Source organism: Rhinoraja longicauda, chromosome 16, assembly GCF_053455715.1.
Source record: "Rhinoraja longicauda isolate Sanriku21f chromosome 16, sRhiLon1.1, whole genome shotgun sequence".
Taxonomy (NCBI): domain Eukaryota; kingdom Metazoa; phylum Chordata; class Chondrichthyes; order Rajiformes; family Arhynchobatidae; genus Rhinoraja; species Rhinoraja longicauda.
Window position 1 is genome coordinate 32677361 of NC_135968.1, and position 72089 is coordinate 32749449.

General features: G+C 42.0%; 1 long non-coding RNA gene across 1 annotated transcript; it reads right to left on the reverse strand.

Annotated features, from left to right (window-relative positions):
* Positions 1 to 10530: 10530 nt before the first annotated feature.
* On the reverse strand, positions 10531 to 28464 carry LOC144601447 (uncharacterized). The gene is made up of 3 exons (XR_013548313.1): positions 28383 to 28464; positions 13197 to 13277; positions 10531 to 10647 (listed from the first exon to the last, which is right to left on the reverse strand). It is a non-coding gene; the product is annotated as an uncharacterized LOC144601447 (long non-coding RNA).
* Positions 28465 to 72089: the final 43625 nt, after the last annotated feature.

Here is a 72089-nt window from a genome sequence, read left to right on the forward strand (position 1 = left end):
ACTCCACTCGACTACTTCGTTTACGCCATGTGGTGCAGCTCAGTGTTGTCTGATTTACTCAACAGAGATATTAAAACTGTATCTTGGATGACTTGTCCTGCGCTCAGCAGATAAATGTAATCACAAAGAAGCCACGCCAGCGTCTCTACTTTCTTAGAATTTTTAAAAGATTTGGCACGTCACCAAATACTCCAACAAATTTCTACACATACTGTATGTAGACAGTATCCTGGCTGCTGGCATCATGGCTTGGTGCGGCATTTCCAATGCACAGGAATGCAAGGGGGTGCAGAGAGTTTTGGACCCAACCTGGTCTACCATGGGCACAGCCCTCCTTTCCATTGAAAACATCTACAAGAAGATGGCATCTATCATCCAGAATCTCCACCATCTAGGCCATGCCCTATTCATGCTGCTAACATCAGGCAGGACGTACAGAATCCTGAAGTCGCATAACACAAGGTTCACGAACAGCGAATTTTCTTCAACAATCAGGTTATTGAATCAACCCACAGAATCCTAATCCTACCTCGGCAATGGAATACTACAGACCATCTCTTGCACTACCATCAATTTTTTTGTCTAATTGTGTTCTGCATTCTTTTTTTGGCGTTGAAATACCTTTGTGTAAGGGATGTATAATTTGTCTTTGTGTGTCTGAGTCTATGCACCTGTGATGTTCCTGCAGGCAAGTATTTAATCGTATCTGTACCTCACTGTATTTGAGTACATGGCAATAAACTCGATGCATTAGATGAGGGAGGACAGTAATCAGGAGATTTCCCTGGTTGTATTTTGTGTTAAATCATGAGAATCTTGGGGTTCAGACTCATTGATGAGGTCTCTTCCAATAACACAACATTATGCCGTCACCTCTTGGTGGGTCTGGGATGTGGAGGGATAATGACTTGGGACCCCTGGACTTTTGGGTAAAGGATATGACTACACGAGCTTGTCTTTGTCAGTTAGTTGCTTAACATGTCAGTTAGTTGCTTAACATGTCAGTTAGTTGCTTAACATGTACCTCAATTCTATTACAAATCCCCAGTTATCACAGCTGAGTTCTAAGTTCCATACCAGGTGGTCCATCTGATTTCAATTCAATGTTGTTTAATTGCTACAGTTTGTTAGGTACTTCAGAAGATGGTTACAAATTGTGGGTCTGGAGTCACATGCCAGACAGGTAATGAGAGGATGCTTATTTAAATGCAAGGTGCTTAGCAAGGAAGGTGGATGAACTCGGAGCATAGAGTAGCTGGGGGGGGGGGGGGGGGGCTGGCTGGCTGGCTGGCTGGCTGGCTGCTGGCTGGCTGGGATATTAAAGCCATAGCAGAAACATGGCTGAGAGAAGGGCAGGACTGGTGTCTCAATATTCCAGAATACTGATGCTACAGACACGACAGATATCCAGGTAAGAGAGGAATAGGGGGAGTGGCTTTTTGACGAGGGAAGACATAACAAAAGTGCTCATGAAGGATATTCTTGGGACATTATGTGATAAGGTCTGTTGGGGAAAAGTTAGTTTGCATGGGTTCCAGGGAGAGCTTGCCAATTGGATACATAATTAACTTGATCATAGGAAACAGAGGGTGATGTGGGAAGGTTGCTTTTCGGACTGGTGGTCTGCCACAGGGATCAGTGCTGGGCCCATTGGTGTTTGTCCTTCATATAAATGATTTGGATGAGAATGTACAAGACATGAATAGTATAAGAAAATAACTGCAGATGCTGGTACAAATCGAAGGTATTTATTCACAAAATGCTGGAGTAACTCAGCAGGTCAGGCAGCATCTCAGGAGAGAATGAATGGGTGACGTTTCTGGTCGAGACCCTTCTTCTGACTGAAGAAGGGTCTCAACCTGAAATGTCGCCCATTCCTTCTCTCCTGAGATGCTGCCTGACCTGCTGAGTTACTCCAGCATTTTGTGAAGACATGAATAGTAAATTTGCAGACCTCACTAAAATGGGTGCTATCGTAGACACTGAAGAAGAATATCAACAATTGCAGCACGATCTTGATCAGCTGGGTAAGTGGGGCCAAGGAGTGGTAAATGGAGGTCCATTGTGGTCCATATGATGGTAATCCACCATCCTCTATACTTAAACATGTTACCTAGGACTGATTTAGCAAGCTGTATGGCCCACCCTGAATGCCATCAGAATCTAGTTTTAACTTGAACTTCCTTGCTGAAGACACAAAAATATTGGGGTGCAGAATAGAATTTTTGGCCTATTGTGTTTAATTTTATATTTTATCTTTTCTGGATCTTCCATACAAACATCACAAAAATGGACAGTTGGATTGTATAATGCCTTGCATAACAAAACCCCATATACAACCGTTGCGTTATTTAATAATCAAGTTGCTCCATCAAAATCTAAACAAAATTAAATTATTGCTCCATAGGTTTTTGGCAAAGCCATTTAAGTGATTGTGGCGTGGTCCTTTTTATTTCTTCATAAGACAAAAAATAAATCAGGCAGGTCAAACAGTGTAGATCTAATCTTACTGGAGGCTGAAAACATAGTAGCTCTTTCTGCCACTGGGGTATAGTCAAGCATTCGATGACCCTGCTGTGAACCAGAGAGGAAGAGGGATCACCAGCAGGTGCAGTCTGACAGAACTCAATATCACATTCAAGTTTATTCTTTGTACAATTCTGAGAACCACAGGATTGTGTTTTTAATCGAATACCCCAGGGTTTTCCCCTGCATTCTCACAATTACCTGAACAAGAAAAGGGGAATTCTTCTTCGACATGGCAACTTCGGTCAAGGGCAGTTCAGATTGAAGCTACGATTGGCACAGGTTGCAGACTCGGGAAGGCAGAAAAATCAAAAATCAAACCGTCCTGTTTAATAGAAACAAATTGCTCTCCACTTCACGGTGACACAGATAGCGACCCATTTATACCTCCTGCTCTTTGTTAAGAACAAGAGGAAGGAAATGTACTCGTCCTGGGAAGGATAAAGTTCAGCTTTTTGTTACACTTGGTTATCTTATTCTTCGCAACAGCCACGGCAGTTAAGTAGTTGAGGTACCTTGTACATTTGTTTGATTAAAGGTCTGTAATGCTGGCCAGAGCAAAAACAGCTCAGCTGCATGGTACAGAGATGAATGAAAGATTTGTTGGGGGCCAGTCAGTGAGACACAGAGGCATTGTTTTTTTTTGTTGCTGAACAGACCTTGAATGGAAGCCTATGAATAGTCTGCCACTTAGTGTGGAGGTAACAGAACTTTATGAAAGAAGTATCTTTACTTGAATCTGCAAAGACTCTGCAGGATATATTTGATTGGGGTTGGGGGTGGGTGGGTGGAAAGAACAAATAAAAGTTCGTAGTGGTTTAATTAAAGAAAAATGCACAGATACACTTTGTAATCGGAGCCGATGTGTTTGTCCTCAGTCCACTGCTAACCCTTCACCTCTATATTGTAATGGTGATGTTTGAACATTGCAAACACATTGCACTTTTGACATAGTGGTAATGATTCTAAAAAAAAATAGATAACTTAAACGATGCTTTTTCTGTAACAGAAAAGCATCAGAATATGATTGAGATATTGGGTACATTCTATCCCAGCTGTGGCTGTATATTATTATTTCTCTGTTGTGTAGGAAATAACTTATTCTGTCTTGAGAAGGGTCTCGATCTGAAATGTCACCCATTCCTTCTCTCCAGAGATGCTGCCTGTCCCGCTGAGTTACTCCAGCATTTTGTGTCTATCTATTATTTCCGTTACTCAAGTTCGTTTTTAAATTCTGACAAGAGTCCTCAAAATGAGACGTTAATTCTGTTTCCCTTTTCACAGATGCTGCTTGACCCGCTGTGTGTTTCTAATATTCTTGTTGTTTTTATTTCTTTTGGATTTCCAGCACTTCCAGTTCTTTTCATTTTCATCCACTTCAATTTGGTTTGTTTATTTTGGTGCCGTTTTGTGGCCCGACTCCTGATTCCAGGAAATATAGAGAAATTCTAATCCACCAGAAATGCACATGTAAGGTGGACATTGTCCCAGGGAATATCTGTAAGACTGCCCCTGTGTCATTGTGAGCTGTACATAGAAGTCCCCTTTTGCACATATGTATGAAGGAATTTTAACCACATCGGCGCGGTGGCGCAGCGGTAGAGTTGCTGATTTACAGCGAATGCAGCGCCGGAGACTCAGGTTCGATCCTGACTACGGGCGCTGTACTGTAAGGAGTTTGTACGTTCTCCCCGTGACCTGCGTGGGTTTTCTCCGAGATCTTCGGTTTCCTCCCACACTCCAAAGACGTACAGGTATGTAGGTTAATTGACTGGGTAAATGTAAAAATTGTCCATAGTGTGTGTAGGATAGTGTTAGTGTGCGGGGATCGCTGGGCGGCGCGGACTTGGTGGGCCGAAAAGGCCTGTTTCCGCGCTGTATCTGAAATATGAAAAAAGTATAATTGGCTTGGTGTATGTGTAAATTGTCCCATATATATGTAGGATAGCGTTGATGTGCGGGGATCGCTGGTCGACACGGACTCGCTGGGCCGAAGGGTCCATTTCCACGCTGTATCTCTAAATTAACCTAAACTAAATGTCTAGCTGGTGGGAGATTGGATCAGCCCACGTTCTTAACATGGTTTACTCTGGCAATGACCCGAAAACACTTGTACCCCTGTTTCTGCTGTAATGTTTCCAGCAAGTTTGCAACACAATGTTTTCATGGGGAAACAGTCGCAGAGGAAAGTCCCAGCTTACTGGTGTAAAGTACTACAAACAAGGAAAAACTCAGTCTGAAGAAGGGTCTCGACCCGAAACGTCACCCATTCCTTCTCTCCCGAGATGCTGCCTGACCTGCTGAGTTACTCCAGCATTTTGTGAATAAATCGATTTGTACCAGCATCTGCAGTTATTTTCTTATACAAACAAGGAAATGTTTGCTACTGAGCTAATCATCTGTTATTTGTACATGTGGCTCCCACATGTGAGCTGAAATACAAAGTGCGATGTTAAATATCAAAGTGATTACTATCACTATGAGTAAAATTTGGAGTTTATCTTTAATATTGCTGAGCCTGCTGATGTGAAATGACGGGATTAATATGCTTACATTTGTACTGTTAATCTAGCTACAGGTGAAAGGGACTTTATTTATTGCAAGGGAAGAATGAGTAGCTTTATGTTTTACATACAACAGACTGAATCTGCCAGTGAACCAAAAAAGTAGAACTATATTTTGCAAAAAATGTTACAATTCAAACAAACCTCACCTCATGAAATGTTATCTCATTCTGCCATTGAAGGGATTTAACAAAATGTTTATTGAAAAGATTCAACCACACAGTTCAGATCACATGCAAATACATTTTTTTAAACCCCAGGGTCAGACAGCTGTACAAGTGTGCTGTGTGGGCATGATTCAAATTTGATATAGTTAGAACAGGCAAAGAATTACTTTAATGGAAATGTAAATCGGGTGAAACTGCTTACCTATTCCTTTTCTCCAGAGATGTTGCCTGACCCGCTGAGTTACTCCAGCTTTTTGTGTCTTATCTTCGGTTTAAACCAACATCTGCAGTTCTTCCCTACACATTCTATGTTCTGTTAGTTATTATATTCCATTGCATTCAGTGCAGGTGAGTATCTGGCCAGGAAGCAATAGCTCGAACCCCCTATCTCCCAAATTGATCTTCATGCCGCCCAGAGTGCCATGGCAGTAGTTGATGCTTCTGAAGTCATGCAAAATATCTAGAGTCTAATTCATGACAGAAGAACGGAAACAAAATGCTGGAGTAACTCAACGGGTCAGGCAGTATCCCTGGAGAAAAAGAATAGATGACATTTCGGGTCGAGGCCCTTCTTCAGACTGCAGTCTAAAGAAGGGTCTTGACCTGAAACATCACCTATCCCATTTCTCCAGAGATGCTGCCTGACCCGCGGAGTTACTCCAGCATTTTGTGTCTATCTTCGCGGTAAACAAGCATCTGCAGTTCCTTCCTACGAATTCATAACAGATTCCACCAGTCGTTTTAAATGTTGTGTGAAGCAGTTGATTCAATTAGCAGATGCTTTTTTGCTGCTCCTTGAAATGACTTAGAAGCAGAAAGGTTAGAACCATTAGAACTCTCAGATTCCATTTTTTTGCGATGTACAAGAGAATTTTGCTGCATTCCTTTCCAGCAGGCAACAAAAATGTCCCTTGTGAATAGCATTCTGATTTATTGAGGCATCCGTGCCACTTTCTTGAAGTGCATCTGAGGGTAATAGTGTGTGGGTGCACAGGTGGTCTGACCTAATCTACCCTGAGAATCCATCATCTTCAGAAAAAGACTAATTTAAGGCACTTCCTTGGGATTTATTGGACTACTCGTGTCCTCATGGTGGAAAGAATGACACAAACGGCTGGAAAGCAGAAGAAGCAAAAGAATCCAGAGTCAAGAGTGTTTAGGAAGGAACTGCAGTGGCTGGTTTGCACCGAAGAAAGACCCAACATGCTGGAGTAACTCAGCGGGACAGGCAGCATCTCTGGAGAGAAGGAATCGGTGACACTTCGGGTCGAGACCCTTCTTCAGACTATATCCCAGCGGGAATCCTGGAAAAATACATGATGGACATTACTATATTATTTGGGGCTCATTTGCAGTTTCCTATTTAAACTGTCAAACTGCCGGGTATTGTAACAAGATCAAAATCACGAAAGGACCTGGAACGGTTCACAGTGAAGTACATTTACACCTTCGCAGTGAAAGCAGGATTGACCAGGATGATGCCTGGGATAGAGTGTTTCATTTATCGGGAGAGACTAGAAAGGTCTGGTTTGATTTCCTAGGGACAGAGGTGGCACAGTGGCGCAGCGGTAGAGTTGCTGCCTCACAGTGCCAGGGACCTGGGTTTAATCCTGTCTCTGTCTGTACAGAGTTTGTACATTCTCCCCGTGACTATGTGGGTTGTCTCCGGTTTCTTCCCACACTCCAAAGACATACAGGTTTGTAGGTTAATTGGCTCCTGTAAATTGTAAATTGTCCCTAGTGTGTAGGATAGTGCTAGAGTACGGGATGATTGCTGGTTGACACGAACTAGGCAGGCTGAAGGGCCTGTTTCCATGCTGTATGTCCACCGACTAATAGGATGCTGAGGCACATGGAATTATGAGCATATATAGGTTTAAGGTGAGAGGGGAAAGATTTAATAGGAACCTGAGGGGCACCTTTTTCACACAGAGGGAGGTGGGTAAATGAAGCATGCTTCCTGAGGAGGTAGTTGAGGCAGATACGATAAGACTTTACTTTAAAAGACACGTGAACAGCTACATGGATAAGAAAGATTTAGAGGTTTATGGGCCAAACGCAGGCAAATTGGGGCATCTTGGTTGGTATGGCCAAGTTGAACGGAAGGGCCTGTGTCTGTGCTGTGTGACTATATGACATAGAGAGTGGAAGATTTCCCCCTCTAGTGTACGTATTTAAAACTAGAGAGTATAGGCTGCGGGTAAGGCAGTAAGAGGTTTGGAGAGGATGTGGGAGGACAATTTTTCATCCGCAGCTGATTGAAGCCTGGAGTGCATTGTCTGGAGTAGCAAGCTTCAGTCTCCTAGACTTACGATCTGGAATTTCCTTCCTAATCTCTCTGTCTCTCTTTCTTCCTTAAGTTCCCTACCATCTTTTTCTTTGGGTTGGTACAAAGCTTTGTCTGATTATGTTTCAATGAACTGGCCAGGGGCAGTTATCATGTTCAACGTGCAATGTAAACTAAAATTGTTACTTGGGTTAGTTTCCACATTTGGCAATTTCTGTCTTCTGCGACATTCCCCCAGGATCGAGGATGAATTGCTTGCGCTCCACTTTTGCGGGAGCTGAGGCCCATGTGGGAATTCCAGCTTCTTCCATAAATGGGACAGAGGAAGACTGAGAGGGAGGGTAGATGGTTAGTTTGTGAGATGCTGTACATCATCTGCATTTATGCAGAGCCTTTGTGGGTTCACGCTACCTGAGAGCTTGGCCTCAAGGTTCTCGTTGCCATCACAAATTCCCCCCCTGACTTTAGCGATCATCGGGCAGAGATTCCCAGAAGTTAGTGAGGGTGCGGCACTTTGTCAAGGAAGCCCTCAGTTTGCCTGGTAAACGCTTGGCACTGCAGTGCTTGCGATGTGTTTGTTTCAGGAGCTGGATGTTGAGCAATGAGAGCACCATGGTCGGCCCTGACTTGAGAGTAACAAGAACGCCAATGCTGGCAAAGGATGCTGGTGTTGGTTCACTTATCCCTGCGGCAAATATAATTATCTAAAGCTTGAATTCAGGACATTGTACAATTCCTTCACTTGCCTACACCCTTTACATATATCAGGAATTTACATGTCCGACATATTTCAGCTCATCCTGTGTCTTTAGAAAACAAGGATATCTTTGTGAAAGCTTGTGATTTGTATATAGATCCACATTGAGCCTCCCCCTGATATCGATACAGCAGTTAGCTAGTTAATTTATTTATTTGGATTTGCTCTTTCATATCTTCACTGACCTAATTGTTTATGTACATTTTCAATCTCACCGATCTGCGAATATGATCATGGCTATTGAATGTCCTGCTTTATGTTTGATATCTGATAGTAAACTTTGTTTTAAACTATGGTTGATTCAGGTCACTTTAAACATTGCACATTGATTTCCGCTTTGGCCTGTTTTTGTATCAGCTCTTATCAGATGATAATTAATATTTACTTGTTCTCCTGCTACAGGTTTAAGGTGAAGGACAGACAGGTATATGGTTGAATCAAGGTAGGAGGTACAGTGACATTTTTTTTTGCATACAGTTCAGTAAATTATTACTATGCATAAGTACAATCCCATAAAGGCCAGCCGATCTTGAGGGTACGATAGGTAAGACCCCGGTTCTTCTTACCAACTCTTTGTTCTTGCGTCCACTGTCACCGACTCCTTCCACCCTCCTCTCTGGTTCTCTGGTCCTCGGGAGTAAGCGGGGGCCAGGCTCGTCAGCTTCTCTCTTTGGACAGTGGCTTCCCTTTACAGGCGTCCTTCCTCGGGTGGGTTTCCTGATGACGCAGCGGGTGAGCCAGGCCTCCTGCTGGAATATGGCCGCAGCCTGACGTGTCCTTCTGCCGCTCGACCCAACGGGTCCTTCTACTCGTGTAGGAAACAACGGCAGATGCTAGTTTAAATCGCAGGTAGACACAAAATGCTGGAGTAACTCAACGCGTCAGGCAGCATCTCTGGAGAGAAGGAATGTGTGACATCTCCAGAGATGCTGCCTGAGCCACTGAGTTACTCCAGCCTTTTGTGACTACCTTGGGTCCTTCTACCCTGCAGCCCGACGGGAATACTTAAGGAATTGTTTCTCCTTGGAGTGGATTCATCATTGCCGAACCACTTTCTCTGCTATTCCAGTGCATGTTCTTTGGCTGCAGAATGCAGCACCCAATCTCTGGTGACTTCAGGGTGCACAGCTTGTTAGTACGGGTTCTCAACACCAGACTTCACTATTGGCTTTTAAACCCGAAGTCACTGCTCATCGATTTTTCCCACTGCAAAGAGGCTGGAGAAAAAGTGTTGAAAATGGAAAAACACTGCAAACATCAAGGCAATGACGCCCTCGCACGACCAAGCCCTAATTTATAATCCTGAGTTATGGCCACATGAATAAAATTCAACAACTTAAATTGTTCAAAAGATGGCACCATTGATCGGAATTTATGGCACCATTGATCGTTGAGTTTATTAATACTGTGGGGATGAGTCTTAAACTGGCCTTGTTCGCTAACCAGCAGAAAGTTTGTTTCCAGCAACTATTTGGAGCCTGGATAGTTATATTAAGCAGCCAGTTGATAGTAGGCCCAAAAGCATTTTGTACACGGACCTGTGGTGTGAAAGAGGCAGGTCACATTAATGTTATGAGCCACTGGATGTGGCACGCTGGCACCTTTGCCCACCCACTCAATTGCAGAGAATGGGGCAAGCCTGGAGCTAGGAAGACCAGCCCAGCCATTGTGGGGAGAGCGGAGTGTTGGGAATGGGAAAGGGTATAGGATTGATTGCTGAGGAATTAGACCAACAGTTGGCTGTTGGGGGTCGGAGAGGATGGCGAGAATCCAGTCAAGAAGGAGGCTGGTATAGTGGGCACCAGTCATGGAGGATGGTATCGGTGACTGGGGAGGCTGGTGGTCAGGGGTAGTGTGTGTGCTCGGGGAGAGCTAATCAGTGGTCAAAGGTCTGAGGATTGTGGTGAAGGGCAGGCAGGTAGATGTTTAAGGAATTGTTAAGCCACATCAGTGACTTGATGAGTGGAGATATTTTCAGTCACGTCTACAGGCAGGCTCATAGTCAGGAAAGGATTGTGTGCATGAGGGGATGGGATTTGATTTGCGTAGTGGTAGGAGGCAGACAAAGAATAGTTTTCTAAATACCCATCTTTAAAAGATCCTCCCGTAGTCAAATTCAGAGCACCAGCATGCTGCCTGAACAGGAAAGGTGCCCTTGAAATCACAGTGAAGGAATCTTTACAGGCATGTCTTCTACCTCTGCATGAGTTGACCATGATTGGAACTCACCAGGTATGTGTGAATGAAGCTATACATCGAGGTGTGTAGTGGCCTGTGCTGTGGACCGTTGAATGGTGCTACACAGGACCAGATCATCCAGGCTCAACATGTCCAAGGCGTGGATGACTAGAACACAAATTGTAGACAGGTACATTAGAGTTTTTCATTGGAATTGAATAGCATGGCAGACAAAAACGTGATGTTATATGATCCAAGTTCTAAGCTTTTGTCTCTCCATTCTCCAGACTCCACCCTGACCTTGATCCCTTTGCTCCAACTCCAATTCGAAACACGAATGATCTTCTCTCTTTTCTCGTGCCTCAGGCTATAATGCTCACTCATTTTCAAATGCATTAGAGTGACTATCTAAATTGTAAGAGGATAAATGTATTGCATGTGTACAGATTTTCCTTGGGAGATGTATGCATTTCCACGGTTCTCAATTATCTGCAAAACACAGACAGTTTACTGAGTTATTGAAAAACTTTAAAAAAATGAATATTGACTGTAGGTGCCACTTGCCACTTGCCAGTGTCAGTGTCACTGATTGGTCTCTGCAAAGAAATGGTGTATTTTTTATTTTCATCCTTTCCTCTTGTTCATTTCCATAGAAAATCCTTCTCATGTTGTGATGGTCTAAACTTTTGCCTGAGAGTTGCAAAATGAACTATTTGGTTCTCCATTGGTGTTAGGTTCAAGGTAAATTGAAGGTTAAAGTTTCAGATTCTGAAATGGGGTTAAGGTGTAAGTCATAGGTTAACAGTCTGAGTTTAACAGAAGGAGATGAGATTACAGCCATCCTATTGGAGTAATTATTGAGCCAATGTCTGAGGATTTAAGATTTGTTTTTGCATTATTGTGACTTAAATGTTAAAAGCCTTAACAAATGGGTTGGTTTAAAGTGAATTGGATTAGATTTAATTGGATTGTATGTGTATGTTTTAAAGTCATCAATGAGAATAAAGGTTATGCATTTAGTCTGAGTGTAATCTATCAGTAATTGGGGTTAATGATTAAGATATTTTCTAGCAATCCATAAAATAAATCCCTCTTGGATAGCTTTGCATTTTTTCTGACAGCATATTTAAAAGTGTCCATTGCCTTTTTCACTGATCTCCCTGGGTAATGCACACTTCAACCCGGATTAAACAGGGCCTGCAGTGAACGGAATCTCTACTGAACGACACTGAGTAAATAGGGTAGTAATCCTCCTTTTAAGCCCCTCAGCTCTACAGATCAGCCTATAGTAATCGATACTCCTGTGACTGTTACAGAATCTTATTGTGTTACCTTCAGAATTACCCTCTTCTTCCTGTTTGCATCGTGGAATGTCAGTGAAAACTGCCCAACCGTTTAAAATGCCTTTCTATAAAAAGCTGTCCAAAGAAAGCATTTGATTTCATTAATGCAATAGTGTTCATTGGTGTACTGATTCTTCAGTTAAACGCAGTCAAGAGTGTGATTGTGTTAACTGGTGCTGGAGCTCTGTGGGGTATCCCAAGCATGCACTTCTAGTTTTGGGATTTTTAATATTATTTTCCCAATTAGTTCTGTCAGTGGCTATTTCCTTACCTCTATCCTCTGCATGATCAAACAACAGATCTCTATGCTTTATAATGCTCTTTTGTGAGCTATGATATGGTATCTGTACTTCTAAATAAGAAATGCAAATATGGCTTAATATTTGATTAATGTAAATAAAACAAGAAGTTGTGGGTCTAAAATACAATAATGGATATCTACTGTGCAAATTTCCAGAAACATAGTTTGATCATTTATATTCATTACTTGCTGGAGGATTAATTGTCAGAGAATTTACAATAATTTCAACCATGCCAGTTAGGGGCTTCAGATGCATAAGGATTGTTAATTTAATATGGTAGCTATAAAATTATATCAATAACTACTGGTAATAAGGAAACCTACAGATGTTTCTCATGTGTTCCAAATGTAGCAGAGCTTCAGAGAGAGTTTACTTTGTTTCAAAATGATTGCAATATAGTATAAAATCAGAGTTTGTGTTGTAAATAGGTCTACACAAAGTAAAGTGGAATGAGACTTGATCACTTAGAGGTTTATACTGTGCTCCATTCCAGACATTGCAAAACATTGAGTCATACATTCATACAACACTTAAACAGGCCCTTCGGCCCAATTTGCCTAGCCGATCTAGATGCCCCATCTATATTAGTCCCCCCTGCTTGCGTTTGGCTCATATTCCTCGAAGCCTTTCCTATCCATGTACCTGCCCAAATGTCTTTTAAGTGCTGTCATAGTATCTGCCTCAACTACCTCCTCTGGTGGCTCATTCCATATACCCACCATCCTCTGAGTGAAAAGGTTGTCCCTCAGGTTCCCATTAAACTTTTCCCTTTTCACCTTAAACTTGTGTTCTCTGGTTCTTGATTCTCCAACTCTGAGAACAAGACTGTGCATTCACCCTATTTATTCCTTCATGATCTGAGATCGCCCCTCAACCTTCTGCGCTCCAAGAGGTATAGTCTTAGCCTACCCAACCTTTCCCTATATCTCAGCCCTTCAAGTCCTAGCAACATTCTCGTAAATCTTCTCTGCGCTCTTTGGAAATCTATTCTTTGCTGAACGAATGGTAACAGAAAATGAAATGGAAACCGCAATACGGAATTCAGCTTTTGCAGATTTGTTGTATCTTGTACCTCGTAATGTTAATGCTAATGCTGTGGTCCCATCCTGGTTCCTTATCCATTTATTAGTCTTTATTTTATTGTCCAGCTAGTCTATGAACAAGAAATAACTGAGAGTTAGTTGCTGCGTGGTCAATATGTACTTCTACTTTGCAGATCTGCTGGTGCTGGTAAATGCGACCCTGATTCTAAGTGGTTAGGCAGTGTGCGCCAATAGTCCCCTTGGAGATTGCAGAACAAGCTTCACCTACAAAATGCCGCGCTGAGTTAGCTGTCAAATCTCTGCATACATGTGAATGCCTCTACCATTTTGAAACATAGATAAAAACCTAAAACTGTTCAAAATCTATATAGGAAAGTTCCAGCCATACACAAATATTGACATTGCATCTACTTTAGCCTCTGACTTGAGAGTCCATTCTGGAGGATCACAATTTTCTACTCTAAATCTTCTAGAATCAACCTTTTCACGTATATCCCTTTTTCTTAAAAGAAGTAGTCCAAGTAAATAAATGAATGCCTCCCCCCCACCGACCTCATTTGGATGTGCCGATAATAAGGTAATTCCTCAGATAAGGCATTTGCTCAGGCTTCTGTTCAGTTGAGTATTGGTGGCTTTATGTATGTGTTGCCTAGTTGGAGCTCTTCATTCTGGGTGAGGATCCTGTAGCCACTGAGCCTGCACCAGGTTAACGTCACAAGGTCTTCTTTTTTTTCCGACCACCCAGTTGCATATTCAGTCTGCTACACAAGTGTAAAACTGCAACCTGTGTCAAGCTCACTTATCACACCTCTCCCATTCACTTTCACGATAACAGTCAGTGGTTTATCTTTTATTAAGTCAGCTCCTTTATCTTTAAGGAGTGCAAAAACTTCATACATATTCCTATGCTTCCTTTACTGACAGCAACTCTGGAAATTTTGAATGCCTTGTTTAATTTCTTACTTTTAATTTGTTTCCTTGATTTCATGTTTATTGTTGTATACTCTTACACCAGTCATGTAACACTTTTCTTGCCTTAATCAGCATTCAGACCGAACAGAAGGACGTAAATTGCTGGAGTAACTCAACAGGTCAGGCAGCATCTCTGGAGAACATGGATGGGGCCTTCTACAGACTGATGGTGGGGGGGGGAGGGGGGGCGGGGGGGAGGAGAGAAAGTTAGAAAAGGGGAGAGACAGGACAAAGAGTGGCATTCAACACAGGCTTTAGAGATACAGATACGATGTGGAAATAGGCCCTTCAGCCCACCCTGTCCGTGCCGACCAGCGATCATCCTGTACACTAACACTATCCTACACATTAGTGACTACTTTACAGCTGGCCAAAGCCAATTAACCTACAAACCTGTACATCTTTGGAATGTGGGAGGAAACCAGAGCACCCGGAAAAAAACCCCGCTGTCAGGGGAAAACGTACAAACACTGTACAAACACACCCGCAGTCGGGATGGAACATGGGTCTCTGGAGCTGTAAGGCAGCAACTCCACCACTGCGCCACCGATCCCCAGGTGAGGGAGGGTTGTGACAGGCAGATGGTTGGAACAAATGCCAGAACTAAGACAGATGTGCGACAGATTTGAAGAGTTGTGGATTGTGAAGCAGGTTGCCCTAGATGATAGTAAACAGCTTTTGTTTACCTGGTTAAAATGATGTTCAGTTTGTTTCAAAATAGTGCGTGTTTCCACTAGTCCAATGTGCTGCTGTTTCATGTGAGAGGCTAATCTCATTTGCAAGTACTATTTGTTTGTACTTGCCAATTCCGCTGCTTGTACAAATTTTACTGCATTATCAAATGTTAGATTAACGTTTGCTGATACCAGCCTCCCAATCTGGACATGATTGAAGCCACATCTGCCCTTTAGGGTAAGAATGTTTTTGCCTGGAATAACTTCCTCAATTTAGCTACAAACGTGGTTCAGTTCAGTTTGTTTTAAACTGTGAATTATACTTGGACTTTGATTTTGAATGAAAGTGATTCTTCAACAAATCCACCAATTCCGTATTTTGTTTCATCCAGGCTCGGCTGGATCTCGTTGTGCTGATGTAGAGGTTGTCACTAATAATGAGGATGGACTTCTGTTTATTTTATCAATAATACCTGCAATAAATTTGCAGCAGAGAAATGTAGAAGTCCCACAATATTCTTCTCATGTTTGGGTACATACTCAGCCACAGAATGGTTAGGTTTTCTTAACTATGAATCAAACTTAGACTTTGACTGTGGGTTTGACTTTGAGTTTGGAATCACATGGTGAGACGATTTTCCTTTCCTTGTTACTTTTCTTCTCCCTCCCTCAAAATAAAATGTATCATGGTTAGTCCTGCTGTCTTCCCACATTTTTATGGAAAAAAAATCCTCTTCTATTCAACCTAACGTTGGGAACAATTTTTTTAATGTCAGTAGATTATATCATAATATGCAAAATGATGGAAGCTGAGTTTTGGGGCAGTGACTCCTGTAGATCCCTTCGATGGTGGGAAGGTCAGAGCCCATGAAGGTTGGGCAGTGTTCACCACTTTTTGCAATCTTCGTCGTTCCTGGGCGTTCGAATTGCCAAACCAGGTCTTTATATACATTATTATATAATGATATACATTACTGTATTCTTTTAATTTGATTACTTGCCAGCCATCTGCACGAGCAGGGTGGAAGCTAGTCTTTCTATATTTAGCAAAAGGAAGCACTAAATCAACACTCAAGATTATAGTTTGTGAATTGCTTGAATCTGACCATAAAGAAGAAACTTATTGTCAGTTATTTATAATGAAGTTTGCAATGCAAATCCAAAATTACAGTGATCGTGGCTTATCTGTACAAACTTTATGATAAAATGCAACCAGCCTGCATCCTTGTGAGAACTGCAAGTTATTTTCAGAATAAAATGTCTAAATTTTGCATGGTATTACTGCCATTTATTCACATTGGAAAATACTCCATTACAGCACAGACAAAACTTGATAACACCATAACATGGTATTCCATTGTCATCCTATGTAACATTCCTCTTGAGCTGACAGGATTTCGACCCACCCAACAAGTCCTCGGGCCTTAATTTCACTGTTCTGTAGACAAGGGCAATCCATTAGCAAAACTATCACTCCATGGACAAGTCAGGGGAACATTTTCTCTAATTCACAGAATTATGCTTAATTACATGATCACCTTTCAGAGGCAGCTTAAAGGGACCCTTGATGCAAAAAAAATGTATTTCCATAATTTATCGATGACAAAATCTTCTGCCATATATACAACAGACTGACTGCAAGATTTACAGCTTGTAAACAATATTTGATCTGCTCTTTTCCTTCCAGTTACCTGGGCCATTCAGGGTCATGTAGTTTGCATACATTGAAGCTCAGCATTTTCACAGAATTCCTGCCCATAATGTATAGAAGATGATATTATTTACACGTTAAAAAAACAAAATCCTATGGACTTTAGGAATCTAAAATAAGACCAGAAATGTTGGAAGTTCTCGCTGCTTTAATCAATATCTAGGTAGAAACATACTCTGCTGCTGATGTTTGTGCACCACTAAAAGGTTACTGTGCATGATAAAGGTGCTCGGAGTTGGCAGCAATGTATTTACATGGACAGGGAAAAGGCTAACCATGAGAAAACAGAGTTGGCATAAATGGATCAAATTGAGATTATTAATCAGTAACAAGTGGGCTATAACTATTTGTAATCTAAATAGATGACTTGGTTGAAGGGACCATGTGTGCTGCAGTTAAATCTGCTGAAGCCACAAAATAGATGCATTCCAAGTTGCGAGGAATATCACACAAAGCTTTCAAAGGGAGATAGGTAGAGGGCAAAAAGTTGACAGATGGGGATATAAACTCGGAAAAAGTGAGGTTATCTACTTTGGGAGGAGGTTACAAAAATAAATGTGATATTGGTTCTTTTCAGCTCCTGCGTCCTGGCTGTACGAACAGCAGATGGTGCTCTACTTCATTCCAGAAGAAAATAAAACATGTTTCAATCTGAAAATAAACACTGCAGATTTTGAGCTAGAAGTCCACCCTCAGTGGCATGGGTATAACATGCTTCATTGGAGGATGTACAACTTGAGTTCTGCTCCTTTGACACAAACAGCGGAGAATGAATTTGGATTCATTCTCCTTTCCTGTTCACCCTGTACACTGCGGACTTCAGGCACAGCTCAGCAAACTGCTATCTACAGAAGTTCTCTGTTGACTCTGCCATCGTCGGCCTCATCACAGACGACGATGACAGGGCGTACAGAGAACTGACCGGGGACTTTGTGGACTGGTGCCAGCGGAACCGCCTCCGGATCAACGCGGGGAAAACCAGGGAGCTGGTGGTGGATTTCCGCAGGCGCAGCCAGGTCCCCCCGACACCGGTGAACATCCAGGGAATGGACATCGGGAGGGTGGACTCTTATAAGTACCTGAGTAGTTCGCGTTAACAATAAACGACTGGACCGAAAATATCAATGCACTGTACAAAAAGGGCCAGAGCAGACTCTACCTGCTGAGGAGACTCGGGTCCTTTGGAGTGCAGGGGGCACTCCTAAGGACTTTCTACAACACTATGGTGGCATCAGCCATTTTCTATGGAGTGGTCTGCTGGAGCAGCAGCATCTCAGCAGCGGAGGGGAAGAGACTTGATAGGCTGATCGGGAAGGCCAGCTCTGTCCTGGGTTGCCGCCTCGACTCAGTGCAGGTGGTGGGAGAGAGGAGGATGATGGCAAAGATAACATCGCTGCTGGACAACGACTCCCACCCCATGCAGGACACTGTCACTGCACTGAGTAGTTCCTTCAGTGACAGACTCCTTCACCCCAAGTGTGTGAAGGAGAGATATCGAAGGTCCTTCCTTCCCGTTGCTGTGAGACTGCACAACCTGTGCTACTCCCAGCAGACCAGTCAGTTTGCGCACAACACCAAAATTGGTGGACAAAATGTGTAAGAAGGAGCTGCAGATACTAGTTTACACTGAAGCCAGACACAAAATTTTGGAGTAACTAAGCGGGTCAGACAGCATCTCTGGAGAAAAGGAATAGGTGACACTGGGTCAAGACCCTTCATCAGACCGAGGCGGAGTTGTGAACAGTGAGGAAGGCTGTGAAAGGATATTGTGGATTCAGATCAGTTACAGTTATGGGTGGAGAAATGGCAGATGGAGTTTAATCCAAGCAAATGTGGAAGCAACTTTGTGAGGTCGAATGTAAGGTAAAATTAGACAGTTAATGGCAAGGCCCTTGATATTATTGATGTACAGAGGAGCCTAGGGTTCCGAGTCCATATCTCCCTGCAAGTGGCAACACAAGTAGATGTAGGGTTGAAGGGGGCAAATGCTATAGTTGTCTTCATTGGTCAAGGCATTGAATATACGATTCTGGAAGTCATGTTCCAGCTTTATAAAACTTTGATTATGCCACATCTAGAGTATTACATGGAGTTCTGGTCACCCTGATAATTTAGTAGCTTCTTGTGTAGTGCAGTTTAAAAATAGTGCATTATTTCTGAGGCAGCACACAAAGAGCTGCCACGTTTTCAGCGCCATCTTGTGCCTTTCAAGTATCAAGTTCTTAAATATATATTGAGTCTTATCTTGATCTTGAAGGCCCATTGTCCTGGCAGTGGCACTGGGTCAGAGATGTAGGGATCGGCCAGTAACTACAATTGTCATTGTCACCCACGACAACACGATCATTTTAATCTTTCCAAAGAAACAGTTGGGGCAGATATTTGAGAATAGCAACCTTGGTCAGAAATCCAAAAAGTATTTTAAGGATTACCACAAAGATTCTTCATCCACCCTTTCATGTATTTAAGAATGAGACTAAAGTTTCCAAGACAAGGGCTCGATTGTTGCTGTCACCAGACAATGACATATTTCTTTTCTTCTCTTAACTTCCCTGTATCATTCTGTATAGCAGAGCAATTTGTCTGTCATGCAACTCAAACATGGCCCACTCACCATTCTCATTAAGCTGACAGCACAGTTATTAGGAGTAAGCAGAGCCAAGAGTCAATGAATTTAGCTTCTGTTTTTATGGCAAGCAACGGCTCAGATTTTTCAGCAATTAATTTGGTAAATATATATTAATTATGAATTGAGTTGACAGTACCATCAGATTGTCAGCCTGCCAGCTTTCCACCAGTGATGAGCAGCTTAATGCTGAAATGGTCAGATTTGAGGGCTGTCATCCTCAAATGTCATTACATTATCACTAGCCTAAGTGTAATTTACTGTGTTGTAATTAAATGCTGTCTTTCTAATTGGAAGTGTCTCTTTAAAACATGAGTTTCTTCTGTTTCCTTGCCAATAGCTCCGGTAGCTTCCGTAGTGCACGATTACTTCTGTCAACTTCTTTGGAATAAGGAAGGGCGGAAAAAGAGTGCAGAGAAGATTTACGAGGATGTGGCCAGGACGCAAGGGCCCGAGCTAAAGGGAGAGGTTGGGCAGACTCAGACTTTATTCCTTGGAGTGCAGGAGACTGAGGTGTACAAAAGCATGAGGGGAATAGATAGGGTGAATGCATGGCATATTTTTTGTAGGGTAGGAGGATTAAGAATTACAGGGCAAAGGTTTATGGTGAGTGTGGAAAACAAATAATGGGAAAGTAAGGGGTAACTGTCATGCAGAGGGTGGTGAGTATATGGAATGACCTACCAGAGGAGATGGTCGAGGGTCGTACAATAACAACATTTATAAGACATTTGGACTGGTACATGGTAGGTAAGGTACAGAAAGATATGGGGCAGTCATTGGCAAATGGGACTAGTTTGGATGGGGCATCTTGGTTGGCATGGAAAGAGTTGGGCCAAAGAGCCTAGCTCCATGCTGCATGGCTCTATGACTGACTTCACGTGTTGCAGTGCGACTGTATGTTTGATCTGCTGTTCTCAGGCTTGTGAGGATTGGGGATGATTGGAAATGCTAAACAATTGAACAGCTGACCTGCGTTGCCATGAATTCTTCTAAGAAATTTTGCACGTTTTGTTTAGCCAAATATATAGCTATTATCAAAGAGAAATCACTACAAAATTCTCCCATCAGTGGAAGCTGTTGAAATATTCAGGGTCTATGTATTCTTTCACTCAGACAATGCAGGGGATGGTAGGGGCATCTGGCCGAATATATACCCCCCTAATATGCAGAATCTTAAAACCTCCCCTCTAAATATTTGCTTGTTGTTAAGTGTTTACAACAGTGATTAAGAGGGGATTTAAAAGAGTTGATTGGAAGGAGTTGTTTCCACAGGCAGAAGAGTTGTAATCAGAGGAGAAAGGTTAAGGATAATTGCCAAAAAAAATCCTGGGAGGAAGTGAAGAATCTTTGTCATCAGCAAGTTGTCAGAAGCTGGAATATATAGCCTGAAAGGGCGGTGAGGCAGATTCAACAGTTACTTCCAAAGGGGAATTGGATAGCTACTTGAAAAGCAGCACGTCGCAAGGCTCTGGGGGATGAACTACTTACATTTCTCATTCAAAGATCTGCACACGCACAACTGGCCCTGTTTCTTGTGGCTTATTTGATTTATTATTTTTCAGGAAGTGTCATACACTGATAATGCCAGCATTTGTTGGTGGTAAAGAATAATTTTTGGCAGTGGGGTGGTTAAGGAGCCAATCGACTGTGTGCTTTCCATTATAAATGAAACTAAGACAGCCAGTACTTTGACAGTCACTTTTGTTACCATTTTCTACATCGTGAATGTAGTAGGAAATACAGTCTGATCATAAAATCTTATCAAGATATGAAATTGAAATATTCAATATTCACGTTAAAAAGAAAATAAAATCTTGCATTGCAAAGCCACCAATAAAAAAAAAAGTTTTCTAAATAGAAAGCGAGGAACTTTGTAAATAATTTGTACAGTTAAGGAATGCAGACCATATAATCTTAGCTAACAACACAAAGTATTACGTTTAAGAAACAATTTCATATTTCCATGCTTTTGCAAAGGAAAATGATTTTATTCTGAACTAACATCCCATGCAGTCACGGGGAGAACGTACAAACTCCATACAGATAGCACCCGTAGTCGGGATTGAACCCGGGCCTCCGGTGCTGAAAGCACTGTAAGGTAGCAACTCTGCCGCTGGACATTTAAACACTGGTGCTCTTCTCCAACCATCAATCTATTTAACCCACTCTAGCACTATTTGATGAGATCATTAGTTTCCTGAGGTGACAAGTGCTGTCATCTCAATAGAGACAGCAGGTTCATACTTAGTGGAACCACAGCCATGGAGGTGTGGGCTGGTGAAGGATGCTATCAAGCATTCTAGATAGCTGCACTAGAATAACATTCTAGAGTGAGCCTCGTTGAACTCTGCCATATTGGCTGCAGCCCGAGATGGATGGCTAATGCTTGTGCTGCCTTGGAAGCTCCAGGGCAAGATTGGTGCCAAACTCATCCACTCACCTTAATATTAGACTCATTTTGCAGGCAGTTCTACCAGTACACTAAGCACACATCTGCCTCTTTTTGTATGTTGTAGCCTTAAAATCCTAATTCTGCAACTAATTTGCTACCTTGCCCTTCAGGGAGCTGCTAGCTGGGCTCCTTTGCTAACCTCAGTAGTACACAGTGTTGGTATCTGAGCAGGTAACAGCTAGTCTCAGATCCTCACTCACTTTATATTAGACAATAGAAAATAGGTGCAGGAGAAGGCCATTCGGCCCTTCGAGCCAGCACCGCCATTCAGTGATCATGGCTGATCATTCTCAATCAGTACCCCGTTCCTGCCTTCTCCCCATACCCCCTGACTCTGCTATCCTTAAGAGCTCTATCTAGCTCTCTCTTGAATGTATTCAGAGAATTGGCCTCCACTGTCCTCTGAGGCAGAGAATTCCACAGATTCACAACTCTCTGACTAAAAAAGTTTTTCCTCATCTCTGTTCTAAATGGCCTACCCCTTATTCTTAAACTGTGGCCCCTGGTTCTGGACTCCCCCAACATTGGGAACATGTTTCGTGGCTCTAACGTGTCCAACCCCTTAATAATTTTATACGTTTCGATAAGATCCCCTCTCATCCTTCTAAATTCCAGTGTATACAAACCTAGTCGCTCCAGTCTTTCAACATATGACAGTCCCGCCATTCCGGGAATTAACCTAGTAAACCTATGCTGCACGCCCTCAATAGCAAGAATATCCTTCCTCAAATTCATCCACAGTGTGGCCAAGTTGGATGTCTTGGCAAACTGAAAATCAAAAGGATGAAGGACATTTCCTGAATGGTGCAGACTGTCACGTGGGCCTGTAATCTGAGACTGTGATGTGGATGTTTGGGGCCAGTGGCTAAGCCTTCGCTGACCTTGAGCAGACTAGGAGCTCACTGAACTTATAGCATCACTGCATTCAGGGCCTTGAGTCTGCATTCCTTGCCCACACGTCCACTGCTATCTCTTCCCTGTTTCAGCCTTTGGTCCGTGGAGCTTCTCGGCATCTCCTGATATGGAACCTCTCTCTCCCTCTCCCCCTCATTCAGCAAGGGCCTCATCCATTTGAAATGTAGGTATCGTTCTTGCCTGTGTTTTGCAGTCTCTTCCAGCAAGCTGCAAAGACTTTTGCAAAGAGCTCCACATTCCAGGCACATTGGCCCACCTCTATCAGAGGTGCTGGCGGCATGGGTTTGAGCAGCAACAACCGTCCAACTACTCTCAAAGTTCAGCAATGTTGTGACGCTGAAAGGCAATAAGTGGATCGCTGAAACCATTCTAATGAGCAGACAGCACAAGCTTCATCCGTGGCATACACCTGGTTGAAAGAGCATGGGGTAATCACGCAACACATTCCCAATTTTATTTAATTGAGCCTCCCACTGCAATCATTATACAAGTCAGCATTTTCCTTATTATCCATTATGCATTATAGTCTCATCTGCATCAGTCCTTAATGGGCCCTAATTTCCTTTTATCTGTTTATTTCTAATGCATTTCTAAAAATCTCCGCTGTTAGCTTTAATATCCTTAGCAACCTTTCCTTCATCTTTCCTTTTTGCACCTGTTATTACTTTGCACAGTGCCATAAAGAATACTTGCCTCATTGTTAATTTAGGTGCAAGGATTGTACTGTGGTTCTTTTTGTCCTTAGTTACAGCTTAACACTGGATGCATTTAGAAGTAAATATCTCAGTGAGATACAGACATGTTGACACCGCTGAGGGTTCCAAGATGTAACTAAAGAGCTTTTGTGTATTTGTCAGATGTCAATGCTTGCCCATTACTATAGATGGAATGAAAAATATTCAGATTGCTTTGATCATGATATCAGGCAGTAATGATATGCTTGAAACAACGATAATTATAATCCATTTGACATTGCTGTGTTTGAGCACCAGCGCTTGCATCTAAAAACCTTTCATTCTCAGTCCCCTGTGCAACTGTATCTACATGTCCATGCAAAAGCATTTGTAATGGGGCATCTGTGTGGATGTGTATGTGCCTTTGTATTTGTGCAGGGGGTTGTCACTTGTGGAGTGAAAGTTGCCTGTGTGTGGTTTCTTTTAATAATAAATAGTGAAATATAAACAGGAGCGTTGGAAACACTTAGTAGCTCCTGCAGCACTTGTGGAAAGAGAAACACAGTTAATGTTACAGTCCCCTTCACTATTGGGAAAGAGAGGAAACAGGTGAGTACAAAGTACGGAGGGCCAATGCTGCCTGGCCTGCTGAGTGTTGCTAATATTTTCAGATTTTATTTTAGATTTCCAGTATCTGCAGTTTTATTAATTTCATTTAACTTACTTTTAATATCAGGTAGCAATTACACACCAGCTACTACATGGGCCTTGTACGGGTGGACACGCACGCACGCACGCACGCACGCACGCACGCACGCGCGCACACACACACACACACACACACACACACACACACACCTAAAAGACTCTTAACTGAGTATTGACTGAGTTTCTTGAGGACGTAACGTAGATGATTGATGAAGGTAGGGCAGTGGATGTTGACTTCATGGATCTTAGTAAAGCATTTGATAAAGTTCCACATGGTAGGCAGATCCAGAAGATTAAGATGCATGGGATCCACAGTGACGTGTTTTGTTTGGATTCAGAAGTGGTTTACTTTTGAAAACAGATGGTTGTAGTGTAAGAGTGTTATGCTGGCTGATAGTCTGTGACAAGTGGAGTTCCACAGGGATCTGTGCTGGGACCTCTGTTGTTTGTGATAGAAACAACTTGGTGTTCAAGTGTATAGCTCCCGAGAAGTAGCAACACACATAGATAGAGTGATGGAAAAGATGGATGGTATGTTTGTTTTCACAGTGGTATTGGCCTCATTGAGAACTGACCATTCTGTGGCTTGTTCCTGAATTGCTCAAAAACACGGATTGATTAACCACAACCAAACGAACCGGACTCTCTTGCCATGTAAGTTATTGAAAACAAACCACTTTTCTTAGGTGCCAAAGTCAAAGGCTGGCACATGCTTGAGTTGGCTGGAGTGACGTCCATCTCGATGCCCCTGCAGGACATCCTGCTTCAATTCTTCATTGTGCACAAGATCCAAAGTTTGTGTCCAAAGGATTTGGTTCAGACGTCCCTCCACTACGTATCCGGTCACTGTGTTAAGTAGATGAACATGGGGGATGTGGATAACAAGCCAAGGGATGGAGGTGAGGAGTCAAGTGAGACCAGTGTCACATAGGTCAGAACTTCATGCAGTGATGGGACATCAGAGAGGGAATGGTTGCAATCATTTGGGAGAATGGATTTACAATTGCCTGCTGGATGTGGATAGGATGTCATTTGGGTGTTGGTGTAGGAGTATCAAAGTCACAAAAGGACTGGTGTACAGTTGGAGCATCCCAGGAATGCAGTGAGAGGTAATTATTTTCCCCAAACTATATTCATAGATTATTTGGTAACACAATTGGGGCATGCCCTTATCTTCATTCATTGCATTAAACAATTCAGTGCATTCCTTTAAAATATATCAACCTCATGTTACTTTGGCCTTGAACATAGCATCCATTAAGTATTTGAGAGACTATCACACATGGTCCAGCACCTTAGTAGTGATTGGACTCTAGACTGTTGTCTTCCCTTATTGAACCTTTGCTGTGGCTGCACCGAATGTTAGTGCATCCCTTAGCATGCACTTCTGCTCCTTGGACTCAGCAGTATTTGCATGCGAACATCTCCTAGACTGCGAGACCAACAGGTTTTGGGCAGACCAAAATGTCCCCTACACTACGTTAATGATCTTCCAGCAGTGGTCACTTAATGACTCAGTTTAGGTCCCTGGGGACAGCTTCTATAGCACAGAGTTGTGTATCTGCTTGGGAAGAATCTCATCAAAGACAATAGAATCCATTTCCACCCTTTATTGGAAAGCATAGTCCACAGTGAGATGGGTGGTGATCATATCTGCACCACATTCAACTCGCTGGCAGCATGCGATGGGATTGAGCCTCCATCTGTGCATAATAGGGAGCCCCCTTCTCACCACCTACCAAGCAATGCCTTGACGCTTATTTGCGAATTTTCATCATGAAGCAACCTGCCAAATGACAATCTGCTTGGAGGAGCAATCCAACAGGATCCACCGTCTCCTTGTCCTGCATGGCCTCTGGGCCTTTCCACATATGGACCACTGCCCAATTCAATTATGGTCACATGTATTTGTTCACAGAGACGTTTCCATGAGGGAAGGGTGGTGTATCAATATCCAACTGAATGGAATATTCCACAGCCATGAATCCAGACACATCCTTTGCTACAGTAAAGGCACATCCAGACACATCCTTTGCTACAGGTCTTCACCTGCAGCGGTAAATAGATAAGATGATTTTAGATGTTTCCACATAGTTGATTTCAAGCTTTGAAGCACCAACATGAGCAGGTGACATTGGAAGAGCCCACAAGTTCACGCCTGGCCCTTTGATATGCACAGACTGGGATGTATGGATGAATTTGATGAACACACGCAAGTATGTATTGCGTGCTGTTGGAAGCTATTGTGCATATACATCAGGACCGGACATATTTTACATCTTACATGGACAGATTGGTAATTAGATGATCACATTTAGGATCAAACTTTGTAAACAAATTCGCACTACAGCATACAAAAATGTTGCATAGAGTCACAAAGTCATGCCGCATGGAAAGTGGTCTTTCAGCCCAACTAGTCCATGCTGACCAAGACGCCCCATCTACACTAGTCGCACCAGCCTGCACTTGGCCCAGAGGGATATAGAGGGATATATCTTTTCTAACTATGTGTCTATCCAAATGTCTTTTGCTGTACTATGTTGCTATACTACCTCACAAAAGAATTTCAAAACTACTGTGACTAACCACGAGAAGCTAATATGTGACAATTATGAGATATAACTCGTGGTTCTGGCATTTTCTGCATTTAGTGAAAATTATCTGCCTCCATTACAGTCATAATTCACAGACACATTTGTTTTAGCAGAACAGAGACAATCATCTCTGCAAATACTTTGGATGATTTATAAAGACTGCATAACCACTCATTCGGTGCTGTAAATTATAGTGGAAGCAGGCCAAAGCATGTTACAGCTGAAATAAGAACAACATCCTGAAAATCAAGCAGCACTTCTGGGCGGAGAAACAGAGTTAATCTTTCAGGTGAATAGTCTTTCATCTTGTCTTTTCCGATATTTTTCTTATGACACCAGAATTCGGCCCTTATGGTTTATGTCAGTTCATAAAGTAGCTCCATCAAGTCCCAATTTATTTCTCTGCAAACTGTTCCCTTTTAGATGCCCATCAAATCCACCCTGATTCTCCTTCCATTCACCTAGTCTCCGGGTGAAATTTACAGCAGAGAATTAACCAACCTACATGTCTGAAGGAAACCCAGCTGGCTGCGGACTGTTCTGGAGGGCAGGATCGAGCCGCAGGCCCTGGAGATGTGAGGCAAAAGCCCTACCAGCTGCGGTAGTGTGGCACCCTCAGAACTGGAAACGTGGATTTTATTTTGCAGAAACGGAGGAAGAGTGGAGAGATAAAGGAATGCTTGTGATAGGATGGAGATCAAGGTCGTCCAGGTGACACATTCACTTGTGGTGTCATCTAGGGAATGTGAGAAACGCTCATAATTATGCTCATAATTACGCTCATTCCTCTGTCTCAAACAATGTAAAGAGAGGGAGAGGAATGAGCACAATAGAAAAAGAAAAAAGTCCTGGAACTATGGGATGCAAATACATAAATGGAGGCTAGCAATGGAGGGGAACTAGGAACGGGGCAATGGATGCTGGCACTGTTGGGAGATTGGGAATGCGGTGGAGATGGGCAGTGTTGGGTGATTGGGGAGGAGGTGGGGAATGGCAGTGATGGGGGATTAGGGAGGGAGTGGGGAATGGCAGAGTTCAGGATTTGGGGAGGGGTGGGGAATGGCAGTATTGGGAGATTGATTATTGGGTGGAGGTTGGCAGATTGGCAGTTGGCACTGGGGATTGGGTAGGGAGTGGATGCTGGCAGTATTGTTAGTGGAGAGGAGAGTGTTAAGAAGTTACTTACTTTGGCAAGCCTCTTATTTAGGCACTGCATGTTGCCCCAGGAATTTCCAACAACGGGCATCCCCAAGCCTGATTTGGAGAGGTGTTACAATGGGATTGACATCTTTATGTATCTCCAGGGCAGAACTGTGTTGGATTCACCAGAGAGTACCTATAAAAGTGTTCTGAATGCTGCAAAACTATTCTGAAAGGGCATTGCTTTTTTAAACAAAATAAAAAGATTTTTAATAAATAGTCTTATATCACTGAATTTCCTGCCCTTGGGAAAAGACGACATTGTTGGATATTTTCTTTCATGTATAAGTGCATTTCTGTCTGATCATGTTTGCAGAACTGACGTTTTATGTGTTGGCTCAATGAATGAAGGGATCACTGGCACCCTACTTATCCACAGTCCTATCACAATTAACTGTACCCAGATCTGCAAAGTGCCTTGGGACAGTTTGTCATGTAGAAAATGCTGTAAAAATTGTAGTTAATTTGAGAACTTGTCATCCTGCGTTGAGATCTGTTTTTATTATGACATCATGTCTCAGTGTGTATTGTAAGGTGGACATAGATGTTAATTAGAAACATAATTTAACAGTCAATTAATTAAACTAGTTACAGGCAATAATTAGGAGCAAGCTGTGTGAAGGAGTTACCTAGCTACATTTTGATTTTGTATTGATGAAAGATAAACAGCTCAGCTACCACTTTACCTTTTGTTTGCATTCGTGCTTCTGCACTCCATCTCGCCCCGATCTCCATCACACCAGTGGGTCTTGTCTTCAGTAGTTAGGATTCCCGTCATGTGTTCAGGAGCTTTGAGCAAAATTGCCAAATAAGGACTTATTATTTAGAACAAAGAGCAGTGCAGCAGAAGTGCAGCCCACAATGTCTGTGCCAAACATGATATCAAATGAAACTAATCCTTTCTGCTTCCATGTGACCCAAATCCCTCTATTCCCTGCATATACATATGCATATCTGAAAGCCTTTTAAACGCCTTTATCATATCTGCTTCCACCACTACCCCTGCCGGCAAATCCCAGGCACCTGCTGTGTAAATAACTTGCCTCACACATCTCCTTTGCTCCTCCTCTCACCTGACAGCTATGACTTCTAGTGTGGGGCATTTCCTCCCTGGGAAACCAATCATTATCTTGCCAATGGTTGTTGGGAACCTTGTCCTCTACAATCAACAAGTGTGCTCTTCGTGATCTCTTTGGAACAAACATAATCCATGAACTTCTTTCCAGATTTTAAGAAGCATCTCCTTCTAATATTTCTATATCTCATATCTCCTTTTGACAATCATTCCATCAGGTTTATGCTGGCTTAGAATAATCCCATCAATCCCATTCTCCAATCTATTTCCTGCTACCTACTCTCTCTGACATACCCATTAACATCCCACTGAATCTCTCACCACTCATCATCCCCAGAGGTGATTTACAGTAGCCAGTTCGTCCATCAGTACAGATTTGGGATGTGGGAGACAACCAGAGTACCCAGAGTACCCACGTGGGTGTAGCAAAAAGGTACAAACTCAACAGAGATGGCACTGGTGGTCAGGATTAAACCCATCAACATGGCTCCAGTTATCAGAAATATTGGTTTTGACCACAGATGGAATGAGATCAGGAGGAAACTTAAAAGGTGTCCTTCACAGAAATTGCACTCATACCAAACACACACAGCATGTTTAGTCTAGAGATACAGCATGGGAATAAGCCCAACAGCCTACCGAGTCCATGCCGATCACAAATCACCCATTCATTCCGGTTCTATGTTATCCCATTGTTGCATCACTCTCCATACACTTGGGCAACATTTACGGAGGCCAATTAACCTACAAACCCACACGACTTTGGGATGTGGGAGGAAACTGGAGCACAAGAAGGAAACCCACGTGGTTACCGGGTGAATGTGCAAACTCTGCACATAAAACACCCAAGGTCAGGATTGAACCTGGTTCTCTGGCACTGGGAGGCAGCAGCTCTACCAAACATTTTATATGTCATGGAATATGAAGGGTCTGAAAGAAGTTCACATTTGAGCCTTTGATATTCCAGGTTACTAATCTATTGTGCAAGTAGAGAATTTAAGAATAGATTACATCATTGATAGCTTAGATGTTAGAAGATGCTTATTATCTTGCAGAGTGCAGTGGAGCAGGTTGCTTGCAATGGAGTGTCTGATTTGCCAGAAGCATTGATACATAACTGTGTATTCGGTCTGGACTCACTGGAGATTAGAAGGATGAGGGAGGACCTCATTGAAAGTTACCCAATAGTGAAAGGCCTAGATAGAGTGAATGTGGACAGGATGTTCCCACTCGTAGGAGAGTCTAGGACCAGAGGCTATAGCCTCAGAATAAAAGGCTGTACCTTTAGAAAGGAGATGATAAGGAATTTCTTTAGTGGTGAATCTGGAATTAATTGCCACAGACGGCAGTGGAAGTCAAGTCAGTGGATATTTTTAAGGTGGAGATTGACAGATTCTCAATAACAGTGTCAGGGGTTATGGGGCGAAGGCAGGAGTATGGAGTTGAGGGGAAAAGATAGATCAGCCATGATAGAATGGTGGAGTAGACTTGATGGGCTGAATAGCCTAATTCTGTTCCAAGAACTTATGAACTTATAACTGCTTGAAGGAGGCAGACTGGTAAAGGGGGGTCTATCACGTATCGGTTTTCCTGGAATTTGTTTGATCATCAGTGGCTGGAAAGAAATTTCTCAAAGTTTTCCTCCAAATTAGATTTGGTGAGTGTTTCTTTGCGACATGGAATGGGAGGGGATGGTGGGGAAAGGGGAAAGGGGCACGAGTTTGTTGAAAGGGCAGATTGTGCACAGCGATGGCTGGGTTCAATAATATTTGAATGCATTTTTTTCACCATATTTTTAGCTGTACATTGCAGCAATACTCTTTCGCAATTAAATAACTGCAAGAACATATGCAATAATTGAAGATTTAAGCAGTTCTTAGGATATCTTCTTGTACCTAATGTTTTTCAAACATCACTGTAGTTCAGTTAAGAACTTCAGCTGAAATGAAATAGTCCTTTGTTATCATAAAAGTGTTGTCAAAACATTCACCTGTGCCAACCGAATTCTGGGAATCATTCCTTGTGCCATGACACAGCAAATGTTTTCAGCTGATCATACATCTGAACATTAAATCATCCAGCTGCAAGTTCCAGATCACTGCAATCTTGGCACTGCGATAAAAGAGACAATAGTCATTTCCTTTTGACAGATAAATTATTTTTTCATAAATTGCTCTAAATTTAAAAATAAAGCAACGGAACTTATGCAAGACAGGAGCGTGCATTAAAATAGAATGATCAAATACATAAATGGAACTGTGCCGACGATATTCACTCATTAACTTGGAGTATTGGGGTGAAGTTCCCAACCATTTGAAAGAAAGTAATGTGTAGGAAGGAACGGCAGATGCTGATTTACACCGAAGATAGACACAAAATGCTGGAGTAACACAACGAGACAGGCAGCATCTCTGGGGAGAAGGGTTGGGTGATGTTTTGGGTCGAGACCAAAGTAAGTTCTGGGCCTACTGTGTAACAAATTATGCCCTATCTGCTCTATGCTCCATTTTGGATTCCACAGCAGTGTGGCCCAGTCTTGCTGAGATCCCTCTGCATTATACTGGGAAATTGCCATTCAAATGCTGATCCAGTCAGTCCTGCTTTAGATTGAAAACAGCATTTACATCAATGGAGATTTTAGGCCTGTGGATTAGAAAAAAAAAAGTGAATAATTTATTTTTAAACCACTTTACTTCAATTTAATTTCTTAATTGTTTCTAGGTGTTCAGGTTAACCATATTTTCTATTTTTAAATGAAATGTATTAATTATTAAAAATGTTCTTAATCTTACCAAATTTTAAAATTTTGAAGTCTCTGGATTGTACCAGCTGAGGCCCAGTCACTGTTGAGACTTTAACTACATCCTTCTCTATGACCAGACAAGAACGCAAAGAAAGACCACATCACTGAGGCAAGGAGAATGCACTTAGACAGGGAGGCCAGGTGGAAACTGAATGGCTGGCAAGGTGCAAGATCCAATCCAATATACCATGAATAAATGTGATTAGCAATAGGAAGGTCCCATTGTTTGGTTCCTGGTCTGTACTTAGCTGGCAGGATGGCAATAAGAACACTTCACTAAGAAACAGGGTCGCTGATTAGTATGGAGTGAATCCCACTCTCCATCAAGCGTCAGTCACCTACTGAGACTCTTTTTGACTTGCATAAACAGATCAGCTATTGGAATAAGCATATCAGCACCACAGATGTCTTACCCCGTCAGCAGGATTCCTCTTCAAGCAAATTAAATGAAACAAAAGCTGCTCTGATACTCAAAAGCATTTACGTTTATTCACATGGTAAAGACCTGTAAAGGACATGGATGTGACACTAAAGCACATGGATCTGGGGTCTGGGTGAAAATTTGAACCTACTTTATTCAAGAAGTGCAGTAAACATTGGAAGAGAATTTCTAACAGTTCAAACAGGCTGCTATTGTTAGGACACAAGGCTCTAGTGGCAGGGGGATAAATTACCCGAGTTACTCAAAATGACAGGACAGTGTAAATTGTAGTAACATCACAGGCAGTTTTCATTATAGATGGATGATTATCTAAGACTTAGCAATCTTTGTGATGAGAAATATGAGTGCTGGGGAATGGAGCAATTTCCTGCCTTTAACACTCTGTCTTATCACTCCCACAGCTGGGACATGACAACAACAAGTTAGATTTACAAAGCATCTGCCATGTAGGGAAGTGTCTCACAGCACCTCAAAACATACACCAAGCATGAGGAGAAATTAGAGGAGCAATGGTCAGCGGGGTAGTTATGAATGAATAAACAAGCAGGGGCCAGTGGCAATGCAGAATTCCAGTCTCCAGCTTCCATCGACTAGCAATGCAGCAGATGGGTGGTCAGAATGGACAACCCTAGGTTGTGAACTTTGGCTGAGTTCTCTCGGCACAACCCCACAAACACCACTTTGGTCTTTCTCAGGTTCTGTTTCCATATGCTGTTTCTTTACAGTAGCAAAGGCTCAGTGGAAATGACAGATTCGATATGGTTGGTAATGTATTCATGTGAGATTGTCATTTCTATTACTGTGCACTTCCGCCAGAGGAGACACTTTACACCCTCTTCCAATGATAGATAGGAGACCAGATCTGCTGGGTATGCCCTCCCAACTCATCAACCTTCGAGGATTGTATTATTAACATAGTGGTAAAATGTTCTTCCTTGGATTTTCAGTTTAAAAATGCTGGTTTCTCAGCAGCGCTCAAGGTTAAAGTTTAGGCTGTTAAAGTGATAGCTGTGTTTAGCCTGTGGCGTTTTCTCCCCGGGGATCTCTCAGACGTCGAGGTGCACCATCTACCTAACCTTGCCACAAGCCTTTGCACTTTGCAGTCGCAGCAGCTTTCAGCATAATCAAGGATGAGTCGCACCCTGGCCATTCCCTTGTCTCCCCTCCCCATCAGGCAAAAGGTTTTAGAAGTGTGAAAACGAGCACCTCCAGATTCAGGGACAGTTTCTTCCCAGCTGTTATCAGGCAACTGAATCATCCTACCACAACCAGAGAACAATGCTGAACTACTATCTGCCTCTTTGATGACCCTCGGACTATCCTTGATTGGACTTTGCTGGATTTACCTTGCACTAAACGCTATTCCTTTATCATGTATCTGTACACTATAAATGGATCAATTGTAATCAAGTATTGTCTTTCTGCTGACTGGTCAGCATGCAACAAAAGCTTTTCACTGTACCTTAGTTGTGTTGGAAAATAACTGCAGATGCTGGTACAAATTGAAGGTATCACAAAAAGCTGGAGTAACTCAGTGGGTCAGGCAGCATCTTGGGAGAGAAGGAATGGGTGAAGTTTTCGGGCCGAGACCCTTCTTCAGACTGATGTCAGGGGAGGGGGTGGGACAAAGAAAGGATGTAGTTTGAGACAGGAAGACAGTGGGAGAACTGGGAAGGGGGAGGGGAAGAGGGGGACAGAGAAGCTAACAGGAAGACAGTGGGAGAACTGGGAAGTGGGAGGGGAAGAGAGGAACAGAGAAGCTAACAGGAAGACAGTGGGAGAACTGGTTCTCCCACTGTCTTCCTGTCTCTAACTACATCCTTTCTTTGTCCCGCCCCCTCCCCTGACATCAGTCTGAAGAAGGGTCTCGACCCGAAATGTCACCCATTACTTCTCTCCGAGATGCTGCCTGACCCGCTGAGGTACTCCAGTATTTTGTGATACTTTCACTGTACCTTGGTACACATGACAATAAACTAAACTGAAACTGAGCTGAACTATTCAGAAGCGATACATCTCCTTCCCCTACTCTCTCACCCTGCAGAATGCATATACTACTGAAATTACGACTGGCAGTGTGAATCTGTAAACAATGTTGAGCTTCCTTGTGTGAGTCTGAGCAAAATCAGGAAAGGTCCCGACCCAAAATGTCACCTGTCCATGTCCTCCAGAGATGCTGCCTGCCCACTTATTCTTCCAAACCTACCCCACTGACTCACTGCAGCATTTTGTTTTTTGTAATAATCCAGCATCTGCAATTCCTTGTTGCATTTGCAAATCCTCTATGGTTTAATGTGGCTTTTAATATCTGACTGAGCTTCTTTGTTCATTTAATGTTTCTAATGGTAAGGTCATGGGACAAGCCCAGCAGACCTGACCGTAAACTATAAAATCTGTGACAAATTGATAATAAGCAGAAATTACCAGCTACAATACAGGCAGATGGAAGGAGTAAGATTTACCAGCATCTCAGTTTCCAGCAGTTTTAAAAATTCCTATCTGTAATTTGCAGTAATTTACTTGCATGTATGTGCTTGGGATATGGGTAGAAAGCGGAAAACCCGGCAAAAGGCCACAGAACAATAGAGAGAACATGCAAACTCCACACAGACAACACCCACTTTTTTAAGACTACTTTGCAAGTTTTAACCAAATGAAGACACTTTTTTGTATGAACAAATAAATGTAGAATGGGCAAGTTAAAAAATGAACAGGAAGACGATGGGCAGCTAAAATCTCACCTCTATATTCTCAGTGCCCAAACTTTACAAAATGAGAGGCAGTGTGAGAATAGTCAAAATCTGGATTCAATAGCTGAAATATCAAATAAGTTTGACTCCAATGTTCTGGAGCTAAAATGAAACCTGAGCCAACAGCCCATTTCTACAGATGCCTAAACACCTGAGACTGAACTTGCAATGGCACAATTACGTTGTTCAGTGTTGCTATTTATTAAGAAAATACCTAGCCAAAGGGCACTTATTGTTGCAAAAATAGTATCCCTATTGCAGCGCAAGGCCCAAAGCACACAGACATATTTTATGATTTGTGCCTTAACAAAAGAAGATCCTAAAAGACAATAGAAGGTATCACAAAATGCTGGAGTAACTCAGCGGGTCAGGCAGCATCTCGGGAGAGAAGGAATAGGTGACGTTTCGGGTCAAGACCCTTCTTCAGACTGATATCAGGGGACAATAGACATATTAACTAAGTGTTGCTGTATACGAGTTCTCATTGAAACTATTTAACTGCGACCATTAGTCTGGGTTTCTGAAAGCCGTGTCGGTAACCACTTAACTAGAGCAAATACTCTCATTAGAAAGGCAAGATTGTGGTGGTACCCGGGGATTAGGCCACTCCCTAGATCATCCCCCTCGGCACGGGTTGGACAGGGCTGGGGAAGGGACTAGTGCTACGGGGTGTGCCGGGGCTAGAGAGGTAACTCGTGCTTGAGACTGAAGAGAGTGTGGATGTTCTGTTGCTGCATTCAAATTACAGTTAATACCTACCTGGCGTCTTGCCAGATTCCTACTGCGTCCAGACCCATTGCAAGATTTAAATTAATTTGCTACGGCATTGGTAAATGTCCATGGAAATTAAATCTTGTGACGGCCTTGGAGAAACAAGCCTTAACAGGATTTAGTCAGTGTATGGTACTGTCTAGAGAAATAGTTAATCTTGACATGGCATCTGTTATATTGGCTCTCAGCTGGAACTCGTTCATGACAGAGTTACAGATTTGCCGAGTGACAGTGCAGGCTCGAGTTTGCCTCTGGCAAATGATCACATATAGATTATATATATATATATATATCTCTCTTTTTACAAAGTTTGCAGAAGAATGTTTTTTAAACATGTGGTTGACTTCTCCACTTATTTATTTAGTGGACCTCCAACTTCGTATCAAGGTAGACAGAAAGTCCAGTGGGAATATGGGCAGTTAGCTTCAATGAAAGCTGCTGTGAATCAAACTGAGGTTGCCCAATAATCGATCTATATGAGTTATCCTTTGGCAATTTCTTACTGAAAAAAATGCATTCTCAGTGTAGCAAGAAAAAAAGATTATGCCAGCAATCCAAAAATAATACAAAATAACCCATTGTGCACTAAATCCCTGATATAGATTAGTGTCATCAAGGGAGTTTGAAATTAGACTATCCTCTATAATTACTTAAGCATTGTTCAAAGCCATGTTTAAACTCGTTTCTTGATATGATATTGGCTGTTCTGCAGCCAGGATAAAACTTGTCTCCATTTTATGCTTTGGATACTGTTGCTGAAATCGCAGGCTGGCTAAAAGATGAAAATCCATTTGCCTCACTCACAAGGAATTAAATCTATAAGTCACTGTTCATTATTTACAGAAGCATTAGCTCTGTTATTTAACTGCTTTAGAGTGAGTTAGCAGTCTCTGCCTGCAGCACTGAGCTTCAACTGGTGATGTTTCAACTGTTGGTAAAGAATGCCTGGATTAATTAAAAAAACTTAGTCATCATGTTCATTAAAGGCCTCGGCTGCTTTGCAGAAAGCCACTCATTGCTTTGATTGCTGTGCAGTACATTTACATAAAAGACTCCTGATTTAATCTGAATGATAACCTGCTGATGGAGAATGACCCACCAGGGTTCAAAATGTGCCTGTCTGACTTTCAGCACTGCAACATTATCCAGGCCGCATCCACAGACATCACTGGCTGTCATCACTTCCACCCTCCCAGACTCTGTAAACTAGTCTCTGTTATGTTGCACACCAAGCCGTAGAATAGAGTTTGGGTGACTCCAGGAGATTTTATGCATTGTAGAACCTCAGCTATGCTAATAATACATGATGTCAAGGCACTGCTGTTTATCACCATCTCTGCTCATTTTAAAAGTAACTTTGATGGAGTTTTCAAATGGCAGAGTAAATTTTAGATGTGCATTTCATGGGGGTGATTTTTATGTGTATCTGCAATGGCTGCAAGGTTGAGTGCATTTGCAATGTCTGCTTTGATCATGAGTGGTGTAATGGTGCAGCCAGTGGAGCCACTGCCTCTCAGTGTCACAGGCCCGAGTTTAATTCTGACCTTGGGACCTGTTTACATGGAGTTTGCACATTCTTCATCTGAGTTAACTCTGAGCAGTGCTGGCTTCTTCCCACATCCCAAAGATGTGCAGATTGGTCGGTCAATTTGCTATTGTAAATTGCCCCTGGATTTTAAGGTAGAAGTAAAATCTATGTGGAATTGATGAGAATGTGAGATCATTTTGCAATTTACCAGCAGCCATCAATCCAAACGCACTCCAACCCCACCCACTGCCTAACCCGATCTAACCGCCACTCTTCTCCCCCCACTTCTCCCCACCATCCTTTCCTTCTCCCCACCATCCGGATCACAGGACCTGTACATCTCCACACCCTCCCCAGCAGCCAATTCAGAATCCGAAAGAGACACATTTATGGTGTTGAAAACATGCAATACACTTGTGTCTACGACAGCTTTGGGAGAGGAAAACCAGGCTGCACACTTACACCCACAAAATGAATTTTGTTCTGCCTACACAGTTCTAGCAGATCCTATTAAGTACACCTGGATTTCCAGATAATGTTTTGCTTACAGACCATCAAATCCCCCAAAAAATGTTCCCGGATCACAACAAGAAGTAAATGATTTAATAATAAGTGTCCCAAAATGCATCAAAATAGAGAAATGTGCACCATTCAAAGGTGGAAACAGTAGGAAGAGTTGCCGGTAAAGTGGCTTTTAATCTAAGTACAGGTGCTCCCCGGCTTACGATGTTTCGACTTGCGATAGTTCGACTTTGCGATGGTGCAAACGGCAGCGACCCATAGTGAGCCGCCGCTCGCTTCCGGCCACGTGATCGCCTGTATTACAATGCTTTTCGACTTACAATACTTTCGGTTTCCGATGGGTTTCTCGGAACAGAAGCCCATCGGAAGCTGAGAAGCACCAGTACTGAAGAAAATGAGAGAGCCAGATACAATAGTTTAAAAGTACTGTAAGGGGGTGAATCCAAAAAGCTTGCAACTTTTATATATTTATAGGGTGTGGATAGGACTAAGTAATGTACATCTCCACACCATTACTTATTGCCCATTCTTAATTGTGTTTGAGCACATGATGAAGGGCTGTTTTAAGTCTTAAATCTTTGCAGTCTTTCTGGCATTGGTAATCACACTGTGTGGTTGTGTAGGGATCTCTAGGGTTTAGATTCGGAGATGTTGAAGGATGGAGAAGTGGCTGCAGGTGTGATGTTTCCATGAGCCTGCTGTTCTTCTCCATCTTTGTGGTGGAATTGTGTGTTTGTGAGTAACTGGCGGAACAGCCTTGGCTATCCATTGCATTTTAGACAGTCATCATTGTTGTATTTTAATGATCACCAGTTTGTACATCATCCAAATATTTCTCCAAATGTGTTCTTGCTTTGCTTTTTCTCAGATTTACTTACTTCTGCCCAGTGTTAATTTTCACACCTTGTGGAGTTTTCGCTTCAATGACAAGTTCTCTCCAAGAATAACATGATGAGTACAGCTCCCTCAATCTTAGCTTATAGAAACATAGAAAATAGGTGCAGGCGTAGGTCATTCGGCCCTTCGAGCTAGCACCACCATTCAATATGATCATGGCTGATCATCTAAAATCAGTACCCCGTTCCTGCCTTTTCCCCATATTCTTTGATTCCTTTAGCCCTCAGAGCTAAATCTAACTTTCTGCCTTATGCCAGTACTAAAATATAAAGCCAGGTTCAACATCTCTGGGGCAATTTTACAATAAATTGTTATTATTCTCTTGGGGGTTTGATGTTACACCAATCTCAGTGGGACAGGCTGCTTTCTCCACGGCTCCACTTTTTAATGTTCAATCAGTAACATGTCACACCTGTACTGCGAGCTATCAAGAAAGCATGTACAGCACTGGGGAAAATCAATAATAATTTTAAAAATAGAAAGTTAATCGATAAATCAGATTGGCAGATATATTGCCAAATTCCAAAGAGGTTGGCTGATTAGCCTTTAATACATGATAAATTAAAGTTATATTGTATATTGTTTTCTTAGAGGGTGGTGCAAGGTTCCTGTAAATTCTTGATTTGAATTTGCTACATTGCTAGTGGCTGCCAAGTCTCGATGTGTATGTGTTTTCTAATAGACTGTGTTGTTTATGTAGGGAATCATTATTGTAACTTTAAAAAATAGTACATGGATCCATGGAGTTTCACAAATATATTTGGAGCGTTGCTTGGACCTGCTGAGAAGTAGTGTTTGACTGGAAACCGAAAATCACAGTTAGCACCAGTCCAGGGCCTGAATCATCACAATCAATCACAATCACAATCAATCACAATCACAATCACAATCACAATCACAATCACAATAATACTTTATTAGCCAAGTATGTTTTGCAACATACGAGGAACTTCATTTGCCATACAGTCATAACAATAAAAAGAAACAGGACACACAAAATACATTTTAACATGAACATCCACCACAGCCACATTCCTCACTGTGATGGAAGGCGAAACAAAGTTCAACCTCTCCCTTCTTTGTCCTCCAGTGGTTGGGGGCCTCTAAACTTCCGTTGACGGGACGATCTTAACTCCCGTAGCCAGCGGCGGGCCTTCCTCGTCGGGGCGATCCAGCTGTTGCATCGGGGGGGGGGGGGGGGGGGGGGGGGGGGGGAAGGGGAATCTCAGCTTCACTGCGCCGGGCCATCTACCCCGGGTCTGGACTTGTCGAACCTCATGCGGCTTTTGGAGCTCCCGACCGGTCTCAACCCAAAACTGCGAGCTCCACTTTGGAGTGTCGATCCTAGGCAAGGGATCGCACGCCCAGATAGTGAGCGACCGGAGATACGACCCACAAAGCAATTGCATCTCCGGCAAGGTAAGAGATTGAAAAAAGTTTCCCCCGACCCCCACCCCCACCTCCCACATAAAACAAACCAAAGAACATTAACACAGACTTTTAAAACTTACCAAAAACAAAAAAAAGTTTGAAAAGGACAGACAGACTGTAGGCGAGGCAGCCATCGTGCGGCGCCCCCTGGTGGTGGTATTACCAATCAACCATCAACCATCTCTTTGGACAGGCACATAGATAGGAACGGTTCAGAGGGAAGATAGGCATAAAAAGTCTGAAACCTGATTAAGGGTCTCGACCCAAAACCTCACTTATTCCTTTTCTCCAGAGATGCTATCTGACCCACAGAGTTACTCCAGCTTTTTGTGTCTATCTTCAGTTTAATCCAGCTTCTGCAGTTCCTTCCTACACATGTTTTTGAGGGATATGGGCCAAACATGGACAGGTGGGATAAGCGTAGATGGGGCATCTTGGTCGGCATGGGAAAGTTGGCCTGAAGGGAGTATTGTGTGCAATTTTGGTCTCCTAATTTGAGGAAGGACATTCTTGCTATTGAGGGAATGCAGCGTAGGTTCACCAGGTTAATTCCCGAGATGGCGGCACTGACACATGATGAAAGAATGGGTCGACTGGGCTTGTATTCACTGGAATTTAGAAGGATGAGAGGGATCTTATAGAAACATAAACTTCTTAAGGGATTGGACGGGATAGATGCAGGAAAGATGTTACCAATGTTGGGGGAGTCCAGAACCAGGAGTCACAGTTTAAGAATAAAGGGTAGGCCATCTAGGACTGAGATGAGGAAAAAAAAAATCACCCAGTTGTGAATCTGTGGAGTTCTCTGCCACAGAAGATAGTGGAGGCCAATTCACTGGATGCTTTCAAGAGAGAGTTAGATTTAGCTCTAAAGGAATCAAGGGATATGGGGAAAAGGCAGGAATGAGGTACTGATTTTGTCTGATCAGCCATGATCATATTGCATGGCGGTGCTGGCTCAAAGGGCCAAATGGCCTACTCCTGCACCTATTATTCTATGTTGCTATGTTTCTATGTTTCTGTGCTGCATGACTCTTTGCTTCAAAGCTGCTCCTTGATCCACCGAGTTCCTGCAGCAGTTTGTTTTGTGGTTCAGGTAAGGATCAATGCAAATACATGGAAATGAAAACATAATTTGCCTTATCTAACTCATTTTTATTACCTTTGAAGAATAGACTTTAAATGAAATAGCTCTCCCTTCTTACTGTATGAAACATTTCAGTATATATGACTATTGGGAATACTTCAGCTGTTGACACAAGGAACTGCAGGCACTGGTTTACAAAAAAAAGACGCAAAGTGTTGGACAGGTCAGGCAGCAACTCTGGAGAACATGGATAGGTGAGGTTTTGGGTTGGGACCCATCTTTAGTATTTCTGCCTGTTTTATTTTGTGTGATAAAGTATAGTTAGTTGGAGGAGTACATCATCTACGTAAATTAAAGATATTAGCATTCCACATTCTGTATGCAAACTTGATTCTTTTCACTTTCTTTTGAGGAACTGGAAAATTGTTTTGTGTAGTTGTCAATCACCATTGTGACTGTGGTAGAATTTTTGTTAGCTTGCGATAATCCAGAGCCTCAGCTAATAATCCATGATGTTTAAATCCTACCATGTCAGATGGGAAATGTAAAATTGTTTACACAATCCTTGAATCCATTGGGTGGCGCCACCAGCACTGGCTGCCTCGCCAACAGTCTGTCTGTCTGTTCTACTGCTTTTATTATTTTAAGTATGTGTTAAAAGTATGTTTTAGTGTTTCTTGGTTTGTTTTATGTGGGGGGTGGGGGAATTGGGGGAAACTTTTTTTCAATCTCTTACCTCAACGGAGATGCGATTTTTCTCTATATTGTTTCTCCGTCCCCACTGCGGCCTAACTGCGAGGAGTCAGTGGCCTTTCCTAGAGACCGGCCCGGCGCTTCAACCTGCGGAGCTGCGATCCTTTGCCGAGGATCGACTGTGGAGAGCTTCAACCGCGGCGCCTGCAGTCTTTAACATCGTGAACTCTGGTAAGAAGAGGCCGACTCGAGAGCTCCATGCCGCGGAGAGTGTTTCAACCGTCCCGGTGCGAGGGCCTTTGACAGTCGGCAGCGGCGACTGCAGATGGTTCAACAGCACCAACTGTGGGTGAACAAAGGAAGCTGATTGAACTTTATTAATCCGCTGTGGTGGATGTTTCTGTTAAATTTTATTTTATGTGGCTGGGTGTCTTGTTGCTTTTCACTTAGTATGGCTGTATGGTAACTCAAATTTCACTCTACCTTAATTGGTACATGTGACAATAAACTGATCTTGAATCTTGAATCTTGAATTACAAACGAGTAACAATACTGCTGGTGATGAAACGCCAAATTGTGAGAATTTCATTGAGGGAAGAAAACCTGCCTTCCTTCCTCATCTGGTCTTTGTGTGACTCCAGAGTCACAGTGAGGTTGGTTAAATCTGAGTTAACATCTGAATGGCCCAGACCACTATTCAATTAAAGAGAATTTAAGGTGGGCAATCAATGTTGCCCTCTCTAGTGATGCCAACATCTTCCAAATAGTTAAAACAAAGCACACATAATATGAAAGCTTAAATAAAACTCTCACCTTTAGCTGTTGTTATTTCCTTCTTATTTGACATATAACATAAAAGGACTCTCACCTGCTTTTTGTATGCATCCAAGTATATAAAGGAAGAAGCAAAATACCGTCAATGTATACAATTCTGTGGACCTGCAGTCATAATATTCCTCCAGCCTAGGTGGTGCTGTTGTGGGAGGACTCGTATGTCTCTATTTTATAACTGGTTAAGAGGGATTTTAATATTGTTTTGCGGTGACCTGTTACATGTGCAATGGCTCTACTTGATTTTCTGACATCCATGAATGACGGTATCGTTGACACCAAAACCTAATGTGCTCAGTTACAATTACATCAGTACATCAGGTGTACAGCAAAACATACATCGGGTCTGTTAGAATCTGTCCAGCAAACAATGATGGCATATTCTAGGGAGAAACATTGAAAGCAAAAAAATTGACAGTCCTCTAGCCGCAAGCAGGAGAATGTTTTCTCACCTCTGAAACTGAGTCACTGCAAAAAAATTTCCCCCGATGATAAAATTTATTCAGAATAAAAAATATGTACAAAAAACTGTGCAAAAACTCTTCAGACATTCTCAGCATCTATACATTCATTAATGCCATATTCAGTAGTGTTTGCACCTGTCTTTAAAACAAAACAGCCTTGCCACTCATGTGGCCCCCTGAGATGATATCCTTTCCTCATGTGAGGTGTGTCCCCACTCGAATCTGAACCTCAATGTTCAGCAGCGGAAAGACCCTAGACTGTGGCGCTTCCCACAGACCCTTGGTGTTGGCTGCACCAAGCTTCAGCGAGTCCCTCAGCAGGTACTCCTGCAGTCTGGAGTGGGCCAGACGACAACATTCCTTGCTGTGCTGGGAGACCAACAAAAATTGGGTAGACCAAAGAGGTGGACTCACATGTCTCTATTTTATAGCTGCTTAAGAGGGCTTTTAATATTGTTTGGCAGTGACCTGTTACATCTGCAATAGCTCTACTTGATTTTCTGACATCCACGAATGATGGTATAGTTGACACCTAAACCTAATGTGCTCAGTTACAATTACAGCAACTGAGTTCTTCCACCGAGTTGATGGTCTTCCTGCAGCACTTGATGTCCATCTTCAAATGTCTCCCTGGGAACAGCCTGTAAATCGGAGAGTCCCCTGTTATGGAGCTGTTTGGGATGAACCTTGACAAGGACCCTTGCATCATTTTCTAGACCCTCCTCGCAAATGTACACTCTGCAAAGAGGTGGCCAACCATCTCCTCTCGGTGGTAGCCATCCCTTGGGCAACCGTTAGTAAGACTGATGGTGCAGGAAGGATCTGGCTGGGAGGGTCCCTCTCACTGCCAGCCAAGTGAGGTCATGGTGCTTGTTGGTGCGTTCTGGTGATGAGGCATTTCAGCTGACAAGCTGGGCAGTCTGCTCAGGGAACCACACCACAGGATCCATCAAGTCCTTGTCCTGCAGTGCCTGCATGATGTTCTGTGCTGACCACTGCCCGAATGGTCAAATGTGTTGGTCTGGAAGAACGCTTAGGACAGAGGACAGGCGGTGCGACGACTGGCATATTGCATGGCAGTGGTGTCAGGCCCAACGTCCGCAACACCAGGTACGATGTGGTCTCGGAGCTGTTGCACTTGATGCAGGTGTGGACTGTCCCCCGCTTCTCTGCCTCGGCAATTATCCAGGCCGTCTTCCAGTTCATCTGGGGATCAAATATGGAGCAGGTCCGATGGGTCACAATGCACAACTCAGCAGACAATGGGGACAAACGTGTGGCCAACATCGCCCTCATGCTGATGGCCACCTTTATGTGTGGCCGCTTCAGGCAATGTTTAAATTCAACTCTGTACCAACTCTCATTGCTGCTGAGGTTCTAACATGCCCGAGTGTTGCGAAACCTAAGAAGTACGGCACATAATAATGTAATGGTGGGTTAATGTTGCTCTAGAACAGTGCCTTATAAACTGATTCAGCAACCTTATCACTTGCGGAGATTGAAAATACTATCAGTTTTTCATTGAGGTTTTTCATTGCAACTGGTTTAATAAGTACCAATTTTTTATCTTCTGCTTTCCCCTTTGGTGGCATTATACAGTTTGAATGCTGTAGAAACGAACCCCCCTTACTTGAATTGACATGCTTTCAAAACAAATTATAATGCATTTGTGCAGAGATTATTCCGAAAAAAAACCAAGCATTAGAAATATTTTGGCAGGACACATTTTTCACACTTATTATTGTAAAAATGCACACAGAAATGTCATCAGACGCACAAATTCTCGGCATGTGATTTAGATTGTGCAACCTCTTCATATTAATAAACTAGCAAATTGGATATGAGATGTAGTCATTATTAATTAGTTGGGTAACAGTAAGTACATTTTAACAAATCAGCATTTTCACTGACATTTACAGAAGGAAAATGGTGCAAAGCTGTAATCATATCTGAGCTCATTTCACTAAATATAATTTTGATATTCTATTGAAATTGTTCTGAAACTGAGACGAGGTAATTATGGGCTCAAAAGAGTGATTTGCCACAGAATTGAATGGCTGTCAAAATGCTTTGGCAAATCCCAGTGAAACAGAAAGAAAATCTATTTCATAAAGATGTGTATTGAAGTCTGCAGGGAGCACCTTAGTACTGTGAAATGGGGAGCAAAGCAAAATCTCAGATTGACTGAAAAATTGCCTTCTTCCATATTGTACTCTCATAGTATTGATACTCGTACCCAGCCAAAGATAAATGGGACCTTATGTGATTGAATGCTGCCTTTTGGCATCTTATCCATAATTATTATGTCTATAGACAATAGACAATAGGTGCAGGAGTAGGCCATTCGGCCATTCGAGCCAGCACCACCATTCAATGTGATCATGGCTGATCATTCCCAATCAGTACCCCGTTCCTGCCTTCTCCCCATACCCCCCTGACTCCGCTATCCTTAAGAGCTCTATCTAGCTCACTCTTGAAAGTACTCAGAGAATTGGCCTCCACTGCCTTCTGAGGCAGAGAATTCCACAGATTTACAACTCTCTGACTAAAAAAGTTTTTCCTCATCTCCGTTCTAAATGGCCTACCACTTATTCTTAAACTGTGGCCCCTTGTTCTGGACTTCCCCCAACATTTGGAACATGTTTCCTGCCTCTAACGTGTCCAACCCCTTAATAATCTTATATGTTTCAATAAGATCCCTTCTCATCCTTCTAAATTCCAGTGTATACAAGCCTAGTCGTTCCAATCTTTCAACATATGACAGTCCCGCCATTCCGGGAATTAACCTAGCAAACCTACTCAATTAAGTATTGAGGTTAATTCCGGGAATTAACCTAGTAAATAGCAAGAATGTCCTTCCTCAAACTTGGAGACCAAAACTGCACACAGTACTCCAGGTGCGGTCTCACCAGGGCCCTGTACCGCTGCAGAAGGACCTCTTTGCTCCTATACTCAACTCCTCTTGTTATGAAGGCCAACATTCCATTGGCTTTCTTCACTGCCTGTTGTACCTGCATGCTTTCTTTCGGTGACTGATGCACTGAAACACCCAGATCTCTTTGTACATCCCCTTATCCTAACTTGACACCATTTAGATAATAATCTGCCTTCCTATTCTTACCACCAAAGTGGATAACCTCACACTTATCCACATTAAACTGCATCTGCCATGCATCCGCCCACTCAAATAACCTGTCCAAGTCACCCTGCAACCTCATAACATCTTCCTCACAGTTCACACTGCCACCCAGCTTTGTGTCATCTGCAAATTTGCTAATGTTACTTTTAATCCCTTCATCCAATCATTAATGTATATTGTAAATAGCTGCGGTCCCAGCACCGAGCCTTGCGGTACCCCACTAGTCACTGCCTGCCATTCTGACCCATTTATCCCCACTCTTTGCTTTCTGTCTGTCAACCAATTTTCTATCCATGTCAGTACCCTATCCCCAATACCATGTGCTCTAATTTTGCCCACTAATCTCCTATGTGGGACCTTGTCGAAGGCTTTCTGAAAGTCGAGGTACTCCACTGGCTCTCCCCTGTCCGTTTTCCTAGTTACATCCTCAAAAAATTCCAGAAGATCAGTCAAGCATGATTTCCCCTTCGTAAATCCATGTTGACTCGGAACGATCCTGTTACTGCTATCCAAATGCTCCGCAATTTCGTCTTTTATAATTGACTCCAGCATCTTCCCCACTACCGATGTCAGACTAACTGGTCTATAATTTCCTTTTTTCTCTCTCCCTCCTTTCTTAAAAAGTGGGATAACATTAGCTATCCTCCAATCCACAGGATGCAGACCATCAGGCCCTGGGGATTTATCAGTCTTCAGTCCCATCAGTCTACCCACCATTTCCTGCCTAATGTGAATTTCCTTCAGTTCCTCCGTCACCCTAGGATCTCTGACCACTGGAACATCTGGGAGATTGTTTGTATCTTCCTTAGTGAAGACAGATCCAAAGTACCTGTTCAACTCGTCTGCCATTTCCTTGTTCCCCATAATAAATTCCCCAACTTCTGTCTTCAAGGGACCCACATTTGCCTTAACTATTTTTTTCCTCTTCACATACCTAAAGAAGCTTTTACTATCCTCCTTTATATTATTGGCTAGCTTACCTTCGTACCTCATCTTTTCTCCCCGTATTGCCTTTTTAGTTATCTTCTGTTGCTCTTTAAAAGAGTCCCAGTCCTCTGGCTTCCCGCTCTTCTTTGCTATGTTATACTTCTTGTCTTTTATTTTTATGCTGTCCTTGACTTCCCTTGTCAGCCACGGGTGCCTCTTACTCCCCTTAGAATCTTTCCTCCTCTTTGGGATGAATTGATCCTGCAACTTCTGCATTATTCCCAGGAATACCTGCCATTGCTGTTCCACCGTCCTCCCTGCTAGGGCCTCCTTCCAGTCAAAACTGGCCAGCTCCTGCCTCATGCCTCTGTAATCCCCTTTGCTATACTGCAATACTCACACTTCCGATTTTCCCTTCTCCCTCTTAATTTGTAGATTAAAACTTATCATATTACGATCACTGCCTCCTAATGGCTCTTTTACCCTGAGTTCCCTTATCAATCAGGTTCATTACACAACACAACACATCCAGAATTGCCTTCTCCCTGGTAGTCTCCAGTTCAAGCTGTTCTGAGAATCCATCTCGGAGGCACTCCACAAACTCCCTTTCCTGGGATCCAGTACCAACCTGATTTTCCCAGTCTACCTGCATGTTGAAATCTACCATAACGACCGTTACCACAGCTGCCATTACGGTACGGGCGGCACGGTAGCGCAGCGGTAGAGTTGCTGCTTTACAGCGAATGCAGCGCCGGAGACTCAGGTTCGATCCTGACTACGGGTGCTGCACTGTAAGGAGTTTGTACGTTCTCCCCGTGACCTGCGTGGGTTTTCTCCGAGATCTTCGGTTTCCTCCCACACTCCAAAGACGTACAGGTATGTAGGTTAATTGGCTGGGTAAATGTAAAAAATTGTCCCTAGTGGGTGTAGGATAGTGTTAATGTACGGGGATCACTGGGCGGCACGGACTTGAAGGGCCGAAAAGGCCTGTTTCCGGCTGTATATATATGATATGATATGATTACATTTGCGACATGCCAATTTTAGCTATTGATTCAACTTGTATGTCGAAGCTACTGTTTGGGGGCCTGTAGATAACTCCCATTAGGGTCTTTTTACCTTTACAATTCCTCATTTCTATCAATACTGATTCTACATCTCCTGATTCTATGTCTCCCTTGCAAGGGAGTGAATATCATTCCTTACCAACAGAGCGACCCCACCACCTCTGCCCACCTGTCTGTCTTTTCGATAGGTCGTATACCCCTGAATATTCAGTTCCCAGCCCTGGTCCTCTTGTAGCCATGTCTCTGTAATTCCCACAACATCATATTTGCCAATGTCTAACTGAGCCTCAAGCTCATCCACTTTATTTTTTATACTTCGCGCAATTAAATACAACACTTTAACTTTGGTATTCACCTCCCCTCTCACACCGGTCACCATTGGCCCTGACCTTACTCTCTTATCCCTTTGAGAACTTTCCTTCCCATTTATTCGAGAGCCTTTTGCAATTTCTCTTGTATTCGCTTCCCCTTTAACTCCATCTTCATATTCCCAATATGTCAACCCCTCCCCCCACTACTTAGTTTAAACCCACACGTGTAGCACTAGCAAACCTGCCTGCCAGAATATTGGTCCCCCTGCATTTAAGGTGTAACCCGTCCCTTTTGTACAGGTCACCCCTACCCCAGAAGAGATCCCAGTGGTCTAGAAATCTAAATCCCTGCTCCCTGCACCAACCCCACTGCCATACATTCATATCCCCGATCTCTCTGTTCCTGCCTCCACTGGCACGAGGTACAGGAAGCAATCCAAAGATAACCACTCTTGATGTCCTACTTCTCAGTCTTCTTCCTAACTCTCTAAACTCACGTTGCAGTACCTCCTTCCTCTTCCTCCCGACGTCGTTCATGCCCACGTGCACAACTACTTCCGGTTGATCGTCTTCCCTCGCTAGGATGTTCTGAAGCCAGTCTGTGATATCTTGAACCCTGGCACCAGGGAGGCAACAGACCATCCTCAAGTCCAGCCTGCGGCCACAGAATCTATTGTCCGTACCTCAGACAATGGTGTCACCCACTACTTTGACTCTTCCCGACTTCGGTCTCCCCGGTCGAGTCTCCTTGCCTGGATTAGAGCCACTGACCTGTCCGCCGCTCGGACTGGAAGAGTCTTCTGCCCCGACAGCTGTCAAGAGGGTGTACCTGTTTGCAATAGGCACAGCCACCGGGGTCTCCTGTAGTCCATGTTTACTCCCCTTTGAAACGGTCTCCCACCTTCGCTCGACCTGGACCCTTGGCGTTTCAGCCTCACAGTAGGTCCTGTCCAGGAATCTCTCGTATTCCCGGATGGCCCTGAGGTCACCCAGCTGCTTGGAGGGTAACTAAATGGTTATGCCTTTGTGTCTCCATGAAATCTACCAAATTCACAGGAATGTAACCCACAATTTTACCTCTGATTTACATAAATCTGTTCTTTTCTCTTTCTTTCTAAATTTCTGACCTTTCCCATAGAATTTCAGAAGTATGATTGAAAGTATTGTAACTTTGGGTTGATTGGTTGACAGGCTATTGACTGAATGCGGGGCTGGGATCTGAGATGCTGCCTTCCTGAGAGAGAACAGCGGATTTTGCACAGTCCAAACACAAAAATCACGTTAATAAGCAGACAGAAGTGAGTTACCATGTAGATCTGGTTAAATCGGGCGTGGTGTTCCTCGTTCCTGTTCCATCCAATTCAGTTCCATCCACTTCAGCCACTGCTTGCCCTAACCTCAAAGTGAATTATCACCATCAAAAAATCTACTGAATGTAGGAATTCTTTGTTTGAATTTGCTGCTTTGAAACCATGCATGCACAAAGATTTGAAATACACTCAAATGCAATATTCAATGGGATTAGAGTGAAGCTAGGGGAGAACGAAATGCTAGACAAATAGCATGTGATCTAATGCATTGTGCTTGTGGTTTCATTTTAATCAGTTCTTATTGCTGATCTCCGGTACTCATAGTCCATTCAGGAAGAATATAGAACAGTACAGCAAAGGAACGTGCCCATCAGCCCACAATGTCCGTGCCAAACACGATGCCGTTAAACTAATCTCCTCTGCTTCCACGTGATGTATATCCCTCCATTTCCTGCATATTCACGTACCTATCTTAAAAGCCTCTTAAATGCCACTGTCACCTCTGCCTCCACCTCCACCTGCAGCACGCTCCAGGCACTCACTATTCTCTGTGAAAATAACTTGCCCTGCACATCTCTTTTGAACGTTGCCCCTCTCGCCTTAAAACTCTGCCCTCCAGTCCTTACCATTTCCACCCTGGGAGAAAGGTTCTCGCTGTCCGCCTTATTTTATGCTTCCCATAATTTTATAAACATCTATCAGACACTGTTCAACCTCCGATGTTTCAGAGAATGGTTGTCCAACTTTCCATATATATAATACCTTCTAATCCAGGCAGCATTCTGGTAAACCTCTCCAAAGGCTCCACATCCTCCCTTTAATGGGATGACCAGAAACTGCACACTGTACTCCAAATATAGCCTAAAGTTATATAAAGTTGCAGCTTCCTGACTTCTGACTCTTACACTCAATGACTTCCTGACTCTTTTACTCAGTGCCCTGATTTGGATGAGGGAATTGAATGCAACATCTCCAAGTTTGCGGATGACACGAAGCTGGGGGGCAGTGTTAGCTGCAAGGAGGATGCTAGGAGGCTGCAACGTGACTTGGATAGGTTAGGTGAGTGGGCAAATGCATGGCAGATGCAGTATAATGTGGATAAATGTGAGGTTATCCACTTTGGTGGCAAGAACAGGAAAGCAGACTATTACCTGAACGGTGGCCGATTAGGAGAAGGGGCGATGCAGCGAGACCTGGGTGTCGTGGTACACCAATCATTGAAAGTAGGCATGCAGGTGCAGCAGGCAGTGAAGAAAGCGAATGGTATGTTGGCATTCATAGCGAGGGGATTTGAGTATAGGAGCAGGGAGGTTCTGCTGCAGTTGTACAGGGCATTGGGTGAGACCACACCTGGAGTATTGCGTACAGTTTTGGTCTAATCTGAGGAAAGACATTCTTGCCATAGAGGGAGTACAGAGAAGGTTCACCAGATTGATTCCTGGGATGGCAGGACTTTCATATGAAGAAAGACTGGATAGACTCGGCTTGTACTCGCTGGAATTTAGAAGAATGAGAGGGGATCTTATAGTAACTTACAAAATTCTTAAGGGGTTGGACAGGCTAGATGCAGGAAGATTGTTCCCGATGTTGGGGAAGTCCAGAACAGGGGGTCACAGTTTAAGGATAAGGGGGAAGTCTTTTAGGACCGAAATGAGAATTCTTTTCACACAGAGAGTGGTGAATCTGTGGAATTCTCTGCCACAGAAGGTAGTTGAGGCCAGTTCATTGGCTATATTTAAGAGGGAGTTAGATGTGGCCCTTGTGGCTAAAGGGATCAGGGGGTATGGAGAGAAGGCAGGTACGGGATACTGAGTTGGATGATCAGCCATGATCATATTGAATGGCGATGCAGGCTCGAAGGGCCGAATGGCCTACTCCTGCACCTATTTTCTATGTTTCTATGTTTCTATGCCCTGACTGATGAAGGCATGAAAACCATTTGCTTTCTTTACCACTCTATCTATTTGTGTTGCCACGTTCAGGGAGATATTGGTTTGGAATATCACTAAACTAAACAGTTTCCAGGTTCCTGTGCTGATACGAGGAAAATATTTAAGGCAAAAAATTGTTCTTGAAACCCACTAACCCAACAGCCTTCTGGAATGCCAATCCATTATTGTAATTTTTATTATTTGGATCCAGTGAGTGAATGACAGGTCCATAATCCTATCAAGACTGGATCTGTAAAGGATGTGTCACAAGTTTGGAGTCTTTCCTTACATTACATCACAGAGTCCGAAGAAGGTTTCTGACCCGAAACGTCACCCATTCTTTTTATCCAGCGACGCTGCCTGACCCGCTGAGTTACTCCAGCACATTGTGTCTATCTTTGGTAAAACCAGCACCTGCAGTTCCTTGTTATGCATTACATCACTGATATTGTACATGGAAATTTATTCAACGCATCGGCTTCAATTGGTGCCATCTGGTGTTGGGTGTTGAGTGAGGAAATTCCCCACTGTGGCAGATATAAAAACTATTGGAAATATTTCACTCATCATATTTAGCAATATTTAGACCCAATGTATTCTGACAGCAAGCCAAAACTTACCTATAAAAAAAGGCAGGAACATTTTGCCACTTTCCTCCACAGTATAATTGACAAGCATTGTTTTTTCTCTTTTACTGTGTAACTAATTGTCACAGACTCCCAATAAGTTATCAGCTTGTAGTAGTCTTTGAAAGTATTATTCAGCTCGGTTACCAGACCCTCTAAGACATCTAATAGGATACATTTAGATCCCGTTATCAAACTTAATTGGTGATCACTAGAGGCTCTACCACACATTTTCAAAAACAACTGCAATATTGCACATTTAATATTTTTTAATATGGAGTCAGCCCACAATTGAAAGCAGTAAAAAAAAAAATGTTATTGAAACCCAAAGGTTTTCTTAAATAGTTTCATATCTAGGAATAAATTTGGGCACAGTGGATTGAATTATTAAAATAATGGGTTGAGTACAAAATACATTTGCTTGCCTCTGGAATGCTGTCTATATAATAGTTTAAAGACAGAGCATAAATATTTTGTGCTTTTAAAAGTAATGTATATTGTTAATGGATTTAATTTAGGATATGTGGCTATTAATTATTCTATTAATTACTGATTTGCTGCTTGAATATAATGCTTATGCCTTGGATTCATTTTCAGTGTCAAATATGACTTAACAATAATCACAAAGTTGTTTTTATATACTAAAAACAAATTTCCACTGATTGCTAATAACACAACAATTGTCTGATTAAATCTGAAAGGGTGGATTCATGATTGGTTATGTCTATTAATTGTAGCAAAGTGGATGAAACCACTCAGAATAAAAGATAGAGATTTATAATGTCAGATCTTCATCCATTTAACACCTCTGTGCACCTTTACAATTTAATATGTTTCATTACTTTGGAAAGCATCAGCTGACATGTGGGCAAATTGGTGCAAATGATGCTGAAATTATGTAATTACATTTAATCAACATAATTAGTGGTTCAGAGAGGGTGACTAAAAACTGTGCTCCTTATTGAAGTAGGATTTTTTAAAAAAACCTTATATACAGTGATAGTGGTGTCCTGAGGTTAATTTTGAAAAAAACACTCGATATTAGTATCCTTTTACCTCGTTTTCATTTAGCTGGTGAGGGTGTTTTGCCAGTTCCTGTGGTGTTTGGTGTTATCATTCCACTATCATGGCACAGGGAGCTCTCAGGTGGGATTTTTTTCTTCATTGGTTGAGTAAAGAGACAATGCCATGCCTCGCTACTCTGTTGGTGTCAGAGGGAATTTGTATTTACCCTCGGATACCTTAATCGATAGGTTAAATGTTTGGTCGGAAAACTAGTCTTCCAGAGAGATTGTAAAATGACCTGTCCAGGTGTGGTACTGAACAATGCAGTTAATGTCATTGGTGCCAAAAACACGTTGAAATGATATAGGGTAACAGGGGCAAAATGTACCTTTCGGTTGCTCATGTATCCGATTTGCTTGTTAAAGAAAACAATTTCTGACGTTTCCTCAATAAAACTTGCAAAGCGCAAGTGATACATAAAAACATTCAAAATAGGAGCAACAGTAACAACAGCCTCTTGTGGTTGATTGCCATTCAATGAGATCATTGATGATTTGTTCAAGCCTGAACACCACATTTCTGTGTTTTGCATAAACCGTGCTATCAAATATGCTCATGTTTCTTTCCTTAAAATATAGCTTTTTAACCTATCTTTTGGTCACCTTGCCAAATGCCTCTCACTAAGTCCAATTCTCATTAAAAAAAACCCATACAGCCGGTGTTTCAAAAACTTTTATGACAGAATTTACATTCATAGAGTTCATATAAAATAAAAATAAAATATATATTAGTGATGCCTGGTGGTTGAAAAATGCCTTAAATAATTAAGTGGTGTCGCATGGAAGTAAGGCCTTAACCCTAACCTGTCAATACCACGCATGTTGCCTGACCAAACTAGTCTCACTCGCTTGTGCTTGGTCCATGTTCCTCCAAACGTTTCCTTTCCGTGCGTCTGTCCAAGTGTCTTTTAAATGTTGGAATTGTACCCGCATCTACCACTTTCTCTGGCAGCTTGTTCGATATACGCACCACCTTCTGTGTGGAAAAAGTTGCCCCTCAGGTGCTCTTTAAAACTTTCCCTTCTTGCCTTCAACTACGCTCTTGTCTTAGATTCCCTTACCCTGAGGAAAAGACTGTGGCAATTCACCTTATCTGTGCCACAATTAAATGAAAAACAACTAATTGATTTAATTCTGAAAATAAACTTCTGTCACACTTCTCTTTTTACGTTCTACCCCTCCCTCTGAAATGTGATGTCTCAAAGTGAGCCTGTTCAATATATGTGTCCGTTTCACATTTCAAACATTTAGGGTTCAGATTCTTTTAAAATAATCGGTTAAATATTTCAGCAGGTGACATGGAATTTTGAGAAGAATGTTGAAGTAGGGTAGATATAAAGATTTCAGCGATAGCAATGCTTTACAAGGGATAATATTAACTATTTAGTGAACATTTCTTTAAAGATTGGTTATAAAAAGTGGAACTTGCTTTCACAAAAGTAAGTATATTATAATTTAATTTGTAGTTTTAATTCGCAGTTTTGAAGGGCAATTGTCACATAATGGTGTGTAGTCAATGCAGCCACAATTAAGCCACAGAAGGGACTCGATGCTATCCCTATGTTACTAGCAATTGGGCTGGTGCAGAAGCTAAGCTTCTTTTCCTCTCCATGTACAGTTATTATCTTTCTCCCCCGTACATGCCAATTTCCATCCAAATCCTTTTGTCTTTTTCTCAAAGAGCTGGCAGCTTTCGCTCATGAAAATAAACCTCAAAAAACATGTCAGGACTATTTCCTGCTCCGGTAGAGATATTGCTAACTTGTGATGCAGTTCCACATCACCCAACCTTTGCTGGCTAAGACGGAAATCCTTCCCAGAATCTCTGCTGTGAAAATGAACTCCTGTATCTGAACTCCAGCCTCCCTCATTTCTCAAGAGGGGTCTCGTCGTCTGCCTGGTGGTGGAAGAATACAGCTGCAAAACAAATAGAAAGAGGGAAAGTAGGTACTAATATTTTTTGGAGATGTTTCAAAACATTTCTTTAATAAAAACGATCAATTACAGAGGAAGCAGCAGTAGATTTACAAGTGTTCAGTGTAACAGCTTGTCTGGTGAAGACATAGGTTATTGACAGTAATTTCCTTTTCCTCAAAAAGAACTGCCTGCAGCCCAGTCATAGCATCCGGATGCTCTTAGTAAATGGGTTTATTATCTCACCCATACATCATCACCCATTCAATTACTAGCATCTTTTTTTCTCCTTGCACAGATATGTATTGCTGGCCTGGGGTCTAAGCTTATAGACAGTAAAAATGTGTTTAGACTCTATGGAATGTTGTTTTGGTTTCCATAGTAATAAAGCAGCAAGGGGATATTAGAGAGGAAATTGTGGCCACAAGAAGAAACAGCATTTTGATGCTGGAAAAGCAAAATTCTTTTCTGTGAGTATTCTGTGTTGCTTGCCTGACTGTGGGCTTGCTTTCTATATTCGTAGCAAATATTTACTCGATCCGTCATTATCTAAATACTAGGAGTTATGCGCAAGTACTTTCATTAGGTCTTCCCCTCCCTCTCATCATTGTCACTGATCCACTTTACTATACAAAAGATGCCTATAATGTGTATATTCAGTAAAACAACTTGCTCATAGTATTGGGCAACTGCATCTGTCAACCATATGAATAAGACATTGATCAGCTAGTGACATGATATAAAAGAAACTGTTTAATAACTGGGAACAGATTGAAAGAGATTAAAGGATTAAAATTCTAAGCAAAAATCAAAGTGGATTAAGTTTTAAGAATTAAACTAAAAAGCATTGTGATGCTTATTTTTGTTGAATTATTTCAATGTATATTTCTGCAGCAAGGAATACTTCTGCAGCAAGCAATTTCTGCAGCAAGGGTCACAATAATCATTAGTGATCATCTTAAATGACTTTTTTACTGTAATAGGGTAAAAAAAGTGAATATTGCAATGTGTTAGGAATGTGCATGTCAGTGGTAGATGGGTTGACTGGAAAGAGACACAAAGCGCTGGAGTAACTCGACCCGAAATGTCACTTATCCATGTTCTCCAGAGATGTTGCCTGACATGCTCATTTACTCCAGCATTTTGTGTCTTTTTTTGTAAACCAGCATCTGCAGTTCCTTGAGTCTTCATTTGACTAGAAAGAGAATACATTGGAGTCCAGAAGATCCTAATATTGCAAACCACTTGCTTGCAGGAATGACAGAATCGGATCTTTAACTACTATCAACATAGTTAATGTACTAATCCATTGGAGGCTATTTTGTATTGACTGAAGTTGTGCCTTTACATAATACGTGGTTCATTTTCAATCATCTTTATGGCAAACGTTGTATTGCACATGTCCAGGTATATGTAGTAGTTTCAGCATACAATTTAAACACTCCTGAAAGTGAACCCAGATAAATTAGGCCAAATTAAGATTAGCAGTAAATCAACCTGATTTGGTCATTGTGAGCTTTTAACTTACTTTATCATTTTCCTAAAGTTGGGATTTGGTCGAGAAAACAATGGACTGAACACATTATTCAGTCTCTTTTGAGAGATTAGAGAAGGAATTAAATATGACCATTTAATGGGCAATTCAACACAATCTCTTCAGATCCTGTTAAGGTAACCTTATATTAGCTATAAAATATTTCCTTAACTCTTCCTACTCAATACTTTGAAAAGAGAACATTATCACCGTAGTTGAGAATTTGGGAAAGTGCACTTCTGAACTAAGTTTCTTATTTATGTTTTTAATCCTCTTTAACTGGACAATAATACAGTATTTATTTTAAACTAGATAAAATTATTTGGCTGGGTGAATGTGGTGAACATTTACATCAGAGGGTGAAAGTAGCCTTTGCTAAAGCAAAAGTGCATTTTGCCAGTAAAATGATACTAATCCTCTTAGTTTTAACGGTTTTTGAAATTTTACCAAAGATCAAGTTAACAGTACATTTGATTAATCGGGAGGAAGTCAATTGGCCTTTGCACAAATAACTAATTTTCATCTCACAATAGCTCTTTATATGTGAAAGTGAATTATACACAATATTCTCATTTTACTTCTAAAATATTCTGTTTCAAATTCTGTGTTGCCTTAATTTCCTTAATACGTTTTAGATCTTCATAATTATTGTATTTTAATGGTCTACATCAATTAACACATTATTTCTACATTTAAGGAAAATGGTGGTTTTCATTAATGGCAGCAGCGTTTAGATGTGTGAAATTTGTTTCTCTCATTGTATCCGTTGGTGTTTTACACTCAGTCAAAACAAATGGCCTAACCATTAAAGTGCACTGAATAAATTTTAAAAGAACTGAAAACCCATTAAAACCAGTCAATTACCTGTAATTTAAAATATGTTTTTTGTTTCCATTTATGTCAGTTCTCGTCATTAATTTGTGTTGTTACTGACTATTGAAATCTCTAAGATAAACTTTAACTTTCTATTGAAGATAGACACAAAATGCTGGAGTAACTCAGCGGGACAGGCAGCATCTCTGGAAAGAAGGAATGGTGATGTTTCGGGTCGAGACCCATCTTCAGACTGAGAGTCAGGAGCGACGGAGACAGAGATAAGAAAGTGTAAGGTGTGAAAACGAGACATCAAAGACAATGCGGGCGAAGGAAAATGTGGAATAGATTATTGTTAGCTAAGATTTTCTATTACTTGCTATAAATTACTTGCTATTGTTCCAGTTGACCACAATCCAGAGTTCAGGCCACTCATACATCCTAAAAAGTGGTAAGCTTGAATGATGTATTTTTGGACTATCTGATTCCTGGCAGATTAAAGTAAGTAATTTATTATCAGTGCTGGTGTACTTACTTCATCCCTTATCATCTGATGGAACTGTGTATTACTTTCCCAGGGCCGTTTCTTGCAATTAAGGATGACGTGTTCCCACTCAGTTTCTGCAGGTTCAGAGATGACCGGTGAGGATAATGGTTGTAATTGTGCTGAGCAGAATGTGGAGGGGCTTCACCAGGATGTTGCCTGGATTGGAGGAGTTTTATTATGGGAAGAGATCGGATAAACTAGGTTTGTTTTCCCTTGTGCAAAGAAGGCTGTTTGGTGACCTGATAGAAGTAAATCAGATTATGAGACGCAATAGTACAGGCAGTCAAATTATTTTTGATAGGAGTATCAAAAGGTTTAGAATGAGAGGAAGGAGTTTTCAATGGGGTCTCAGTGGTATGTTTTTTTGCACGCAGATTAGGTGATAACTGGAACGTGCTACCAGAGGAAGTGATGGAGTTAGATACAATTACTACATTTAAGATACATTAAACTGGCAGCATATTAGGTACGGTATGGAAGGATACAGTCTTAATGCAGGCAAATGGGTTACTGTATCGGCATGGATATGATGGCCCAATGGTTCAATTTCTGCACTGTACAACTGTGGTTCGATGTGGTAATTACAGATAGAGCACAAAGTGTCCGACAGGCAGGTGCGTGGGTACTTTATAAGATGCTCCATTTCTTCCATTGCTTTTAATACCATCCCAAATGCTCCTTCTCCACTTTGAGTGATCATGGTTCAGGCATTGCCAAGAGTTGGGGGGTGGTTTGGTGTGTTGCTCTTCTTTGAACATATCCTTGAATCTTTTCCAATGTGTGTGTACCAGAAGATAGACACAAAATGCTGGAGTAACTCAGAGGGAATAAGTAACTCAGGCAGCATCTCTGGAGAGAAGGAGTGGGTGACCCTTCTTCAGTGTACCAGAGTTTAGAATAGAGTGTTTATGCTACATGATGGTGCTGGGGCATTCACCTCCAATGATCTTCCAACAGGAGTGGTACCTATCTTCCGAGCAAAAATGGATTTTTAGTCTGAAGAGGAATACACTTATTTCTCCACTGGTCAGCAGAGGAACATTTGTGTTTGGATTATTTAAAATATGCATCAAGATCAGGAGGATCCTTGTATTTACGGTACTCAAAGTCCACAGGTTTCAAAGACCATCACGGCCTGGTTCGGCAACTTGCTGTAGTCTCTCCGATCATCAGATAATAATGTCACGTTGCTCCTTTTGAAGCATTGTCCAGGGGATTTCCCTCTCCAACCTCATGGCTACTGTTGATTTGACTGGAAAATAAGCGTCCCCTATGAACCTCAACCAAACAGAAAATTTTACTAAATGAAAAAAAAAGAACTGCTGCAGGAACTCAGTGGGTCAGGCAGCATTAGTGGAGGGAAATCAATGTCCATTTCCTGGATGCTGCCTGACCCACTGAGTTCCTCCAGCAGTTTGTTTTTTCCCCTTAAGATACTAGCATCTGCAGTCACATGTCTACAAACAACTTTACTTCCCGATGCAGAAATGTTGTACAAGGTGGAAATGTTCAGTAACCCCAGAATTTAGCAAGATAATGCATATCACAGTGGGAGAATCGATTTTTCTTTGGCTTTTAATACCTAAATCAAGGGTCCTCTGCAAACAGAATAACAGGTTAATGACAAGAAGAATTAAGGGGGAATTGACAGGTACATGTGAGAGAAAATAAGTTGCATGCGTTGGGAATTAAGGAGAGATAGAATGGGAATAATGTTCATAATGTTCATGTTCATAGATTCACGTGATAGGAGCAGAATTAGGCCATTCAGCCCATCAAGTCTACTTCACCATTCAATCATGGCTGATCTATCTTTCCTAACCCCATTCTCCTGCCTTCTCCTCATAACCCCTGACATCCATTCTAATCAACAATCTGTCTATCTCTGCCTTGAAAATATTCATTGACTTGGCCTCCACAGCCATCAGTGGCAATGAATTCCACAGATTCACCACCCTCTGACAAAAGAAATTCCTCCTCATCTCCTTCCTAAAGGAACGACCCTTAATTCTGAGGTTATGACCTCTAGTTCTAGACTCTCCCAATAGTGGAAGCATCCTCTCCACATCCACTCTATCCAGGCCAGTTCCCCTAGGAGTCACAACAGCTCAATGGGCTGAATGTCTCCTTCTGCATCGTTGGAAGTATAAGAAGTTACAGTGATTAATTAATTGAAAACAAAACCTTGTAAATTCACCATTTAATATACTCAATCAAACGCACTCAGTTTGTTTGTAGTTGACTGCCAAGGTTTTAATGTAGAGTTGTATATGAATTCATTTTGCTAAATAAAGCTTTTGCAGTCAGTACAATCCCATTAAAATGTCCAAAGGCTCAAGTTTCCCTCTATTTTGCTCTCACAAATATAACATCAGCCAGCAATTTAATTTCTGCTAGTCAATTTTAGGCTTGGAATTAAGGAGAACATTTTCAACAATGAAATTAAACTTGAGCATCTCATTTTAACTACAGTCCACAAGCTAGTCAGGGGTAGCTGCCTGTCCCGCTGAGTTACTCCAGCATTTTGTGTCTACCTTCGATTTAAGCCAGCATCTGCAGTTCTTTCCTACACAGCTAGTCAGAGGTGCTGGTTCATGCATTTCCTCATGTCCCTATTTATGCTGGCGCTCCGGTCCCTACCTTTGGCATGGAAGGCTTTAAATGGATGGTCAGAGGCTAACCTATTCCAGGAGCGAAGGCATTTTTGTTTAGCAAGAAATTCATGGTCCAATAAATGGATGAGCGTTGTGAAATGCAATGTGAAATCCATTTGTGCCAGAATTGAGAAGCATAGACGTGTTAAAGAAATTCAATCAAAATCTTAGTTTAAAAATATTTTCTTTTTATTTGTGCTTTATATATGCTTTAACATTTTTTGGATCCCATTTTGGTCATATTTACCAATGAGACACCTACACTATGACAATTACTAAATATATTAAATTACTTATATAAACATTGGGAGAACTCTGGAATGAAAGGTGCTAAATAAATGGAAACAAAATGTGCAAAGGGACTTGGGAGTGCTGGTGCAGGATTCCCAAAAGTTAATTTACATGTTGAATCGGTTGTAAGGAAGGCAAATGCATTCATTTCAAGAGGATTAAAATATAAAAGCAGGGATGTAATGCTGAGGCTTTATAAAGGCACTGGTAAGACCACATTTGGAATATTGTGAACAGTTTAGGGCCACAAATCTGAGAAGGGATGTGCTGACATTGGAAAGGGTCCAGGGGAGGTTTATGAGAATGATTCCAGGGATGATTGGGTTAACGTATGATGAGCTTATGACAGCTTGGGCATATACTTGCTGGAGCTTAGAATGATGAGGGGGAATCTCTGAAACCTACTGAATAGTGAAAGGCCTGGATAGAATGGATATGATGTTTCCATTAGTGGGAGAGTATAAGATCAGAGGGCACAGCTGCAGAATAAAAGGAAAGATAAGGAGGAATTACATTAATTAGAGGGTGGTGAATCTGCAGAATCCAATGCCACAGATGGTTGTGGTGGCCAAGGCATTGCGTATTTTTTAAAGTGGAAATTGAGTTGTTCTTGATTAGTACGGGTATCAAAGGTTATGTGGTTGAGAGGGAAAGATAGATCAGCCATGGTTGCATGGCGGGTAAACATGATGGGCTGAATGATCTAATTCTGCTCCTATGACTTAAGAAAATTTGTATTTTGCAAATTTACAAATTTGTGGTAATGTAGAATTTGATTTAAATTTAGTTTAGTAATTTTACATATTTTATTAAATTATTTTCTAAAATTCTTACAAAAAGTTCCTTACAAGATGATTGCCATTAGTGAAGGTATTTTATTTTCCTTCCACTTTTCGCAAAAACACAAATAAGCCATTTGCAGCTTGCTTCATAAACAGGATACAGTTCCCTCTGCATTGTCCTCAACAACTGTCAGTTTGCCTTGGTCAGTATCATCGTGATCAATGTTAACTTGGTTGAAAAAGGAAATTTTTATCCCATTGCCCTGAGAGGGGTTTGAAGCCAATTCCTTTTGCTGCAGGTGTCATCTACTGTCCTTTTCCTACACAAATGTTTGATGTATGTGTATCATTCTTCATGCCAGCCTAGCTGATCCAGCAGCTGCAACCTCTTCTGAATAGGCAATATAATCAAAATCTCTACAGATAGCAGTGAAGCATCAAGTGATTTATTTGATAGTGGTTATATTGTAAAATGGTTCATCCTGAATGTTTCTCCGAGGAAAATGATGATGAAGTGAAGCCTTTTTATCGCAGAATGAAAGTGACTATAGCAGAATCCATCCTGCTTGTAGGAACTCAGTCATTGTTTAACAATCTCTGATTTATTACTCTTTAAACATACCAGTTCAATACACACATTATTTTAATAATACTATGAAATTGCAATAGTTTGGGCTTGAAACGTGGAATTGATAAACACTTAAGGCTGATAAATCTGACAACCATGTGGTCAGTTTAAAGATGCAATGGAGGTTTAAGGATCCAAAGGTGAAGAGAGATGGCTTAATCCATGCCAAAGATGCACTGGTCAGTACTTTGGGATTGGCTTCTTCAGTAGCTGCACTAGGTACACCCCAGAAACACACCCTAAGTGCTAAATCTTGTGTAGGTTTACAGTAGCTTTGATTCATTGGCCTGTGAATGACATGTCCGCTGTGGCTACTTTCTTCAGGTGATCGGTCTGCTACCGAAAGGTAAGTCAGACGATTGTTCACTTTTTGTGGAGGCAGAAAACACTTATTGTGTTTTCCCGAGTCTTCAGTAAAATTGCTGGCTATTACCATTCACCACTCATCTCTGCCTCCTGAATGCCTTCTCCTGTGCCTTATCCTTCAGCGGACCCAGAACAGCAAGCAGCAAATATGGCCACACATGGTGGTACTATTCCAACGAGGTGCTATCACTGTTTTGGTGATCGCCACAGGTTACATTATTGTGTGCATGAGTACACACACGTTTATGGGTGAGTGTGTGTGAGTGTGTGTGTGTGAGTGTGAGTGTGTGTGTGTGTGTGTGTGTGTGTGTGTGTGTGTGTGTGTGTGTGTGTGTGTGTGTGTGTGTGTGTGTGTGTGTGAGTGTGTGTGTATATGTGCGTGTGTGTTTTGTGCGCATTCCCGAGTTTGCCACCTAATTCTCGTGAAGTCCTATGTCTAGGGCTTATGATTTTGAATAGTTAGCAATAGAGAAATGATTAATGGCACTCGTATAAGTGGAAACGTAGTCACATTGAGATTGTTATGGTGAATTCTAGGCCTTGTTACTTTTACCTTATTTTCATGCTTATTTTGCTTTATGTCAGTGCTCATAACAGATGAGCTTGATATAGTGTTTTAGGACTTGTGTTGGCCTCTCTAACCCGTGTCTAAATGTTAATCGCACAGACAAATTGCCACTTCAGAAATCACTCTAAGCATTTTTTAATACCAGAAGCTGGTAGCAGTGTGGATGTTAGCCAGTTCTGAAATATTTTAATTGTAAGCAATAACCTACAATATTGCCTGGTTTCATTAAGTATTGTTTACTAAATTGATCCTATTTTGGAAAAAGGTTTCAAGAGATGCAAATGAGATTTTGTTCTCAATGGCTTCATGCGCTAATTCAGCGTGTCAGAATTGCAGAGTGCCTTAAATTGTGAATATTGTGAATAACACAGGTGTTTGTCACCCACTTGACATTTTTCCTGCATCGTATAATCTCTGGAAGCTACTTCAGAGCCATCGTGCTATTGAAGCTGCTAATGAGTTTAGCAATCCCCAGTTTTGTGGGGGATAGAATTTACTCGGGTGCAGAAAAAAAACTTTGAAATATGGTAAGAAAAGCCAGAGAGGAAGAGACAAAAGAAGTGGCAGTGACCTTGCCTTGGGCAGGATCTGGCATAGGTGACCATGGCCATTTGTGAGGGCTGACATTAGCACCTGGGCAATAGAGCTGCTGTGAATATTTTCCATAAGGGGTACATTTAACTGCAGTTCAAGTGACTGTTTCTGTAACTTTAACCCGAGAATGACACAACCTACAGGCTAATGGCTACTCAGGTTGCCTTAAATCACACCGAAGAACACTGTCAGCCGACAAGATTTTCTGAGCCAGAATTGACCGCTACCCCAGGGATGTTTGTCAGTTTGTTCCAAGGTGCATCTTGCCTTAATCTGACATGTCTGTTTGAGTCCACATTTCCTCTGGGAGAAATCTCTCTGTGTCCTGAGGCTGACAGCATCAAGTGGCATTATGTATTTGTTATTGTGTTCACCTGCCCGTTTTGGGGTTTTATTGTGAATAATATTATAAAAGAAAAAGAATGGTGGATTAGTTGCCAGGTTATTAGTTTTCAGTATTGACATTTTTGACTGTAATATTGCCTCCAAAATCCAAAAGTTTTAAAGCCTCTAATCTTTTTGGGGGATATTATCCGGTAATGCATTCCACCACAGGGTCTGTACTTCTTTCAGATGACGCTGGAAAAGATGGAGAGCTGGGAGGGAGAAATAAATGTGGGCTTAGTGATTTACCCTGAAGCTCTGAAAAGACAATAACAATGTAATGTTGGGATACAATACATCCTGGGGTTTAAAGATGGTTACCCAGGTATTCATCCCTTGCCAGTCGCACTGAACACTGCTGTACTGCCCATTGTTCACTGCATCTCAGATTCTTCACACTACAGTCAATGGAATGAATTTCAGTGGCAGGCTACTATATGCATTTACAGCTTCTAACCAGGGATGAACTTCTCAGCGTGTATTCATTTTTTCACCATGGAAAATTTCAATTGGAGCCATAGAATCATAAACTGTTTTAACCAATGGAACTAAAGCTCAATTACTTCATTCCAATAACTGAATCCATTCTCAAAAATATTAGCAGCATTCTGCTTTAAGAGCCTTGAACGGAAACAAGGATGAAATCATTCCTTTCCCAAGTTGATCTTTAGAGATGATTGATGAAAAAAAAAAAAATCAATGCTCTTTTGCTGCATTGGTGAAGTAGATGTTTTTAACGTGTATGCTGTCACTTGGAATCACCTTGGAGCTTTTCCGACTCCTTACTCCAAGCAAAGGGACTGAGGGTGGGAGTAGATTGGTCAATCCCTCGTGTCAATTATGCCATTCAATTAGCTCATACTTGATCTGAATTTCAATTCCATTCATCGGCCTTCACTCCAAATCCCATAATATCCATGACTAACAAAAATAGCAATTGGATTTTGAGTTGCTCATATGATTTAATTGCGATTACTGGATTTTTGCTGCCTTTTGTGTGAAGCAGTGGGTGTTGGCGTCAGTCCTGAATTAATCATCTCCAAATTCAGTGCTCTGGACTTCCTCACCAGAGGTAGTAGTTTCCCTCTATCTATCCTATTAACTCCTTTAATCTTGAATATTTCAGTTACATCTTTTGTACTCCCCCCCTCCCCCCTTCCACCCTCCCCTCCCCCTCCCCCTTCCACCCTCCCCCCTCCCCTCCCCCCCCTCCCTCCCCCCTCCCTCTCTTCTCCCTCCCTCCCTTCTCCCTCCCTCCCTCGGAGATAGAGTTCAACTTTAAAATGTGAATAACTTTAAAAATACAACTCCGATTTCAATGAAACTTCTTCCATTAGCATCAAAGGGACGTCAGTGAGTAAGTTGGGCCTAAAATTGTACCGATTTGGCTGTAATTCAGGAACAAACAAACAAACAAACAAGAGTTTTAGTATATAGAGTCTGGTTCTCCCTTTCTCTAACTGCCCTATTCAATACATCGACTGGATCGCTTAATTCACATTACCTCATTATCCCAATGACAATCTTGTCCCCACTTTTAATAAAAATATTTATTTTGTTCTCCCATCCTGATGCATCTTTAGAACAACTTGTTTTCTCAATCCAAAGAAGTGGGAAGTTTGAAGAAGGGTCCCGACCCTAAATGTTTGTCCATCCATTCCCTCCACAGGCGCTGCCTGACCTGCTGAGTTCCTCCAGCAATTTGTGTTTTGCTTTTGTTTTCTCACTTTCCCAGTTTCAATGAACATGAGCACTCACTGTGTTTCTGCCCAGAACAAGCCAGATGTCCTGAGCATCTAAAACCCTCTCTCCTGCATCTTAACTCAAGTCACATAAAGGTTTTCCTACCTTCCAATTTCCATGCTCGCAGGCACTTAATTCTGGTTGTAATCTGGAGATTATTATTTTTAAGATTCTACATTTTAGGTTCTAATCTATTTCTTGGTCCTCGAACCTTAATGCCAGCCCTCTCTAAAGGGTGGTAATGTCAAAGAGCATAGCTATAAGTTGAGAGGGGCAAAGTTTAAAGGAGATGTGTGGGCCAGGTTTTTTAGACAGAGAGTGGTGGGTGTCTGGGGCCCTCTGGCAGGGGAGATGGCGTAGGCGGACACGAGAGTTCAGTTTAAGAGGCGTTTGGATTGACATTTGGATATACAGGGAGGGGAGGGATATGGGTCACGTGCAGACAAAGGAGATTAATTTAACTTGGCGTCATGTTTGGCATGGGTATTGTGGGCCGGAGGGCCTGTTCCTGGGCCGCACTCTTCTATGCACTATTGGTACACTATGTACTACAGTTGCTGTGTCACTTGCTGCCTCTGCAGTACATTCCATACCCTGTCATGTATCCTGGCATCAGACTGGTAATTGCACAACATGCAACACCCCACAATTCACCATGACAGGTGTGGAATTACCTGTCTGTCCCCTGAATTATGGAATCTCTCAAAACAACTGCATTTCTACTGGATGCTGTTGCCTCCTGCACAGTCTCTTGCTCATTGGCACTGCTCCCCTTCAAAGGTTTGCCACTCCCACCAGAGCCTAGTGCTGAGAACACAGAGCAGACTGCACGCTCCCTGCCTCTCTCTCTGCACCCTGGTCTTTTTCTGCCTGTGGGGTGTGTGGCTGTGTCTGGATCTGTGCAACCCAAGCTTCCTTGATATTTCACAGTGATCCCTAGTACCCCTTTCAGCCTGGAAACCCAAAGCATGAACCCAAGTAGCTGGAGTTACATTGTAATCGCACAGCTCTCAACAAGAAAGCTTTGATATATCATATCATATCATATATATACATCCGGAAACAGGCCTTTTCGGCCCTCCAAGTCCGTGCCGCCCAGTGATCCCCGTACATTAACACTATCCTACACCCACTAGGGACAATTTTTACATTTACCCAGCCAATTAACCTACATACCTGTACGTCTTTGGAGTGTGGGAGGAAACCGAAGATCTCGGAGAAAACCCACGCAGGTCACGGGGAGAACGTACAAACTCCTTACAGTGCAGCACCCGTAGTCAGGATCGAACCTGAGTCTCCGGCGCTGCATTCGCTGTAAAGCAGCAACTCTACCGCTGCGCTACCATTTCAGGGAAAAAAAAATTAAAAGGAAGAATAGAGATTTTGTTTTCATTCGTTTGGTGAATCTGAGTCGTTGCTTGAAATTGTGTCATATGGGAATCTCAGGATAGTCGATATTAGTACTTTGCAATTTAGCATTTAAATAAACTTTAAATCTAACCCATGGTTTCTTTCAGTGATAACAGTTGCATGCCAGTGGCTACTGGCAACTTAGTGACTGAGTTAACTAGCCTGAACCCAATGCAACCAGCAAGGGCTGATGCAGTTCTTTGAAAGGTATGCTGCTGTAAACACAGGAAGCTTTTGCTAATGCACAGTGTAATTAAGATGGAGTCCAAATCTACTCAGTAGTTAAAATGGTATTTGGGGAGAGAGGGTACATTTTTACAATGAAGAGAGAGATGACTTTTTGGCTATTTGATCCATTTGGAAAAGAGCAATTCAAAAGAGCTAGCACAGGTTTAGAAGCATCAATTAAAATCAAATAGTTAATTTTACTGGATGTTAACTAGATTGTAAAAGTGGGAATAGAGATTATTTTCTTATCATATAGTGAGACATGTTGCTTGCAATTCCTACTTCACTTACGATCTTCAAACGTTTTAGGTGTACTGGGGGAATGTCCACAGAAAATGTATTCAGCTGCATGTGCATGTGGGGTCCTGTTTGGAGTGATACATTCTTATCTTTTGGATAATTAATTTTAAAAAAAAATGTGTTGATTGTTTAGGATGCTTTTCTGTCCCTGAATCTGGAGGTTTGAAAACGCATACCTTCATTTTCAGGAACAGTTTCTTCCTGGCTGTTATCAGGCGACTGAACCATCCTCTCACCAACTAGAGAATGGTCCTGACCTCCCATCTACCTCATTGGAGACCTTCACATTATCTTTAATTGGACTTTACTGGACAGTCTTGCACTAAATGTTGTGCCCTTTATCCTGTATCTGTGCATTGTGGATGGCTTGATAGTAATTCATATATAGTCTTTGTGCTGGCTGGATAGCGTGCAACAAAAAAGCTTTTCACTGTACCTTGGTACACATGACAATAATAAACTAAACACAACACCATTAATACACTTTTGAAATACAAATGTTCATATCTGCTTGGCTTAACTATGTGCTCTTCACTGGCAATAAATGTTTCCAGTAAATAAAACTGACTGATATGTAAATGGGGGAACAAAGAGAGATTTGCCTTCTTTCTGTAAACTAACATTTGCTTCCTTCCAAGAATTATCTTGATTAAAAAATGCTTAGCAAACTTGATTTACGGAGGAGGAAATAAAAGCAAATTTGTGTATCATTTCCATCACATAAAAGGCACATTCACAGTTGAGATCAGATTGTTGCAAATCTATGTGCACTTCCTCCTTTTACTCAGCTGAATTTGACTCCCGCAATTTGGCTGTAAAATGATAGGCCCAAGAGCAACCGCAACATTGATAATGAAGCTAAGTTTAAAAGCACAAAAGTGCACCATGAATGCAATAATTTACTCTAACACATTTCAATTGAAACGTTCCAGGGATATCTGTTGATTCACATTATTCAGCCCATGCCCATGAATCATTTATTTGGATCTGTAACTTAAAGATGTAATATTTGAATACCCCAAAAGGGAGGAGGTGTATATCTGAACCACCTGCATAGATCCCAGTCCAGATTAGCAAATTTAAAATGATATTTCTTGAAGTGCCCAGCAAAGAGCACTCCTTGATGAAAGATTCATTCATTTCTCCTGCCATGATGTACAAGGAGCCTGGAATAAAATAATGCATGCGTCTGAATTTCTAGCGCTGGGTATTTGACAAACTTGATCAAGTTCTATAATGGAATTATTTATAGCGCATTGAGAATATTGTGGTTAATGTAGTGGGTATGAAGTTTCAGAAGTCTGTAAAAATGGACAAGAAGTCATAAAACACACTCACTTGGAACTCTATTTCCCTTTTCTGCGACTTCACTCATCCATTATGTTGAACCTCTCCCCCTAACTGTAATGTTGGAGTTTATTCAATATGTGGACTGTGGAGATCACAATGGGAGGTTCTCAACGACAAGTACGAATGAACAATAAACAACTGAACAGAAACCCTAATCTCCATAGTGACAGTAATTGGCTCAGTGAACCTAACTATGCAAATCAAGAAAGCAAGAACCAAGTACATTTTCATGCTGAACACTTTTATGAGTCCAATAAAGAGCAAACCAACTCAATCATTTTCTATCACCCTTGTGTATTCCCTTAGTGCCAATCTTCCACATACCTTTTCCTGTCCATATTTTCCCATATTTTCTTCCAAAATTACAGTTCTATGGAATGCTGTACCAAGACACACTCAAGCTGGTAGACGTTTGCTTTTCAGAGAGAAAGAAGCTGTCTATAGCCATCCAGTGTGTCCACAAACAGCTCTGGGCTAATAATGCGCTGGTGCTGGGTATCACTGTCTTAGCCTGACCGGCAGCTGACGGGAAGCGCACATTGGCGCAGTGCTAGGATCACAACAGTTGATAGAGTGATAGACTGAAAATGTATACCATAAAACCACAGCCTTCTCAAGAACAATGGATTTGTAATGAAGTTGCAAAGTCCCCAGAACTGCTTTGTAGCAGGCTGAGATACCTGGCAGAAGATAGACACAAAATGCTGTAGTAACTCAGTGGGTCAGGCAGCATCTCTGACAACCTAAAATGTCACTTATCCGTTTTCTCCAGGGATGCTGCCTGACCTGCAAAGTTACTCTAGCATTTTGTGTTTATCTTTGGTATAAAGCAACATCTGCAGTTCCTTCCAACACATTTTACATGGCAGAAGTTGGGACTTCCCCTACATCACTTGGATATTGGATGGGCTCTGTCCATTTTACAACAGAAACTGTGACCTCAGCCATCAGAAACCTCACCATGGTTGATACTATGAGTGTTGAGGTAGATCTGACTTCCAACTTGTAAAGGATGAGCTTGTGTCATGGTCAAACCTTGTTTGTTGATATTGCAAATAGACTTTCAGGCATCCTGGCCAATGTCTCAACCAGATCCACATTCATTCTCAAGACCAGTTGGCCTTAGAATATCACATTGTCGTCCTCATCTTCCTGCGAGCTTACACAAGATCTACTTTATCCCACTAAATAGGCTGAATTCCACTGGTGCCTCATGTTTTAGAATGCAAATCCCACTTCTAAACCACCATCTACCATCCACGAAGTAGCAGGATCTGAGCTGGTGGCTGAAGATGTCAGATGCAATGCCTTCTGCTTCTGACGTCACCACTGCCAGTATTTGGGAAGTTGTTTACTCTTGTTTATTGCGCCTCTAGAAGGATGAAGTGACAGGGCTATGGTGATGTTGAGCAGAGAGGCAGATGAGAGTGATTAACATGCAACAAAAGCTTTTCACTGTACCTCGGACAATAAACTAAACTGGTAACTGGCAACTGGAGATGCATGTCTAAACCAATTGCATTTCAGAAGACAGAAAAGAGTTTGGTCCAACAAGGAGCTGGATGTGACAATGAGGTGCATGACTATTGTCATTCTCAGTCATTTTGGATCATGCGCTGACCTTCAGCATGTGACTGGGAGCGTTTGATCAATATCACCTTTATCTCTAAACACTGCACAGTAGAGCTGGTGGGTGATGGTGGTGGGTTATGTCACCTTCTTCTGCAGTAGAGAGGAAGAGTGCTAGTGAATATGTTGCAGTGTATCTACATAATATGCCGTGACCAAATGCTGGAGGTGACAGGTTTGGAAGCTTTACTTTAGATTAGAGACACAGCATGGAAACAACTTCTAGAGGGTCTCGACCTGAAAAGTCACCCATTTCTTCTCTCCAGAGATGCTGTCTGTCCCGCTGAATTACTCCAGCATTTTGTGTCTACCTTCGATTTAAACCAGCATCTGCAGTTCTTTCCTACACAGCATGGAAACAGGCCCTTTGGCCCACCAAGTCCACACTGGCCATCGATCATCCATTCACACTAGTTCTATCCTAACCCACTTTCGCATCCTACACACTAGGGGCAACTTACAGAAGCTAATTAACCTCCAACAACCTATAAACCTGCACGTCTTTGGGATGTGGGAGGAAACTGGAGCACCCAGAGAAAACCCACGCGATCGCAGGGAGAACGTACAAACTCCTCACAGATAGCACCTGAGGTCAGGATCAAACCCGGGTCTCTGGTGCTGTGAGGCAGCAGCTCAACCACTACACCACTGTGCCACCATTGCTTTGGAACTGTGATAAGTATGTTAGCGTTGTGGAGTGGTTGGTAGGTAGGATTTATTGCTGTCTCCATTAACCTTGACCAGACACATTAAGAACATTAAGCTTTTTGCAACAATGCAGATGGAGAGATCAATGTCCACAATGTTGTGTCAAAAAACAGATCTTGAAAAGGTTATACAGAGCCATTTTCTTGAACAATTGAAATCCAATGCTGTTGGATAGGCAGTTTTAGGATTTAGACCAGTATGTCAAAGGAATATGTTACCTGCATTTCAATGAAGGTCAAGAAAAAGTTTGATCATTGTTCAAGTTCACAAAAGATAGTCAG